General features: G+C 39.6%; 1 protein-coding gene and 1 long non-coding RNA gene across 3 annotated transcripts; one reads left to right on the forward strand and one right to left on the reverse strand.

Annotated features, from left to right (window-relative positions):
• Positions 1-17,899: 17,899 nt before the first annotated feature.
• RGMB (repulsive guidance molecule BMP co-receptor b) lies at positions 17,900-45,718 on the forward strand. 2 transcript variants are annotated; one of them, XM_003899953.5, is made up of 5 exons: positions 17,900-18,435; positions 19,402-19,477; positions 22,779-23,032; positions 28,737-29,245; positions 42,305-45,718. In XM_003899953.5, the coding sequence occupies exons 2-5, from the start codon at positions 19,473-19,475 to the stop codon at positions 42,971-42,973; spliced, it is 1,437 nt and encodes a 478-aa protein (XP_003900002.1). In that variant the 5' UTR covers positions 17,900-18,435; positions 19,402-19,472; the 3' UTR covers positions 42,974-45,718. The 2 variants fall into 2 exon arrangements, with proteins under 2 accessions (XP_003900002.1, XP_009207096.1); XM_009208832.4 differs by lacking the exon at positions 17,900-18,435 and adding an exon at positions 18,471-19,259.
• Positions 18,428-22,032, reverse strand: LOC103885274. Its single transcript, XR_648275.4, has 2 exons — positions 21,670-22,032; positions 18,428-21,524 (listed from the first exon to the last, which is right to left on the reverse strand). It is a non-coding gene; the product is annotated as an uncharacterized LOC103885274 (long non-coding RNA).
• Positions 45,719-72,089: the final 26,371 nt, after the last annotated feature.

A 72,089-nucleotide genomic window follows, 5' to 3' on the forward strand; every position in this document is an offset into this window, starting at 1 on the left:
TACATGGCCAGGTTGGTCCCAGGAAACTTAAAATCATGGTGGAAAGTGAAGGGGAAGCAAGGACCTGCTCCACATTATGGCAGGAGAGAGAAGTGCAAGCAGAGAAGTGCCAGATGCTTATAAAACCATCAGATCTAGTGAGAACTCACTCATCATCACAACAACAGCATGGGGGGAACCAACCCCATTCATCCAGTCACCTTGCTCCCTTGACATGTGGGAATTACAAATGAGATTCAGGTGGGGACACCGAGTGAAACCATATGACTAAGATCGAGCTACCCAGTAGAAATTACCTTAGTACTACTTAGTTGATACCATTCTCTCACTAACTACTTGAGGTCTCAGGTCTTCCTATGAAATTTCCAATGAACCCTTATGATGAGGTTTGCTGACTGGAAACATCAAAAATAAGTCTAAATATCAAAGTGAATTGTAGGGTGAAACATCTGTTCAATGCATAGACACTGGATCAATGTGTGAACTATCTTAGCCCATTAATTTCTTTTTTATTACTAGAAAAAGTTAAATTTAACTATGACAATGCATTTCCACTGAGGATGTGAGCAGTGCCAATAAAGGCCAATGAGATCATTTATAGATTAGCTATCGTATTAACCATATCTCTATTCAATCAACATAAATACATATACACAGATTTAGACAGAGTAAAACGTCTTGGCTATGGAACTCTTGATGAATGGGTATTTATGGATGGCTAACATTTCTTGAAAATTAACTTCATACTTGTACATAGCCAAACTCTTTTATCTTAATTTTATTGGATTCATTTCCAGAATAAATCACTTACTTGCCTGACTCAATGAAGAATATTAATAACTCAAGTTTATCATTACAACGATTATTAAAGCCTTAATTTTCATAATCATGAGATTTAATAGTATGTCAGTGACCACTGAAACCAATCACCTTCTAAATGCTTAAGTCACCTGATTTACAACCTACCAAGATGCCATCTCCCTGAACCTTGTACCCATTCGCTTATGACGGCTCACTTCTTTCTTTGACTACCTATTGATTTTTTCAGTTTTGTGAATTTCTTATGTATATTAAATCAAAATCAGTTTACCTTTTGATTTTAGTGCTAACATTCAGGGCCATTCAAATTTAAACCCTTTTCCAATTACAGTTCTTCAAATATCTGAAAATAATTATCATGGTACACAAAGTCTTCTCTTTTTCTTCATTTTTCATTCACTTCATGAATCATTATCAAGTGTCTACTTTGTGCTGAACCCAGTCTAGATGTTGGGAATATATATAGTATTAAATAAGACCAATAAGTTTCTGCCCTCATCAAACTTACTGGTGGAGAAGATAATAGACAAGAAAATAAATAAGCAAACAAGATCATTACAGATCACAGTAAGTATCAAGAAGACACTGAATAGGCTTCTGTTCTGGAAAGGTAGTGGGAGATACTGAGTGCATAGGGAAGACTCCCTATCCGAGCAGAGACCTAAAAGTTAAAGCTCCACCCAGAAGAAAAGTCAAGAGAAAAGTCCTTTAGACAGAAAGAACAGTAAATTAATTCACTGTAAGAGAAGAAAACTCTCGAAATCATCAAGGAATATGGAGGCAGCTGTGGCTGGAGAGGTACGAGTGGGAGAGGTAAAGGGCCTGAGATAAGGGGGAGAGGCGAGCAGTACCTGATCATGTAGGGACTTGGTAGAAGCCTTCCATTCCTTTCCAAATGCAGTGGCAAGTGACAAACATGACAGCAATAAATCTGAGGTACATTTCTGAAAATCACTCTGGCTTCCTGAACCTTACAAATTCCTGTAACCATTTCTCACAGGAATGATAGCTTCTCTAATCCTGCTCTAGGTTTTCCACATTCTCCTCCAGAAGGGAGTCCGTAAATGAAGGCACAGCTTTCCATGTGATCTGATCATTCAAAGTTAGGTGAAAATAATCACCTCAATTCCTTTAATGTTCTCCTCGTTTACTTAATGCAACTCAAGATTGAGATTTCCTTTGGGGTATTCCAGGGATAGAAACCAAATAAAGAAAGTTATCAGAAACCAAAGTAAGTAAACTCTGTTTGAGGGCTTAAAAGCAGCAATTCTCAGTCTTGCCTGCCCATTGGAAATATCTGGGGACCTTTTAAAAACCCCTAGTGTGCAGACAACATCCCAGACCAATTAAATCAGAACCTCTGAGGGTATTCTTTTTCAGATCCCAAGATGATGTTATTATGCACTCAGAGGACAAACACCATGAAAGAATGGCTAGCACTGTGCTCCCAAACTTTAATGTATAGACAAATCATCTGAGGATCTTATTAAAAACATATCGGTCTGGGGTAGGACCTAAGAATCTGAATTTTTAAATAGCTTCCAGGTGATACCTTTGCTACTGGTTTAAGAACTAAACTTTGAGTAGCAAAGGGCTTAGCCCAAAGGTTCTCACAACACGCACCAGAATCACCTGGTGGCAGGGAGGGGGGAAGGAGCAGTTGTTAAAACACAGGTTGCTGGGCCCCATCCTCAGATATTCCGATCCTGTAGATCTGGGAAGAGGCCTGAGAATTTGCACCTGTAACAAATTCTCAGGTGATGCTGATGCTATTGGACCAGGGACCACACTGAAATCCACTGGATTAGTCGATTAGCAAAAACCACGTGAACTGTAGACTCTCAAGTTTGGAGCACAGACTTTATAATTTTAACTTTCATTACCCAGAATGCTTTTCACCTATTTTCATTCTTCCCTGAATTCCATTTGGGCACATTGTTATTGTACATTCTCCTCAGGAAAATGCTAGCTAAAAGGAATTTTATTTGGGGAAGGAGAAATATGACAATAATAGGCCAGCAAACGAGCTTTGGATGAGGAAAGGGAAATGTATCTGAAACACTGAAGCTTCCCCAGATATGTCTTATCACTAAAAGCAGCTTAGACTAAATTTTGAATTGTCTCTTTCTCATAGATTTTAGCTATAGTGTGCAACCAGTTCTCCCATTTAACAAAAACTTTAATGTTCTGCATTGTTTTCATTGCGTGTCTGCCTCTCTAATTTCTTGTTTGCTTTGTTCCAATGCATCTTTGTGTCTCTTTCTTATGAACATGCTGCATAATGCAAACTAATAAGAATATATGCCTCCAAAGTGTGGAGAGTTGAGTGTCATAAATAGAAAATAAAGCGAATTGTTCTTCCAACACCAAGTGTTTCTCAGGAAGCATTTTTTTTTTTTCTGAAGAATATTTTTCCCTCAGGCTGATTTGCATACCAGGAAAGTGACATATATGTTATACTTCATCTGTTATACATATTTCCAAGGTGACATCACTTTTTTTTCCTTAGTATTATTGTAGGACAATTATTTAAATTGTTCCATTAATAAAATATGTTTTAATGAACCAGGGCATCTCTATTTTCCCTATATAAATGTTTATTTATTCAATAAATAAGTTTTTGTTCATGTCTAGGAGTTGAAAATAATATGTAATTAACTGTCTATAAAGTAGATATTTTAAAAACTACCACACTTGGCAATCTTCTGTGAATCAGTTAAGAATTCATATGGTTATGATATAATCAAAACCTTTTTTAAAAACCCTAAAACAATTATGACATAATTCACCTCAAAATAGCATAGAATCTTACAGCTCTAAATTGTGGTATGACAATGGTAGCAGCAAACTTGTCAAATCAGATAAGAGAGTGCATAATTAGAAAACTAAGTGTTCTATCAATCACTTATTATTCCCAGAAAAGAAGGGACAATAATAGAAGGTACACTGAGACAACATAACAGGATTTTTTCCTCCAATTTAATTTAAAATGTCAAATTACTTTTTAAAACCCTCTCAATTAGAAATGTACTCTGAAGGATAACCAAAAAAAGTCCCTTTGAGCTGTATTTTATTGTTATTTTTAAGAAAATAGAAAACAAAGTTTTGGCTTGAAGACTTACCTAGAGTAAATCTATTCTGGCAGAAACTCAAACAGATACTAGAAAATGGGATTTGATTGACATCTTGCTTGATATGTGTCTTGATAGTTTAAGAAAATCATTGAGTTAACAGAGAGGGCCTTGTAAAAAAGTACAGAAAAACCAAGGAACATTCCAAGACTCAGATTATATGTGATAAATGTTAGAAAGGTAAATTTTGGGCAATGAGTTCAATGATACATGGCTTCATTATTTCTTTATTGACTCACTGGGATTACCTAGTATTGACCAGCAGCAGGAGCCATAGCTGAAAATGCATTCCCAAAGTCACTAGGTTATGAGTATTGCAAGTGCATGTGATCTGTTTGTTTGTTTTTAAGTGAGTTTGTATTTGCAGGCAGCCCTTGGGGACAATTAGAATTTTGGCAGCTGAGAAGGCAAAATGACTAACAGGCCCTGCAGCCAAAATAGCTTTACATAGAAATTCTTATTAAAACCAATACTAAGTATATACAATTTCATCTATGACTAAGATCCTAGAGATGGGAGAAACTAAAATTAAATTTTGGTTAGAATGACATTGCTGTAAAAGAACATGACATTTGCCCCCCAAAAATCAAACCCCAAAAGTAATTATAAACGTAAGGTATCCTGATTGGGAGAAAATGCTACTTAGAGTTCCATAGAAGTCCTTTAGAACCCAGTATCATTGAACATTTTTATTAAAAGCTTTGAGTGGAGATGTTAACACTAATCAAACTTATAAATGGTTAGAATTACAGTGTCTTAGAAAATTAAGATTAAAGTCGAGGCCGGGCGCGGTGGCTCAAGCCTGTAATCCCAGCACTTTGGGAGGCCGAGATGGGCTTTTGATCAATGCAGGGTCAGGAGATCGAGGACCATCCCTGGCTAATCACTGCTGAAACCCCATCGGTGGGCGCCTGTAGTCCCAGCTACCGGGAGGCTGAGGCAGGAGAATGGCGTAACCCGGGAGGGCGTGGAGCTTGCAGTGAGCTGGAGAGGATCCCGCCTCACTGCACCCAGCCTGGGCAATAGATGGTGACTGCCCTCAAAAAAAAAAAAAAAAAAAAAAGAAAAATAAGATTAAAGTCAATATGAGCATGAAAAGTTTGAGAAATGGGTGAAAAACAATTAAATGCTATGTTCAATAAAGGAAAAATGTGAAGTGGTTTACACAGAAAATGGTGAGTACTACAAAACACTAACAAGAACAAAAAACACCAAAAAGTATGAGAAAAACTTAAAAATCGTCAATAATGTGTCACTAACACAAAAATGCTATATTTTATTCTTCATTTAAAATAGTATTTAATACATTGAGTGAATTTCATTTGCATTGCTTTGGTTTAGTACAAGTGAAATTTGAAGTTCACTCTGGCAGAACTATATAATAAGAGACAGTCAAATTACATCATTCAGAAGAGAATAGAAGAATTAATAAAAGGTTAAGAAAGAAATACCTTCATGTCAAAAGTTATAGAAAGTTAATAGCCCAGAAAAAGAAAAGGCAGCAAAGGGGAAATGATAGAACTCTTCAGTAATACATAAGTAGAAAGAAGTAGTAAGTGTAAAGGTTAAAAGACTTTTTAGAGCTATACATATGGGTTTGAATCTAATATGGTTTGGCTCTGTGACCCCACCCAAATCTCATTTTGTAGCTCCCGTAATTCCCACATGTTGTGGGAGGGACCTGGTGGGAGATGATTGAATCAATCATGGGGGTGGGTCTTTCTTGTGCTGTTCTCATGATAGTGAATGGGTCTCGCAAGATCTGATGGTTTTAAAAACAGGAGTTTCTCTGCACAAGCTCCCTCTCTTTGCCTGTTACTATCCACGTAAAATGTGACTTGCTCCTCCTTGCCTTCTGCCATGATTGTGAGGCCTCCCCAACCATGTGGAACTGTAAGTCCAATAAACCTCTTTCTTTTGTAAATTGCCCAGTCTTGGGTATGTTTTTAATCAGCAGTGTGAAAACTGACTAATATAAATCCTACCTCTTCAACTTCTTACTGTGCAGAGAAAAACAAAGTCATGATTTAGTAAGTTTCCTCAATTCTCTAAATTTCCTCATCTGTAGAATATAGAAAACAAAAGTATCTAGGATTGGACAATTGTTGTGAGAATTAAGTGTGATAATACATTTAGTGCAGAGTTTGCATTGGTTTCCGGGTCTCATTTCCCTCATTAATTAATCAAATTTAGTTAAAATGATGCTTTTCTAAAGTCAAAGAGAGACAATGCTAGAGTAGATCCCAAATATGAATGTTTTGTTTGTTGTTTATTTTTGTTTTTAATTTTCTTTCCAGAAAAACAAAGGAAGGAGATCAACAAATATAGATTATTTTAAGATCAAGTTATCCTTTCCCTCAAAATAAAGGGAATGGTCTAACTCAGATGCTTGTTTGTGGTATTTTACCTTTCAGGAGTGCCTTTTGTCCTTGGAATCTGGATTACTCTTATTCTTTCTATCTTCTTAAATTAAACTTCTCAACATGTTCTTTCCTACCTAAACCCTATATATTATCATCTTTTCTCTTTCCAAGATACATATAATCTGCAGTCTACTTTTTTTCCAGTCTCTTCCCTTAAGGTCCACATTTCTTATCACTTCTCTGACCACTTTGATCAAACTTTGGCTGTCCTGGATGTCATATGAAATATGAGATAATCTACGAGAGTTGTTGAGAGGACTTTGGGAGAAAGACCAAGAACCCATAATGTTATAACTAAACACACCAATCCATGTATTTTATTGTATGTAGTTATCAAAACTATTTTCATGTAACTTTAAGAGAATTTACTAAAGAAAGGTATAATTTTCCTAATTTACTGTACATCTAACTGCCTAAAAGGGAGAGAACACATATATGTAGATAGGTGTGACTATGAAGTCAATCATGGTAAGCACCTTGCAGTCTTTCGTGATTCATGAAGTCTATCACTGAGATGCAGGATATCTGGTGGCAGGTGAAGTCTCCAATTTTGTTGAAATAGATCATTTAGTAATGTGAAGGCTGTTAAAAGTGAAACTATTTATATAATAAAAAGAAAATAATTCATTGCCTACATCTGTCTGCTGAAATGAAATAAAAATTGGTTATTCAAATGACATATTATTACATGTAATGTGAGAATTCAGGGATAGATGCAGCAAACACAAAGAAATACTGAAGACATTCTCACTAGGAATTCGAACAAATCTTAAATTTAGTAAGTCCAAAATAATACTCATGCTTTTCCCCTGACAATGTTCAACTTTATCTGAGCACTCTGCTCTCACTCTTTTGTGTTCAAATAAATGGGGAACCACACAGAACCATCCTGCCCTTTAATATTCCAAGATAACCCATCTCTACCTTCCTCAATGACTAGGTTAAGAGGCCTCTCAACTCCTTCTTACCACTCTCAGAAGATAACCTGATGACATTCTTGCCTATCTGCCCTTCATGCAAGGCCTCTTTTCTTATCTTTGAGATCATCCTAGTTAATGAACTATCTCCGTATTGCAAGAGACTTTATGAAATCATCCCCTTAATTGTCTGGTGCATTTTGTCTAGTAAAAACTATTTCAACTGTTACCTTAGTTGATGACAATTCCTTTTTTTTTTTTTTTTTTTTTTTTTGAAACAGGGTCTTATTCTGTCTCTCAGGCTGGAGTGCAGTGGCGCAATCACAGCTCACTTCAGGCTTAACCTCCCTGGGCTCAGATGATCCTCCCACCTCAGCCGCCCAAGTAGTTAGGACCACAGGTGCACACCACCATGCCCACCTAATTTTTTGTTTTTGTGGGTTTTGTTTTGTTTTGTGTGTGTGTGTGTGTGTGTGTGTTTGTAGAGATGGGGTTTTGCCATGTTGCACAGGCTGGCCTTGAACTTCTGGCTCCACCTTGGCTTCCCAAAGTGCTAGGATTACAGATATGAGCCCAGTGGCAATTCCATCTTGATGGCAGCTCAAGCCAAAACCCTGGAAGTCATTCTTGACTCCTCTTTTTCTCAAGCATCCCCATCCAATCTACCAAGGGATCCTTTTGGTTTTCACCTCAAAATACATCCAGAATCCTATCACTTCTAACCAATTCCACTGGTACCCCTATGGTTTGAGCCATTACCATCTGTTGCATAGATTATTTTAAAAACCGCCCCACAGGCCTCTCAGCTTCCACTATTGCCTGGCTATAGTATACTCTCAACAAAATTACATGAATGAACTAAAATTCAGATCATGTCATTTATCTGCTCAAAATTCTCCAAAGGTTACCAACTTCAGTCAGAGTTCTTACAGTGGTTTAGAAGTTCTCTATGGTATGGCTTCTCCATGACCTCTCTGAACTCGTCACCTACCAGTCTCACTTGAATCTGACAAAACGAGCCTCTTTTCTCTGTCTTGAATATGCCAGGCATGCTTCCACCACAGAATCTTTGCACTGGCTGTTTCCTCTGACTTAAATTCCCTTTTTTCAGATAGTTATATGGATCACTCTATCACCTCTTTCAAGTGTTTGCTCAGAGGTCACTTTCTCAGTGAAGGCCATTCTAATCACCCTTTTAAAACTTGCACATCTAAATTGGCATTCTGCACCCCATTATCATGTCCTATTTTTCCCAAAGCACTTTAACCTTTTAATATATTATAGAATATCCTCATGTCTATGACTTATGCCTGTCTTCTCCTCTAAGAGGGAGAAGGATTTTTATGTTTTAATCATTAATGCATATCTTAGTTCCTCTTTTCTCTTTCATTGCTATATTCCTAGTGCCTAAAAGAGTGTCTGACACATAGTAGGTAGTTCAATAAATATCTGCTGAAAGATTGATTTGCCAAATAACTAATTGGTTGAATGAATGGATAAATGAATATAATAATATTATCTGTTTAGAGTAATAACAAGTGCTGCAGCTATGCACTGATAATCTGAATTATTTTCCATTCTGATTCTATTCAACTTTTTATCAATACCCCTAGTTCTCTTTCCAGGCTCTGAATGTGGTAAGAAACCATTAGTATTGCTGTGTTTCTAGTACCATGGACACCACACATGCATTACCATAATCACACAGTCCTACACAGGAAAACAGTGAGGAAATGGCATAAGCTAAGTTGTGAGGCAGACAAGAGTATGTCCATCAGATAATTCTGATTGTGTATTCATTAAAAACTAGAGGACTCCGATCAAATCAGTTGGAGTGTATATCAAAATTATATTCTCAAGATCAAGCCATAGGCTACTAGGCATTTAATCAAGCCAAGAGTATTCATTCTTGACAAGTACCATATAAACTGGCAGAATGTAAATTGAGGAAATAAGAGACTCTTTAGCCCTCTCTTTTATTGAAAAGAGATTCTTGATTGGTCTAGGAGGGGACCACAGGATTAATTTAAAATTTCTAACAATCATTCCTAAGGCCTTCCTTTTAACTAGTTCATTTTCAATTTCCCTATTAATTACACTGACTTGATTTATCATTGCCTCAAAACTTTTATGACGAATCTCTGTGTATTTTAACATCAGAACTCTCTGGTAAATAATATAGAGCAAAGAAGTCTAATGAAAACAACTGTACTTTAGAATCAAAGAGACAAAGTTCAAACCCAGTACTAACAATTTATTGTGTATCTTTAGCAGGTTATTTTTAATTGTGGTAGGAATATTTAACATAAGATCTACTCTCTTGACAAATGTGTAAGTGTACAGTTTGTTAATTATAGGTACAATGTTGTACAGCAGATTTCTAGAACTTATTTGTCTTGCTCAACTGAAACGTTGTGCCTGTTTGACTAGCAACTCTCCATTTCTCCCTCCCCTTGCCCCTGGCATCCAACTTTCCACTTTGATTCTATGTATTTGACTATTTTAGACATTTCATGTAAGTGGAATCATGCAGTGTATGTCCTTCCATGACAAGTTTATTTCACTTATATAATTTTCTAGAGGTTCATCCATGCTCTCACATATTGTAGAATTTCCTAATTTTTTAATTCTCAATAACATTTCACTTTACTTATACAGTACATTTTCTTTATCCATTAATCCATTGATAAACATTTAGCTGTTTTCACATCTTGGCTATTGTGAATAGCACAGCAATGAACATGGAGGTGATAATAGATCTTCAAGATCCTGATTTCAGTTCTTTTAGGTGGAAACCCAGTAGTGAGATTGCTGAACCATATGCAGTCCTATTTTCATGTTTTGAGCAATCTTCATACCATTTTTGATAGCAGCTGCATCATTTTGCATTCCCACCAACAGTGTGCAAGGGTTTCCTAGCCAATATCTGTTGCCTTTTTTTTATAACAGAGATTTTAACAAGTGTGAAGTGATATCTCATTTCTCTGATGATTAGTAATGTTGAGTATTTTTCATATACTTATTGGTTATTTATATGTCTTCTTTACAAAAATATCTATTCAAGTCTTCAGCCCATTTTTTTGATAAGGTTATTAGGACTAACTTTGCTATCTAAGCATAGTTCCTTATATATTTTGAAGATTAACTCCTTATCAGATATATAGCTTGCAAATATTTTCTTCAATAGCACAGTTTGCCTTTTCACTTTGTTGACTGTTTTCTTTGCTGTGCGGAAGCTTTTTAGTTTAATGTAGTTCCACTTGTCTGTTTTTGCTTTCATTGTCTATGTTTTTGGCGTCAGATCTGTGAAATCATTGCCAAGACCAATCCGTAGTATAGAGCTTTTCCCCATTTTTTCTTCTAGTAGTTTTACAGTTTCATTTCTTATGTTTACATCTTTAATTCACTTTGAGATAATTTTTGTGTATGTTGTGAGATAATAGTTCAATTTCTTTCTTTCCATGTAGGTATCCATTTTTCCCAGTTCCATTTGTTGAAGATACTATTCTTTTTCCATTGTGTATTATTGGCACCCTTGTCAAAGATAAGTTGACTGAATATTTGTTGATTTATTCCTAGGCTCTCCATTCTAATCCATTAGTATATATGTCTATTTTCATGTCAGTACCATATTGTTTTAATTATTGTTTCTTTGTAATGTATTTTATATTTATGTATTATATGATATATTATATATACTAAATTTATATACTGTAATATATTGGGCAGGTTTTTAAATCTTTCAGCCTAAATTTTTTCATCTGTAAGAACAATAATCTGTGCTTCAGAGAGAGGTTATGAGGATACACTTAGATCTCCAGGAACCAGACATCAAGTGGAATTAAATTAAATAGATTTAAATTCAATAAATGCCTCTTCTGTTCCGTATTTCCCTGCGATTTGGAAACAATAAAAAAAACCCTCCCTCATTCAAATGCCAGTTGGAATTAAAGGACTCTGCCTTAGATTGCTAAAAAGTCTTCTGGGTATGGCACTTTCTGCCATAGTTTTTCCCTGTTCCTTGAACACTCCAAAATTGTTTTCACTTTGAGACATTGACCTCTGCCTTGAATGCTTTTCCCCGTTTTACTACATAACTATCTTGTACTCAGGCCTGAGCATGGGATCTCAGAAATTTATTTCCATTAATGGTGGCTCTTTCTCCCCCTTTTACTCTCTATCATAACACCCTGTTCCTTAAGCCCGATAGCATTATTGAATATTGACTTGTTTGCCTGCTTATATTTCCTTTTTTTTTTTTTTTTCTTGACAGTCTCACTATTGCCCAGGCTGGAGTGCAATAGCACCATCTCGGCTCACTGCAACCTCCACCTCCGGGGTTCAAGAGATTCCCCTGCCTCAGCCTCCCCAGTAGCTGGGATTACAAGCATGCACCACAACGCCCGGCTAATTTTTGTATTTTTAATAGAGACGGGGTTTCACCATGTTGGACAGAGTGGTTTTGAACTCCTGACCTCAAGTGATCCACCCACCTTGGCCTCCCAAAGTGCTGGGATTACAGGTGTGAGCCACCGTGCTGGGCTGCCTGCTTTTAGTTCCACTACCAGAATGTACATTCACGGGAGCCTTGTTGAATTGTTTACAGCAGTATCCCCAGGACTTAGATTGCCAGGACCATTAGTAGGTGCTCAAAAAACATTACTTAATGCAAGAAATTTAAAAAGTTCTATTTGAGGATGAGTGAGCATCAGATTCTTTTTTGACATGGAGAAAGTATGCTGGATGCTGACTGCTTCCCGGGGGATGTAAGGGCAAGAATCCCCATCCTCTCTTCTAGCCCCCACCCCCCAGGGACCAAGGGAAAAGGAAACTTCATCTATTTCACATAGAAGTCTGCACCAGTCATGCATTCCTCACATTCTTCATTGATGGACAGTCCCAGCTGAGACAGCTGAAGAGCACATTAACAACTCAATAGCAAGAGTCCAAACCTCAGAGAATCCCTTCCTCCTCCCAAGTTATCCTCTTCTTTTGAAACCAGCCCCACTCCTGAATTCAGCTAGATTTCTTTCACATAAATTTCTGACAAACATGCACTATTTTTATTCCTGAGTTCATTCTCATCCTTGAGTTTCATCTTGCTTCTGGAGCAAACCCTACCTGAGCCTCCTCATGTGGCTCAGACAATTTGAAATGATAGGACAATGAAATACAAGAAGATAAGGAAAAAAAAAAGAATATTAATATGTTTGTACTTGCAATTATTTGAACACTGATTTCTTGGTCCTATTATTTTTTCAATTTTGTTAAGTTGTATTAAAACATATCTCCTTGGAAATTTTGGTAAGGTATAAATACCTATTATCGCCGGGCGCGGTGCCTCAAGCCTGTAATCCCAGCACTTTGGGAGGCCGAGACGGGCGGATCACGAAGTCAGGAGATCGAGACCATCCTGGCTAACATGGTGAAACCCCGTCTCCACTAAAAAATACAAAAAACCAGCCCGGGCGACAGAACAAGACTCCGTCTAAAAAAAAAAAAAAAAAAAAACTTATTATCTGTATATTAAAATATGCAGGGGTGTTTTTAAAGTAAACTCTTAATTAGGAGTATTGGCTGTAAGAATCAAGAGTATTCAATTTCCCATATGTCTTAGATTTCATGGTACTTTAAGGATTGCTGCATATTCCATTCTGTCATGTTTTTATAATATTCTTGCCATCGTATATACAGGTGAATGTGGGTATAGAGATTTTGCCTATGGAAGAAACTTTGAATTATAGCAATAGGTCCAAATTGGTTCTCATATGGGCACCTTCAGTTATTTGCTTCACTGAAATGGTTCTTTTCCAACTTCATGGAGTTCATTTTTATAAAGCAAATGTAATGGAGAAGTATGGATATCTTTGGGATGTATAAATTGCCTACTTAGACTTGAGAGTTAGAAAAGACTGTATATGTGTGTGTTCGTATATCTGGGTGTGTCTATCATGATTGCAACTGGAATAATTGGCAGATACAATGAAAAAAAGTCCAGTCCTTGCTGTTTTATGTTCTACTATTTTAAACTGTGCTGAATGGCTAAAATGTTTTCACTTTGGGTTTTTTTTCCCCTAAAAAATGAGACTTATTAGAAAAAAAAAAAAATAAGCACTGGAAAGGGAGAAAGGCCAGGGAAAGACGTGTGTGTGTGTGTGTGTATAAAAGGAAAGCATGGTGAAGGAGCCCCTTCCAGCCCTTATTCCATGAATACAAAGAAGGAAAGATGCTGAAGCCATTTCTTCCTGGCCAGCCTGGCAGAAAAGGAACCACTAAACTGAAGATACATTGAGGATAGGGTTCAGGTCTGTTTTATTCACTGTTGTATAATCAGTACCTAATTATGGTGATTAACAGCCGGGAAACATTTGTTGAAGAATGAAGGAATGAAGACAGGGAGAGGAGAAGAGGGAGGGAGAGCTTCTATATGCCACCCAATGATGGAAGGATGAAGAGAGAAAGTTCTTCATGAGAAGAGCTTTTCTAATACTAAGTAGACCAAAAAAAAAGCTTTTTTTCTAGTACTTCTTTATAAATATCAACTTTACTAATTTAATGTGTATTCATGTGCCTTTTTCTTGTACACATATGTAGGAATACTTCAGAACTGCAGGATTTCTCTTGAAAATCAGGCTTGAATTACTGATAGAATATAATAGTGTTCATCTTCTACAGGATATCCCTTCTTTTCTTTTACTTTTCTTTGTTCATTGGGCATGTGGTTAGAGGTTTTATTTTTCAAATTTGCGATTTACCAGAATTCCTTTCTTTAACTATCACATGAGCTGATGGTTCAAGACAATTGTCCTATATCTTTGTTTGAGGGTGGGGAGGTAGCAAAGCAAATCCTCACCCTTTTAAAAGTACAAGTAGGTCTTAGATCTTGTGTTTCACTCTATTTAAACACTGATCCTATAAAACAAAACAGAATTTTATGAACTTCAATGTTTAATTAAACAAACATTTATTAAATCACATCTAGAAAGCAACATTTTCTCCTAACATTATTTTATAAATATCCTTTTTTTGTTTTTTGAGATAGAGTCTCACTGTATTGACCAGGCTGGCCTCAAACTCCTGGCCTCAAGGGATCCTCCTGTCTCAGCCTCCCAAGTAGCTGGAACTGCAGGCTCAGGTAGTCAAATGTAGCTCATTTGATATTCTGTTCCTTGCCAATAACACTATTAGTGTTACTAATATTTAAAATAGTGTAATTTATTAACAATAATAATTCTCAAACATTATGAGTAAACAAAGGAATTATTAAGTTAGGCATCAATCTGAAACTAATTTAGAGAATAATTTTTTTAAAAACATGCAAGAAAAGTAAAACAAGAAACAAGAAAATGGATTCATATGCTTCCTGATAATTAAGATGACTTCCACAATTGCAAATGAAAAAAACTTAGGAACATCAGGAGTAAGCAAGCTATGATCTTGACAACTGAAGGGTTAGATGTACACATTAGTTGAATGTTCTAAAAGCTCAAGTGCTATCACCTTTTAGTGAATATTCAGAAGATCGTGCATATACACGTTGTATCACCAAAAAGTTTCTTTATAGTCAGTAGAAAAATGTTAAGTCAACTTTACTGAAAGGGGACTTTTTTTCCCTTCTCTATTCCCATCTTAGTTCTATTTTGCTTGATGTGACAAAAAAAGAAAGATCAAGGCCAGGCGTGGTGGCTCACGCCTGAATCCCAGCTCGTTGGGAGACCTAGGCCGGTGGATCACCTGAGGTCAGGAGTTCGAGACCAGCCTGACCAACATGGTGAAGCCCCGTCTCTACTAAATACAAAAAGTTAGCCGGGTGTGGTGGTGCATGCCTGTAGTCCCAGCTACTTGGGAGGCTAAGGCAGGAGAAGCGCTTGAACCCGGGAGGCAGGGGTTGGAGTGAGCTGAGATTGCGCCATTGCACTCTAGCCTAGGCAACAAGAGAGAAACTCTGTCTCAAAAAGATAAAAGAAAAGAAAAATCAAAATGAAATCAGGTGAGAATGTTGTGAAGGATTGAGCAAGATTTTTTAAAAATGGGGAGAAGAAACAAGTCATGTCCTTTTACCAATGAAACATCCAAGATCTATTTAGAAATGTAAATGTTTTAGCATATTTGAATGAGGCAGTGGGAATGTTGAGATTGATACAACTGAAAGCAACAGACTACTGTATAACATTTTGACTATAGTTACTAACAAAGTATTCTATTCTTGAAATTCACTGAGAGTAGATATTAATTGCACTCACCATAAAAAAAGATATGTGAAGTAATGCATGTTAATTAGCTTGATCCAGCCATTCTACAATGTACACATATTTCAAAACACTATGTTGTATACCATAACTATATATAGTTTTATTTGTCAATTAAAATACAACTTCTGTTTTTAGAGACAGGGTCTCACTTTGTTGCCCAGGCTGGAGTGCAGTGGCCAGACCACAGCTCTCTGTAACCTGAAATTTCTGGGCCCAAGTCATCCTCCTACTTCAGCCTCCCAAGTAGCTAGGACTACAGGCATGTGCCACCATGTCTCCTAAATTTTTAAAATTTTGTAGTAATGAGGTCTTGCTATGTTCCCCAGGTTCATCTCTAACTCCTGGACTCAAGTGATCTTCTAGCCTTGGCCTCCCAAAGCACTGGGATTACAGATGAGCCTAAAATATAATGTTTTTTAAAAAAATGAAAGCAACAGAATTAGACAAGCTCACAATATTTTCCTACCAATGTTGTTTAAGGAAACTTTTTTCCCAAAAAAAAAGTATCCCAAAAAGATACTTAAGAATCCTCTTTAATAACTTTTAAAAGTGTGCATTGTATGAAAGCTAAGCCATTCTAAAATTCTGTTGTTGAAATTGAAGCATGATATTTGTAATTTAAAAGTTAATGCTTCTTTATGAGATTTTACCCTTTTTTGCCTTGGTTGCATAGAAAGTTCCCAGAAATCAGACAAGCTTGCCCAGAGGGAGAACTAATGTTCAAGCTTCCAAAGTGGGCAGTGAATTGAAAATCATGAAAAATGTTATGAAACTAAAGAAAAATTAAATGTATGATTTGATGAATGTATTTATGTGATGATTGACAAGTTAGCATCCAGGTTCTACTGACCAATATTTATGGGAAAAGACTGGAGGAGACAGGGAATTCTGGCAGCTTTTGCCTGCTATTTATGTACCGTCCAGCTTAGCAGGAGAGGGAGGAAGGACTGGGGCTGCATTAAAAAACATCCTCTAGGCTGGCTCACTGGGCTTGCTTTGAACTCTTGTTCATCATTATTTTATGCTGCAGCTTGTCTTTGTGTTGGTGGAAGGGAAAAGAAAAACACAAGAGACTAGCCTTTAGTTTCTAAATCAAAGCTGTGCTTTGCTGACTGCTGGAGTGGCTTTTCAAAAGCAAAACAAGTGGGGACATTAAAATTCCTTGCTTTTGTGAACCAGGAGCTGAGTTGGGTGTTTTTTCTTCTTCTTTTTAAATTCTCAGATGCAAAAGAGTATGTTTCAATGTGTCTTACATTTACCTTTAAACGATCTTGGTATTTTTTTTTTCAATTTGACTGTCACTTAGAAAAGATAAAGCAAGGTGAAAAAATATTAAGAAGGAACCTGCAGAGGTTTGGAGGAAGGGCGTTCATTGTCATCGCATTTAAGAAAGAGAAAAATATGTAAATTTTACTAATTATTGCCTCTTACACATCCTTTCTTGATAGTGACCCCAAGGTCCAAAGACGTTAAATCTGTTGCCTAAGACTCAGACCCAGAAAGTCAGAACTAGACTTTCCTCTGTGGATTCCCACTCGCCCTCTTTACACTGCCCTATGCTGCCTCTAGCGTTAGCCGGAGAAACTATAAGGAGGGGTTGGGGGAGGAGAAGGCAAAGAAAAGCTGGAGAGGGTCGTAGATTCTTGTCTAAGGAGGCAAGAAGTGACCTCCCTGAGTCAAGATACTTGAGCATTTGACTTGACTAAGAGAAGCAGCTCGCTAGTTCCAGGAGTTGAACGCGCCGATTAGCTGCCGCTGAGTATCTATAATTTTTTTGTTTGCTTGTTTGTTTTTCTACTTCGGAAGATCAATGTAAGGTAGAAAGTTAATCGCTTTCTTCTCGCCCTCCACGCCTTCCACGCTGACCGAAGCGACCGTCCTGCCTCGAACGTTTCGTGGGCTCATTCTTTGTAACACTTGCTCTGGGCCTTAGGTGTCTCTTTAAACCCTCTCTCCCCTCTTTATTTCCAAGTCTTTATCTTTGACTTTCTTAAGCTGTAAAGACACACTGGCACCTTAGGTGGTCAGGGAAGATCGCTGGATGCCTTATTTCGGCGAAAGTCCAGAGGACCATTCCCGCCACTGTTCCCATTTTAGAAACACTTGGAAGACCCTTAAGGATCATTTACGGAGAGAAAGGGGAGCATTCTGCTGCTGCCGGCGGGCAGCTAGAGAACGTGGCGGGGGGCAGCGCATCTGGCGCCTTGGCCGAGGCACAGAGTGGGAACAGCCCGCACGCGTCCGCTGCCGCCCTGCCTGGCGACGAGTGGCAAAATCGCCCACCAGGAATCGGCTGGTGCCGCGGGTGGGCGAAGGCACGGCCGCCGGCCCGGAGGGCAGCGCGGAGGGTGGCGCTGGCGGCGTGAAAGGCGTCTTTGTGCAAGACTGAGTGTGGTGGGGGGAAGGCGAAGAGAGAACTGAGCCCGGACCTGGACGCGGGGGTCTAGGGCGCCCCTATGCCCCTAGCCGTCCGCTGTGCCGGAATGAGCCGGGTAGCGCCGGCAGGGGGCAGTGTGGCGACAGAGGAGTTGCCGGGAGGAGGGGGTTCTCTGTTCACCTCTATTTGAGGCTGGACTGGGGGAAAAGCTGCCTGGAGGAAGCTGCTGGGGTGCGGGGGACTGAGCGATTTGGCTCCCCGCCCTCTCCCCTAGGTGGCGGAGAAATCGGGCTAGCTGGAAGGGCGCAGCTCCTCTCCGAGAGCTCATTCCGGAATCGGAGAGCTGGGAAAGCGGCCCCCGAGGCGGAGCCTCCCTCCCGCCCGGAGTCCCGCTGCCCCCAACCTGGGGGAGAGGGGCGGGCGCCGCGCTGCCTTCGCTCCGCGCCTCGGCCGCGTGGCTTGCGGCTTATTTTCCCAGCTGGCAAGCGTCGCGCTGCAGACAAGGGAATGCCTGTGGTGAGTTGTTTATTTTGTTGAAGTTTGCGGTGGGCCCAGGGGACGTGGGGGGCGAGCGGCAGGCAGCGGCCGGGACTGTTTTGTTTAGGTCTCCATCCACCTGTGTGGTATAAATCTGCCAGTCTCAAGGCGGCGGGGGACCGGAGTGAGAAAGCGCTCCCAAAACCCCTTTTCGCCACTTACAGATATAGGACCACATTTGATTCTCCACGCCTGGAACCGGCTAGATCCTAATTTACGCTCACCCCGCCCTCCAGCCTTCCATCAGCGCTTCCCGCACCCGCTGTGTGCAGGGCTGGCGCTCCGCAGAGCAAACAGCGCCCACGACCCAGGGACAGCTGGCCACCGAAATCCCTCCCCGGCTCTCTTCCCCGTTCCTTGAGGACAGGGGAGCTGAGGTTTTGATGTGAAGGGCGCCCATGAAATTCGTGGGAACTTGTTCTGGCGTCTTCTGGAGTGGAGTTCTTTCAGGGGTGTCGGGTCTGCCCGGGACTACAAAATGGGATCCTGGGTTGGCTGGAGTCTCCCAGACTAGGCTGGAGAGAGGTCGGCTGTTGGCTCGCGGGAGAGCCCAGAGGAACCCCTTGAGCTGATGGCAGTCAAGACCGGCGGCTGCGTTTGCCTGGAAGAAAAGCCTAAATACATTAGCGAGCCGGTAAAGCTTTTAAGGCCTTCTTGGGAACGAGTGGCTGGCTAATGAGAGGTTAATTTTGTTTCGAAGGGAAGGCTGCACTGGTTTCCTGAGATAAATGGACAGGAAGCACATTACCTCCGCGCGCTGGCAAGCGGCTCCCAAATGCTTTTTGCACCTGCCGTTTTGAGCGGTGAGAGCAGCGGCGGAGCCCGCAGGGATTGCCGGGGCCCGTTGTCTACGAGCCGGTGATGAGCCCTTCGCAAGCCCCGGGCTGTCTCCCTCCGGGAGTGCATTGCTCACACCAAGCTCTGGGACTCTTCTCTCACACTCAGGTCCTGCGTGTTCCGAAGTTCGGGGGCCCCCTGATCCCGCTGAGCCCCCTCCAGGAGCGGAAGGGTTAAGAATGATGTAAGTACAGGCACTTGGTTTCTCAAGTCGCCCGCTTGGCCCTCTTCCAAGTTGTACTTTCCTTATTTTCTCTCCTTTCCTTACTGTTCTAACGCTTTTTAATAAACTTTTACTCCTGCTATGAAAAAAAAAAAAAAATGATGTAAGTACAAACCACAGGCTGCTTGACGCTGAGCTGTCGGACTCTGAGCTATTTCAGCCGCTGCTTTGGGGTACACAGTGGCCGGGGAGCAGCCGGGGAGCCCTTACTCTAGAATGGATTGCACAAATCGCAAACCTAGATAATCTGTTAAGCAGTCAGAGATTCTCCTGTTAGATTTCTGGAAATGGAGACATATTAACTGGAGAACAGTTAAAAACATCACGTATAGGTTCAGGAAATGAAACCGCATCTTGTTTAGAATCCATTAGTGTTTCTGACATGTGTTTTAATTCTGTGCACTTGCACGTTCATACCGTGGTATGCTTTGCTGGATTATCTGGATGTACTGTTCAGGTCTCCTCCTTCCTTCCTGAAAACAAAGAGGAAGGGAGAAGGAGTACCAGTGGCAAGAAACAGGGTGGATGTGTGAGTTGCACCACTCATCAGTCACTTCATGATTTTTTTCTGATTAAAACATAAAACTTCTATAAGTCACCGATTTTATGTTTGTTTTCTACCTCCCTCCCCGATTTTTCTTTGTAGAATCTAAAATCCTTTGTAACTTGCAGCTCACGGGATTGAGGAGTGGCTGCGCTATAAGCGACTATTCACTACACTCTTGCTTTCCAAGCTGATTCCTGCTCTTGCGAACAGTACGAATTTACCCGCGAGTGTGTCAACTGACCTATGTCTTGAAAATAGGAACCACCTTGCGGTTTGTGAAAATTAGCATTTTCCTTTAGCGGGTGAACACTTATGCAGCAATAGAAAGTGAATTGTTAGGCTTATAAATCTCGAGCTTGTCAAATTTTACAACAGAGGAGCAATAAAGCGCCTTAGAGATGAAGTTTTTCCTCTGAAGAACAGTTCCGTTTAACGACACCAGGGTATACAATGACTCGAGGACGCCCTCTATTGATAGGAAAATCTAGAGCACCCGTGTACTTAAGGAACAGGATATGGGGGGAGGGGAGTAAAAACATGATAAAGTCACGAGTGGAAAGACCCAAACCAAACAGAAATTATTGATCCTTAACTACTGAGTATATGTTTTGAAGTATGATCAATAAAGTGAGGTGTTTCTTGTATAGGGGTCGAATTAAATCTTGGATTAAGAGAAAAAAAATTTTAGTCCTTGTTAGCCAAATACTTTGAAAATCAGTATTTGATTACTTTTTTAAGATGCTTCTTAGTATGTCATGAACTGTACCTCATTAGTTATATGAAGTAATTGCAAGATAGTAAATTTTTGCTCTAATAATATTTAATCCACAGCATTATCTAAAAATGTCATATACCTTCCTCCCCAAAAGTCATTTCTCCAGGCAACTGTGAAGCTATTATTAAGCATATTATGGATATACACAGGCTTGGATTATATCGTGGGTAGTGAAAGGTGTGTTTACCCCGTAAGTCATCATAGTATGTAATAAGTAACTAATGAAAAGTTACAGTAAAAACAGATAGGCATCCTTCGTTAGGGACATAGTGGTTTGGGCAATTCACAATGTGTCTATAATGAAGTGAGCTGGTGAGACCGAAGGTTTGCCCCTCAATTATCTTAGTCCATTGATTAGCACATTTAAACATGTGTGGAATATCAGCATGTCCGTGGTTGATACGAAATTCCTAATTAGAGATTCTGAGTAATGTAGCGTGTAGAGTTGCCAACTACGATTTGGATGTTAGTGGATTTTAAATGGCGGTCCTGTGCTGTTTGGGGAAAGGCAAAGGCAAGGGCAGTATCAAGTGTCTCTCAGCCTTGAGGTCATTCTTGAGATTAGATACCACTTCACACCTACTGGTAACAAATTGGAATCTATCACCAGTCTCATAACTGCTTTTCTGTCTCCACTTGGCAGCCTCTTTCTTTGCAGACAATTGGCTTTTTCCTCACTTTCGGACCTATCCAATCATAAAAGGAGGAAGTGAGCTGCCATTGAATTAATCTGTAGAAATTTGCGGAAAATTGAAATAATCTGTAGAAATCTGTGAAAAAGTCACTGAGCAACAACAAATCGTGGCATAATTACACTGCATAAAAACCCACCACTCTCATTAATTACACTGTAACCGAACGTTGAAGTTTGCCCACTCTTAGACCTCTCCTTGCCGCTTTCAGGAAGGGAAATGTCAAAGAAACTAGAACACCTGAGCCTCGCACAGCTGCCAGCGAATTCCGCCGGGAGTTCACGGGTACCTTCCCAGCCCATCCTATCTGCTCCGGACCGCGGGTGACATTCAGATTTCCAACACTGCCCAGAGCTTGCTTTACCAGACACCCGCAAACGGTTCGGAACGCTGTTCCGCAGATGTGATTGGCTAAAAGGGGACCTGCCGCGCGGCGCTCTGTAAAAGCGCCAGCTTCCTCCAAGGAGGTGGAGCTGAAGTTGGCCGGGCCAGGGCAGGGAAGGGTAATTAAATTTAAAAAAAAAAAAAAAAAAAAAAAAAACTTGGAGGGAAGATGAATCGGATCACATTAATTCAAGCAGAGATCAAAGGCCGGTACCTTTGTAACGCCGGCCGGAGTGAGAGTTGCGGTCGCCCATTTCTATTGGGCGCAAGGAAACAGTAAATCGCGGAAGGTGGTAGAGGGGAGAGGAAAGGGAGTGCGAGGAAGGTTGCGGCACAGGAGAGGACTTGCAGTCTCGATGGACACGGAACTCGAATTACACTGAGCAGGCGGGGGAGAGGGCCCTCTGCGTCCTGCGATTGGCAGGCTGAGTCGGGCGGACGTGCGGTCAAAACCAATGGGGAGGAAGGGAGGGACGCGGCGGGGGATGATGGCGTCGCAGATTGGCGGGCACAGGGCGGGGCGGGACGGCAGTGCGGGACTGAGATTGATTGACCGCTGGGGCTGCCGCGCAGAGATATCCGGGCCGCCGGCGGCTGCCGCTAACTAGGGCTGGGCGAGCCGCTTGGAGGTCCACGCCCGCCGAGCCCACGCTGGCTGGGGCCGGGGTGCCGGCGCGCTCGGGACTCGTCTCAGCAGTCGCTCACGGTCTTTGTGTCTTCTCTTCCGCCCCTCTTTCCCTGCCCGCCGCCTCCGGCCGCCACGATGCCCTTGCGCCCCGTTGTTGCCGCCGCCGACTGGCTGCGCCCGCGGCGTGCTGCTTGCTGCGGCGGTGGTGGCGCCCCATCTGCTACACGGGCCTGAAGGAGGAAGAAGAGGAAGCGAGGCGCGCCCCCCGGCCCATGCCGCAGCCACGGGCCCAGACCCGCCACGGCGCCCGCCCCGCCGCCCTCGCCGGAGCCCACGAGACCTGCATGGACGGGCATGGGCTTGAGACCAGCACCTTCCAGCGCCGCCGCTGCTGCCGCCGAGGTTGAGCAGCGCCGCCGCCCCGGGCTCTGCCTGCCGCCGCTGGAGCTGCTACTACTGCTGCTGCTCAGCCTCGAGCTGCTCCACGCAGGTAGGACGGGAGCCCGTGAGGGGAGCCAGCCCTGGGGCCGAGAGCTTTGTTCCCAAACAGCCCCGGGTCTCGAAGGCGCTCGCCCGGGCGGAAGGGTGGCGTGGCGCAATGAGAAAGGCCTCCCGAGCCCCTGACACGCACCTCTGCCGGGCTCTCGGCGACAGGAACGCAGCCACCCACCGGGCGGCCGCCGGTCGCAGAGACGAGCCCTTTCCCCACCCTCCCTGCCCTCGGCTCGGACCGCTGACAAATCTCCCCTCAGACAGCCGCTTATCAAACACTTAGCGGGCGGGGGCCGCGCGCCGGAGACAAATGTTCCGGATGCTTTATTGCTCTGCGCTGGTGTTTACTGAAAGTCAGGGTCGGATCAGGTTTCCGCCGCCGCAGCCTCCTCGGAGGGAGACCAGAAGCCTTGTGCTGTTTTTCTTGAGTTGGGGGTGGCGGCGAGGCGAAGGAAGCGCACCAGATGGAAAGATTTTCACCAGATTTTGCAAACCTGGGAGTTAATCTCGAAGTAACGTCAACTTTTTTGACTAGGGATTTCTTTCGTTTTGGCAAAAGCTGCTTTTAATTCAGCTATCAGTCTCCCGGGAAAAGCTCGTGCTCTGTGGCTAGCCGGGTGTCTTCGGGCTCCGTGAGGGGTTGACAGATAACCGTGCTGCCTTCTGGAGGTCGGCGCTTCCCCCGCGTCGAGGAATATGTTTCTAGGGAAGTAAGCCTGCAGATGAGCCTTCTACCATGTGATACCTGTTTTTCTTTTAAAAAAATCGTTTCATGAAAATCCAGGACGCTCTTCACACTATTTTATTTTAGGAATTTGCCTAGACAAAGAACTTTTTTTAATGCTAAGGTTGAAAGAGGCATTATCTTTTAGTCTTGAGAACAAACAGAGCATTGGATAAGTTTCTTTTCCTTCGAGACCTTTTTGTCCTGTGTATATGAGACACTTCACAACGTTCTGGTCTGGAGAATCCTGAACTTCGATGCTACGCAACTGTGCAGAGTAATTTTTACTTACTTATTAAACCATACCCGCCATGCTAAAAATCAGGGAGGTCTTTTAAGTATTGGGGGGAAAAGTGTGGCATCTGAGAAGACTTAATTTACTTTGCGTAGCTTTGCATTGTGATGTAATAGCTGCCTTTTAACACCGACAATTAGGGAAAAGACTGACGACTTAATAAAAAAGTGTAATAGAAAGTTTTAGAGTGATTACGGCTTTCAATTAGTAACTTAAGAACCTTAGGAAATAGTGTCAATCTGCATGTAGTTACGTGGAACATTTTTCCTGATATGTTAAAAGATATATTCAGGAGTGTTTTGTGCGAAAAATATGTGTCCATAATACAAAAAGGTACGTTTCATGAAATGGAAATTGTGCTAGGTGGGACTCTGTCCCCCTTGGCTGCTTGGATATTGTTTCCCATAGTTGCCATAGGATCCTGTGACAGAATTGGAATGTGGTCCCTGAAGATTTCTTTGCTGGCCTTTGAAAGGCATAGTAAGTTGGCTTAAAGGTTTAGAAAAGTAGGGTGTCTTAGTTCAAGAATTTGTAATGTGAAGCTCTCAGTAGCTTCATGTGTCCTCATTTAAGTCACCATTAGATTCAACCCAACATAATGTGGTGAGTGATTTCTATGGACAACTTATTGGAGTGAAGCGATTAATCCTGTTAAAGAAAAGAACGCTGCTTTTGAGAGATTTCTTTGAAGAGTGGTGCTATTTAAATGCCCGGGTTGTTTCTCAGAGAAGGGAGCCTAGCAAGAGTGCCAGTGCTCTTTGCAGATGGACTGTACTATATATTTTATGCCTGAATCCTTATCATCTGCCTCAGCACGCCATATGGCTCCACATTTCACTTAGTTCAGCTTCAGAATATCTCATTTCTTTTAGTATAAACTGGTGATTGTGCTGCAGATTCACATGTGTAGTCCTGGTGTTAAGGAAACTGTCTTGAATGGTGAGGTCTTTATGTCTGACTCATTAAAAAATGATTAAATGAAAGCTGTAGACCCACAAAGGCTTTGGCATATTCAGTAACTAGTATGAAAATACTGTCACACTGATCACAGATGATCTGACCCAAAAGTAGAGAAATCTGTAACTGCAGAGTTTTCATTCTGCCCTTGGGGAATGAAAAGAGTATGAAAGGAGTACCTTTAGTTTCATTTTTTTTAAGCAAATCTCTGCTATTCGTGAATGGAGATCCAATATGGGAGTTACTTGCTTACTCATACACTTCATGGCCTTCTTGGCTACATCCTTGAGATTGTTTCTGTTCCGCATTGTCTTGGCATTTTGGCAGGAGGCTTACTTTACCGCCTGTAACAGGCAAAGTGTGCATTGTCGTTATAAATTCATGAAGCCTGGATATTTCTGGGTGTATGCTGCAAATTAGTCATTATATAGGAGCCCACAGCGAATCTGAAAATGCTGACCCAAATGCACTTTCTCTCTGGCCCTCTTCCCTCCCATCATCTCTGTAGCAAAAGGCTGTTGGAAGCCTTAGCCAAAGCAAAAGAACCCCAGGAGATCTGTTTGATTTGAGATTTGTTTAAGCAGTCAACACCTACCTGCTATGAAAAAGGAAAAGGTGTAGGCCGGCGCGGTGGCTCACGCCTGTAATCCCAGCACTTTGGGAGGCTGAGGTGAGCGGATCACCTGTGGTCGGAAGTTCAAGACCAGCCTGGCCAACGTGGAGAAGCACTGTCTTTACTAAAAATATAAAATTAGCTGGGCGTGGGGGTGCATGCCTGTAATCCCAGCTACTTGGGAGGCTGAGGCAGGAGAATCACTTGAAACTGGGAGGTGGAGGTTGCAGTGAGCCGAGATCCCGCCACGGCTCTCCAGCCTGGGCAACAAGAGCAAGACTCCGTCACAAAAAAAAAAAAAAAAAGAAAAGAAAAAGGGAAAGGTTCGGGGGGTTGCAAGGAAGGTATGAAAAGGGAGCTGGGAGGCCAGGCGCGGTGGCTCGAGCCTGTAATCCCAGCACTTTGGGAGGCCGAGATGGGCGGATCACGAGGTCAGGAGGTGGAGACCATCCTGGCTAACACGGTGAAACCCCGTCTCTACTAAAAAATACAAAAAACTAGCCGGGCGAGGTGGCGGGCGTCTGTGGTCCCAGCTACTCCGGAGGCTGAGGCAGGAGAATGGCGTAAACTCGGGAGGCGGAGCTTGCAGTGAGCCGAGATCGCGCCACTGCACTCCGACCTGGGTGACAGAGCCAGACTCCGTCTCAAAAAAAAGAAAGAAAAGGGAGCTGGGAAACTAAATTGTACTTTTCTTTCCTTCTGAATGATTCCATCTGCATTTCCATACTGTTCTTACTTTTGATATTTTATGACTGTTTAAAATAATTATAAAGAAACGCATGCTCAGATAGATTTTATAGACCATAAAAAGAACAAATAGGCACTGCAAGTTTAGCGGTAAGTTCTTGTGCTGTCATTTATCTGTAGTCTTAAGAGCTCCTCATCACTGAGATGTTGGCCCCGTGTTTATTTTCTTGCTTTCTGTGTATCTGATTTTAAAAGAAAAAAAAAATACAGTGGCTACTTAAGTCTTTTTTAGCCATCAAGTACTGTCATTAGAGTTAGGAAATAAGAGGAGACATGACCTGTGATGGAAGAACAAGTTTTGAGGGAAAGCACCACCTCCTGGCTTAATAATGCTAGCTGTTTTATGAATCTGCTAGAACAAGCCTTTTAATATCGCTTTGCCTTGGTTTTTCCATATGCAAAATGGCTTTAACCCTTTTGGGATTAATTAGTTAATTTCTGTTTCAGTTTGATTTGGGTTCTAGTGAAAAATAGCCAAAAATTATTTGATCTGCTTTGGAAAAAGAAATTCTGTAAATACCGGGAGCTACTTTTGTCAGCTTTGGAATGAGCAAACATAGATTCCACACAAAGATGTTTTTGTACATTTTTTTTTTAAAGTATGATTTGATGATTGCTGTAAATCCATAGCTCCAACATATTAAAATGTTTTAATCTTTGACTCAGGTTAAAGTGAATAGCAAGCCTTAACTACATAGTATTTTCCCCTTTTGACCCAAATGCACTTTCTCTCTAGCCCTTTTCCCTCCCATCATCTCTGTAGCAAAAGGCTGTTGGAAGCCTTGGCCAAAGCAAAAGAACCCAAGAAGATTTGAAATTTAAAATTTAAAATTTAGAATTTTTCAGATTTAAAAATGGTGACAGAGTTGTCTTCAGAAGTTGTCTCCTCCCACCTATTTCTCCCAGCTAAAGCCAGAAACAGATTACAAGCTACTAAATTCAGGTTTAAGAGCAGTTTACTAGTGAAAATGTTAAAATAGCTTTCTAAGACAATATTAGACTTAATTTTAAGTCTTTATCAGATAGAGTTCCCTAAATCTTGATATCATCCTAAAGTTTATTGCATCCACATCTTGAAATAATTATATATTTAATAATAATCTACTGGCCCTGAATTTTTTCCCACATCCAGAGTATAAATTAGAAGATATTTACTGTCTGGAAAAGATGACAAGTTTCGTCTTAGAATAGCTTCCTCATTTCTCAGATGGAGGACCCTCACACTTAAAGAGATTAACAGACGTCTCCATAGTTTAAAGACCTATAAAGATTTTACGTAACACAAATGTGTGTTACAGTTCATTTATATAAAATTTGCAGTTGATGAGAAAGAATAGTGTCTCTTTTCATTAAGTCTGTTGTTTCCATTTTATGGAACAGAATATTAAATTTTTGGGGGGCACAAAACTGACCTAGTATTGGTAGTTCTTGTGCTTTTTGTGCTTTAGGAGATTTTATAAATTTTTGTTCGAGAAACTAGTGGTAAAAAGCATCATTTGGAAATTGATTTTTTTTAAACTAATAGGGCAGTAATACTTTGGTTTTTCATAATGTTTATATGAATTGTTTTTAATTAGTGTGCTTTTACTTGTGATCTGCTTGGGAGCTAGAATCCTAGGATAGTGGAGATAGATGGTAAGGAAAAAGCAAATATATAGCTTGGTCAAGTTAATCTTGTGGTTTTTTTTTTTTCTTAGAGCATTTACATTTTGTAGAAATTAGAAAATTGTGTCAGTTTATTTAAGTTTCTTGGTAAATGTGCCTCAGGAGAAGTAGAATGACAGTACCTGGATTTTTATTTGTTTTGTTTTGTTTTCTTATTCTGTAGCCATACAGGTAAATGAAGTAAAGATGTTTTAACTAATTATACTATCATTTAGGATTTTACACCTTCCTGAGGTGGGAAGGTTTTAACCATTTTTGTGCCTAGTGCCGCTTTTCCAATGCTTTCTGAAGGATGTTATGCAATTTTGGAAAACCAAAACAATGTTCATGTTTTTGGCGTAACCTTAGAGTAGAGGAATCTTTTTCAAAACCTCTAAACAAATAGCAACATTGATAAAATATTTTATTTACTATTCCCTTGTAATCTCAACCTGTGATCACTGGACTAGACTCATGTTCGTTCACAGTGGCTCATGCATTAAAGTTTTAAGTTAACTAATTGCATGCAGTTTTTCCTCCAGTGGCTTAATTTGAGGAAGACACAGGAACACAATGAAACCCTATTTCTGAAGGTTTCTTAAAACAGGAGTACAGTATATAAAATAGAACAAACAGTTCCCAAATAACAATGCCATTTTCTCATGTAGCCCAGGAAGTTAAGAAGAGTTTACAAATGTTTGGTCTTATCTTCTTTCCCATAGGTGACTGCCAACAGCCAGCCCAATGTCGAATCCAGAAATGTACTACGGACTTTGTGTCCCTGACTTCTCACCTGAACTCTGCCATTGACGGCTTTGACTCTGAGTTTTGCAAGGCCTTGCGTGCCTATGCTGGCTGCACCCAGCGAACTTCAAAAGCCTGCCGTGGCAACCTGGTATACCATTCTGCTGTGTTGGGTATCAGTGACCTCATGAGCCAGAGGAATTGTTCCAAGGATGGACCCACATCCTCTACCAACCCCGAAGTGACCCATGATCCTTGCAACTATCACAGCCACGCTGGAGCCAGGGAACACAGGAGAGGGGACCAGAACCCTCCCAATTACCTTTTTTGTGGCTTGTTTGGAGATCCTCACCTCAGAACTTTCAAGGATCACTTCCAAACATGCAAAGTGGAAGGGGCCTGGCCACTCATAGATAATAATTATCTTTCAGTTCAAGTGACAAACGTGCCTGTGGTCCCTGGATCCAGTGCTACTGCTACAAATAAGGCAAGTATACTTTCTTTTTTCCCTCTCCCTACTCAACTTTCAGATGTTTGATTCTTCAGATAACTTTTGAAATGTACCAAAAAGGGCCTAGTTTGAAAGGAACTTCTTTTTGGAAAGCAATTAACAGTTGATAAAGGGTTAAATAAAAATTACTTAGTAAGGAATTTCTCATTGGAATGTAAACGTGGTTCTAATTTTAAATAGACAGTGATATGAAGAATAAAAAGTAAACAGTGAAATCGAGTTCTCCAGGGAAAAGACAGGCCTGTTTAATAAAAAAAGGATGCTTTTTTCAGTGATGTCTTTTTTTGAGTGCATATATGTATGACTCTTGAAGAAATCCAAGTTCAGATTTATCAGATGATTGACGTGGGTGTTCTGAATAAAGAAAGCTGTGAGGCCTGAGGCAGTGACCTATCAGAAAACATATTTTATTGGAGATTTGGAAGGTATAGTAAAACATAATGGCAGTAAGCCAACTTCTCAGTGGTAAACCCAAGGTGGTGTTTTAGTTACTAACTTCTTGATGACCAAGAAGGTTAATAAGTGGATATTGCAGAGCAGCAATGTGTAACCTCTGTGTAATCTCAGGGCCTCAGGTTAACAGTTTCAGTCAGAAGCTAAGAGAAACACTGACAGAATTTAGCTTACCATGACTAGCTGCCGGTTTCTGTAGTCTGTGTTCATTTGTTTTAAAGAAACTACTACTGTACAGAGATCTTTGAAACCAACTTCAAGGCACCAGTGTTTAGTGCAACCAGGTAGAGAGGACCTATGAACTGGGTTTCTAATTGACAGTCAGTGTTAATCCAACCATTAGTAAGTAAAGTGAAAAGAGTTTTCCCCTAAAATAGTGTCCCAACTAACCACCTCCTTCCCTGTCTTTTCCAACCACAAAACCACACGCATAGATCATCTCATCTTGCTTTATTTCCTGCATTTATTGTATCTATTCAAAAACATTGATTTAGATTTTTTTAATGTAATTGACAAGACGCAGGCTTTTGAAATACTTAAGACTGTTCTCTTGATTCCAGGACACCCTCCCCTGCGTCTAAACATGTGTGGCATACTTTTTAAATGAATTAGAGTTATTTTACTTGGCATTTTGTGGAGGGAATTTTACAACACCTCGGGAGATATCTGGAGACACCCTGGGGTGTCACAAATTTAAGACTAGAAGTCATTTCCCTAAACAAAGACGACTGTTACACTGGTCTAGACATCTTAGGGGAGCTCCAAAATGTTTATACTTCAACTCTCAGTAAAAGCTCAAGCTTCTATTTTGCCTTACCAAATTCCATATCTCAAAGTTTTCTCCCTCTGGTTTTGTATGTATGCAAATCATTTTTTCTGTAAATATCTCAGAATATGTATTTGCTATGTTTTATATAGAGTTATAGAATTACGAAGTTATAAGAGAAACCGTGGCCCCAAATCCATCATTACTGCAGAGTCATATGGCACATGAAAGCTAGGAATAGTCTTTGGGTAACTGAAAGAAGGCAGTCCATTGAGAATGGAAAAAGTCATCAATTGTGCAAATAATTGAGGACTTGGCAGAGTAACCTTCAAACAAAACTATAGAGATTAATCAGAGCTTGTACATGGGGAAATACTGGTTCTCGTCACAAGAACCAGTATTCAAATTGTATTCTCCATGTCTTCCATCCACTCATGTCACTTCTGTTTGTTATTCAGTCTTTCAGAATTCTGTTGTTACTGATTATGGTGAAAATATGTGGGGGATAACCTTATGAAAATTGCTATTATATAAATGGAACAGTTTACACTGAAGTATTTAAGATCATTTTATTTCAGTTGAATTAGCTGTAATTTTTAGCAAATAAATAAAAAGGACAATCTTGTTTTCTCCCTCAGTTTGGAATAAGGATCAAAGGTTTTACCCATTCAAAAAAAGTTGGAGAAAGTGGTCCTCTGACATAAATTCAAGTAGATGATGAGAATGCTTGGTCTTTAATTGCACTATTGGAAAGTATTTTCCCACATCTGGTGGCCATGCTGTTTAGCAGCAAGCTATTCTGTAGCTTCATTTCACCACCTCTAGGAGTTGTTGGGTTTGGTTCCCTACCCCTCTTCTCTTTGTAACTCTCTCCAAAGCACCATGAGCATCTGGAAGGTTGCTCTTGAAGACCTGTCTCAATACTAGTATGACGTGTGCTGGTGAAACCAAAGAAAGTCCTAGAATCTTGCAGTATGATTTCTTTTTACCCACATAGGACCAAAATAAAACCTTAAGCACAAAAAAGTGGTGGTAATAAAAATAAAAACAATAGGAGGCACAAAGTGCTTATAAAATAAGTTCTAAGCAAGATCTGAAATTTTCTCTTAATGTCTACCACAATACTTTCTTTGAAAAATCTTTTGAAAAATTTTTTCATGGGAATCTCAGCTTTACTGAGAATTTAAGAAGTGCATAGACCAGTTGTTGGGTAACCTAGTACTGTGCCTTGTAGATATCAGATCATCCTTGTGTAGTCAAGCGTTTTTAATAACCCACACGCGCAGTGCCACTAGATTGAAAGACTGATGATGTCTTGGTCTAGCTAGCCAGCTGTGATACTGAAATTTTTGTAAACATCCATTCATTTCGCTCCCTTTAGCACTGCACTGAAGCACTAGACCCTAGGATATTTTGCTCAGTGAGGCTACTAAGACAGCTCCTCAGTCCTGGGTACCTGGCCTCTTAAGCAAGCCATCTTCAAGCCCAACTTTGTGAGCTCTGCCTGTTCCTAAGTACCCGCCTTTTCCTTATCACAAAAAAGACAAAGTGGGGGGAAAATCTAAACACCATAAAATAAAATGAAGTCATCCGGGGTCATATATTAGCTAAACCTTTTCTTTTTTTCTACATGGCAAGCAATGAGTTCAAGGCAGACAGGCTTGTGGTGCTTAATGATGTTGCCTCATCTCCCCTGGTCTACTGTTTTCTTCCCCACCATGGCCCTCTCCTCCCCTTCCTTGGGAGAGGTAGGCTTGTTTTCCCATCGGTCGTGGTGTGCACAGGTATGCCTTCTCAAGGCCTCTGTGTTTTTCGTTTTGCCCTCTGCCTGCCTCCCTGTCTTTGGAGGAGCCTGTGCCAGTTGGCTACCTTGCCAGGTAGATGTGTTTCTGAAGGGGAAGCCAGGGCTGGTTTTTCATCTCTCCACCCCGGGGGCTGCAGGGGTGTCTGGCACACACACATACCTCGGCTGACATCCACATCAGCTCTGGGCCATCTTCCCCACCTTTGGCTGTGAGAGGCGGCTACAGGCATGCAGGCACTCAGAAAGAGGTGAGAGGGACAGGCTCTGAACTGGCAGAATCAGCTACACTGAGAAGAAAGGCAGGTTTTGTTTTGTAGGAGGAAGTAGCCCACCCTTCACAGGCTCCAGAGAGGGCACATGTCAGCAGTTGTCTTGTACCTCACACACACAAGAGAAACCAGATCATCTGTTTGTGAGGATGCTTGACTTTTTCCATGTTATTTTTGCCAGCCTCTCAGTCTCAACTCTTGTTTCATTCATTCTATGGATCTTTGTATCTCTGTTTAAGTGGGTTCAATAAGAATCTGTATATGCCATGATCACAGAAGGTGATTGGGGAATACATTTTTTTATGAAAGATTCTGCTTTTGCAAATATATTCCCAATAGCATATATTAAAATTGGCAGTGTCCAGGGAATTCAAAATTACTCCTTTTTCAAAAACAATTCAGAAATCATTTATTATTAAGTTGCATACCTAAACAAATAATGGAAATGTTTTTAGTAATTATTTTTGTGCAAGTAGTTTGAATTCCTTCACTTTATTTTTCCTTTTGTTTTAATGTGATTGTATCCTTTTTCACCACTCTTGCTTTCTTATGCTATCCTTCTACCTCAGTAACACAAAATGAAAAGCAGGAGTGAGACTGGGGATGACAACAGGTCCTATTGCAGATCTTCTACTACACATTTTACTGTGCCTCACTCTTGAGTAGAGAAGGTGGTTTACCTTAAGGCATTTGAATTTGGGAAAGGACTGTGCTCATTGTACTTGACCAAGCCAGATGACCATTGGCCAGATGGGCAGATGCTCTGAGGTGCCTGTCTTGTATGTTTTTGGAGCTGCCAAGGGCCACCAGCTCCTGGCAATCCTATGGGCAGCACTCACCACCTGTCCAAAGCATGGTAGCATACCCTGCCCATCATGTATTATGGATATAGTCTAAATTCCATACTTACCCTGAATTTCAAATTCTGCAGCGACTTTCTTGGGAGTTCTTGAAAATTTCCACTGGTTGAAGATACTAGAGATGTAGAAAGACTTAGTTTGGTTTGCTGTTGGTTAATGTCTTCTTCAAACTATAACCTGCAGTTTTCCATTGTAAGAAACACCATTGCCTTGTAGGCTGCTAGAGCATGAGGTAGGTCTACTGCTTTCTGGTGCCCCTTAGCATGTAGTTATTGTTCGGCAACAGCATGTGGGCATGTAAACCAGTGTTCTGGGTCATTCTTTGTTGGTTACAAAATCAGAACCAGACATGCCTGCATTGCAACAGCTTTCAGCTGTCATTTTAAGTATATCTCTGCATAAGGTTTGGAAATCTGTCCTCTGTTGACCCCAGACCCTAGTACATTTATTGTAGCTAAGTTTTTGCAGCCCATTATGTTTTTAGCATCTTTATGGAAACCATGTGAGCTACATAGTGTTTATCATTATTTTTCTAGACTAAGGGATATGGTTCTTCCATTGATAGGTCTGTGTTTGAATGCAAGACACTGTTCTTGCACGCAGTGTTATAAAGAGGGGGACACATAGTATTTTGGGGGGAAAAATAGACCATTTTCCCTCCACAAGGAAACTACAACTCTCTTGGTGATACGTTGTAACTAATCCTTATAGTCTAAGATTGCTCTTTATTTTGGTTGTGATTATATTGCTGCATTGGTCATTCTTGCCATCTTTTGGAGATTTGCTCCTTATTGTGACCCGCCTTGCTTTATGAAGATGCTAAGAAGTTCTGACTGGTTGAGGCATATTGGGAACAGATGGGAAAGGGTTTTGCAGTTACAGCTCCCTGCTTAATGTAATTCTTTCCCTGATAATCATTCTCTGATAAATGTATGGTTAATTTGGTGCTGCATTTGAAAGAGAAGGTACTAAAGGGTCCACTGTGGGTGATGTAGAGGTGAATGTAGCCTTTGCCTCAATCTAAGCACATAACTAAAATTTACAGCAGTCGGTGGGAAAGCGTGGGGTTTGTGTGTAAACCCAGCATTTTCAGGGTTTCTTTGTGGAACACTGGTGAACCATATTGACAAGCTGGTTCCAATTGATGTTATTCATTTAGCAAGTTGGCAGGGGTGTCAAGAAGGGCCAGAAGAGTGGGCTGCTACAAAGGCCCGTCCCACGCTAATACCTCTCCTTGCCAAATCATTGTCTTTACTCCTGGGATTTGGCACAGTCTCTTTCCACCTCCCACGGTAAGAATGCCCACCTGCATCTGTATTTCCTCGTCTGCATGCAAGCTAGCATGGCCTAGAACCCTGGCTCCCACTTTTGAAAGGCTGCTGATCTTTGATGTTATACCAAAGGCTTTCTAGAATTTGACCATCACAGTCGCCAGTTCTTAATTAAATTCATTTTCCAGAGCCTCATCTCATCTTTAAAATTCTCATAAAAGCATATATTCGCTATTTTTACTCTCCGTGAATTTTTTTTATTGTAGAAACAATATTGAAACATGAAAAGGCAGGTTTTCAGAAGAGCAGAAATCAGCTATAGTTCCACGTGGCAGTCTTCTTATTTGTCCTTTTCTGTTTACCACGCAGCTCTTGTGCATACTGGATTATAAGGTCTTAGGCCCAGGAAGTACTCAACTTTGCTTTATATCATTTCAGGAAGTTGCCTGGAGGTGAAAAGGTTTCCAAGTGGATGTGGGGAAAGGAAGCAGAGAAAAATGGGGAAATTACTAGTTGTGTAATGAACCTATAAGTCTGAAAAATCATTTTGTAAGATAAATGAGCTACCTGTTTATTGTTTATGCTATACTTTTCAAACAAGCTATGCCTTTATTTCATTCATACACATTAAAAATTCTGGGTAATGAGCCTTTTACCATCTTTCTAATCTCCCTGACTGTGCCACTCCCTCTGTCCCAGATGTGGTTTGGAAGGAAAAAGAAACCTTCAGAACCCCCCCGTTTGTAAGTGAAATTAACCCAGCGCCTACCCCTGTGTGAGCCAGTTAAGATTCCATGAGGGTGCTATGGGGCTCTACTGCTTTAAAACAAATCCACACTCTTCCATGAGACTTGGCCTGAGGCATGAGGCCAAGTCTGATACACAGCTGAGAGTTAGAACTTGTTTTTCTGTCACATTTCCAAATGTCTCTTTGCCTGGTTAAATTTTCTTTGAGTCAACATTTTGAAGGGAGAGGGTGAGAAGGAAACATTGGGCGATTGGTCCTTTTTTTGTTGGCTTCAATTAATGCTAACCAGTTTCTGCTCGTGTGGAATGTGGCATGTGAAAAGTTACCTACAGTGTTGAACAATGAAAACTACTACCTTACCCATTTTGTTTTTGTTTTGACTGCAGTAGAACTTGCTCTTCCACTGTTTTGAATTTTGTGTTCTTGTGGGTGGGGTAACTTAAGGACTTTTCATACTGACAAGGAAGCTGGCCAACTTGTCAGTAAGTGATAACTTAAAAGAAAAGCTAACATACATCTAAGTTACAGACTTGAACTGGACAGCCTTGCAGTGAAATCACAGTGCTACTGGGTCTAGAAAGAAGTTTAGGTGAAACTGGTTCTATGGAAAGAGGAGTTTTTTATGCCCCAGTTAACTGGTTATTTTAAGAGTTGGAGCCAGAAGAACATGGGTTCTTTCCTTTTGGGACATAGCATGTATACTGTGGATAGGATGATATGACACCTTCTAAAACTCACTTCTCATCTGCTCTGCGTGTGCTCCTGAAATGGGGGTCAGTTTCCATTTAAGACGTGTGTGTGCATGCATAGATGTACGTGCATGTGCTTTTACGTGGTATTGAGGTCTTCCGCTCTCCCTACCCAAGGAAAATGCAGACATAAAGATACGGTTTTGTAGGATTTCAGTTAACTGACTTCTTGAAATGCATGGTGACCACTTCTAACCACCTCATTCCTGAGTTCTCATGGGCCTTTTTTTTTTTAAGCCCTCGTGACTTAAAATTGAACCTACAAGTGACAGAAAGTGAGTGTATTGTGAAGACCTTCAAGCCCTTTTGCTTTTTTTGCTCACCTCCCAAAGCTGAAAAATGATCAAAGAGGCTGTGGTTTTCTAATCCCATCGGTTTGGAGAACAGCTGTGCTGAACCTAGGCCCAGAGTAGGGCCTCGGGTCTGTAGTTCTGCAGCTTCTCTCCACCAGGAGGGGGAATGCCTGAAGAAGGCAAGACCTGCTAGGACAGATTCGGCTGAGAGTTACTGCCACCAACCGTGGCTCTCACCGTTCAAAATATTTTTAGCCTCTAGTCTTAAGCAAGGTGGCATCCTGGACCTGTAATACTCTCCACACAGGCCTGACTTCATATCTGGGCGCATAGTGAGTTCCTACACTTGCTGGCCTCCTCACCATGCAGAGTCCGAACACAACAGACAAGCTAAGGGAGAGGTTCCATTTGGAGTTTTTGGAATGACCAAGATTTCCAGGACAAAGGCTCACCCTAGCATTGCTCTGGTCTGTACAAGGAAGTTGGCCAATTTGCCTATCTCTGCACCTATTTATGCTTCCAGCCTTCATTGTCTTAATTGTACAGAAGTTACTCTTGGGAAGCCAGCATTTTTGTGCCTGTTCCTTTTATGTGTTTTCCGGGGCCAGCTTCCCTTTCATTCTCTTTTTAGCCACTGAGCTTGATGCTGCTTCTCTAGACCACCCTAGCTGCCTTCAGCTCTGGGTGTCCTTCCCCTCTGGTTTGGTTTCTTCGTTCTCTATCTGCTGCCAAGTACCCCTTCTGAAGCCAAGGCAGCCCCTGTTTCTGCATGTATTTATTACCTAGGGCAACACTGAAGAATAAGTTTGGTCCATTCCATTTCTCTGGATCCTGTAAGGTGCTCCAAGCTCTGTGGAAAGAGACGTGAGGATAGAGAAACTGATACCTCTTTTGAAGGTAGCCCATTTCTTAGTCTCATTCAAGCCCTAAAAGGAGTCCACAGTATGAGTTTTAATCTGCTACTCACCTCGTAAACACAGGTACTGTCTTACGGTTAGTATCTTGTCCTAGTCCAATAAAATTGTTTAACAAAATGTATTTTTGTGGATCTTAAGTTCAGCTTCCGGTAGATACTTGTTTTATAAGATATTTGATACATTGGCTGAGTGGTGATAGTAAAATTACATCCCAGTTCATTGAGTTCATAGCTTCCTAACAGTTTTTTTCATAATTTTTAAAGGAAATTATCAATGACATCAAATATTTTCTAGTCCAGTATTTTTTAATTAAACATGGCATATATAAAAACTCTCCTGAATTTTGCAAGAAATTGTTCAGAGTTATTCTAAATCAATACACCTCTTTTCCCCCCTCGAGGGAGAGACAGAGTTCTCCCCAGTTGTTATGTAACCAGGGGAAAATCGCCACCCTTCCTGGACAGAGTTCCTCTGCTCTGGCCAAGATCCACACTTCAAAATTACCCTGGCGGGTAGGGAGGAATGGGACCAGGGAAGACACTCGAAGGTGCTTTCAAAGGCCTCTACTTCCTTCAGGTGCTTCAGAGCATCCTAGTCTCTGACTTCTTAACATTTAGAAAAATCAACCCTTGGAAGTAAAATTTGGGTTTCTTAGGAATGGAGAGAGAGTATGTGTATTTTTTTTTCCTTTGAAGTATGTGCTCTTGTTGGAATGGTTTCTTTTTTGTTCACTGGGGAAGACTGATCGTAGAGGCTGCATGCTGTTACCATGTGTTAAGAGTAAAAGGGGCTGTGAGCACCATGTTCTTATTCTCCCTTAGAGTCTTCTATTTTTCAACCTATCATTGCACCCAGAGGATATGGCAAAGTAGACACATCAGCTAATTATATGAAATACAATTTATTGACTTCTTTGACACAGCAGAATTTTAACCAGGTGCATATCAAAATTATGTTTCCATGTGTTTCAAGCTAGTTTCTGTGACTACTTCAGTTTAGTTTACTGACCAAGCTAGAGCCCAGAGATGAGAGCTCCTAAAGTCTGGTTCTCATATTTGAGGATTCCAGAAAAGTCCTACACTCACAGTGCCAAATGGCCTGATTAAACACAGATAAATGTTTCTTCCAAAATACATTATGCACAAATAGTCAAGGTGCACAGCCATTTGAGAAGTCTGCTATTTTAAAACCTGTTTGTGGCATTTTGCAAGGCTGCTGTGCCTTGGATAGATATCTCTCTATCTCTTGGCGAGGCAGTACCTGTGTATTTCCCTCCTTGTTGGCTACCTCATTTTCATTTTATATATATATTTTTTTCTCCTGGTGGAAAGAAGAGGCAGGTGCCTCTTAGAATTATTTCACAGCAAACCTTCGTAAGTTCTTGTTGCCTGTTTCACGTAGAAAGGTTGATTTGTAGCTGCTGTCTTTCTCTTCCTAATAAACCTTGTGGGCGGTGAAGATGTAGGAGAGTGAAACATTAAAAATGAATGAAGAGAACTGGAGTAGTTGGTCTAAGGTGGGGGTTGAGAGGGACCGGGTGGAGGAGGTTTAACAAAAGGCATTGATGTTTTAAATGCACAGAAATGCCATCTATCAATAATAAATGGTGTGGCATAGAACAGATGTGCCAAATTGAGTTATGACGGCATATAGATTAGTTCATAGAGGGGAAAAGTAAGTAGCATAGATAGCGTTTTTAAATTATCTTTGTGTGAGCTTTTGAAATACAATTTTGAATATTCAATTTTTATTTTCTAGTGGCTGCTAGCTGGAAATATTAAAAGTTTGGTGTTTTTTAAAATTCCAATTAAATTTTTTGTGCATGTTTCTAAAGTAAGAGTTAAGAATGAATAAATTTTGCTTTTCTGAAGAGGAAGACAGTCTGAAAAGGAATTTCTTGCCCTTCATTGGCTGAGTGCTTGCCTTTTGAAAGCTCATGCTGTAATTGTTATGAGGAATGAAATTGCATTATAAAACTTAAGTCATGTGAAACTATTACCTAGTGTTTTCTAAATTTACATTGATTGTATCTCTAGGTACCTGTTCAGTGCATATTTAAACTATAAGGGACTACTCAGGAAACCCACTCATGCTTTACAATCAATTCATCACCCTCAGCATTTTGATTCGAGGAATAATTCTACACATATGCTCTGTGTACAAATTACCTTGCTCGGTAGGGAAACGAGAAATATCCACTTGTCTCCGAGCAAATCACTACTAGTAAATTGGAAAGACAAATCTGTTAGGTTAACTAGAATATTTTGTAGGTGTAGATACTAGAGCAGAAGACAAGTTTTGAGCTGCTAGATAGGTAGGAGTTATGGTTAATGTCACTGGCATAGCAGAGGACAATAATGTGGGAGGTGTTTGAAATGAATCCTGAGTTCCTGAGTTGGAATTGTTGTGCTTAATGAAAAAAACAGTCATGGTGAGACGAATGGAACCATTCCATTCATCTCAATATGGACCCTTGCTTGCTTTTTGGAAACTTGTTTGGAATCAGTTACCTTTGCTTTGTTGGCCCAACACAAGTAAATCCTCTTTGTTTTTCCTAAGGTGAACAAAAAAGTAGTTCTTGCACATAATATCAAGTTGGTTTAAATTTTAGGTTAGACTAGAGAGACCAATTAGCCGTTGTTGAAGAGGTAAATCGTTGAGTGGATGTTACAGGTGAAAATGATCAGAGTGATTATATAAAAAGTCTATTACTAACTCTTATTTTAGCCATCTGTATTGTTAACGTTCAGTTTTTTCAGGTGTAAGATTTTCTTGAATCAATCTTTTCATCTCCAAGGGATCCCAGCATGCCTTAAAAAAAAACACTTGCCAACTGATTTTAGAGCCACCAAATCAAGCTATTTTATGGCCCCGTTAGATATCTAGCTGCAAACCCCCACTCACTCTGAAAAGACCTATGGTTGGATACACAACAAATTTCCTGAAATCATCTCTGATGCACCTCCTTTGGGTTGTTAAGAAGGTGTTGAAATGTGAGAAGGCTGGTAGTGAAATCAAGTTGTGGCTCAGGGTAATTAGGAAGGGAGAAAACCCAGCATTTTCATAGTACATTGTCTGGCTTTTAGTTGCAGCTGCAAACAACGGATATGAATTTAACCAGTTGCTACAGTGCAGCTGGTTCAGATCTGGCTTTATAACTGGCTGAAGTAAAATGAAATGGCTGGAAAATTCCAGTCAAGTAACACCAGTGGGAACATGTGGAATTAAATAGTGTGAGCAAATGCTGGCCGAGTTAGAGAAAAACTTCAGACATAAACTTGAGGGTGGTGGTGAGGACTTCAGGGGGGCCATTTTCTGGTCTTTTTCACAAGGGTCTATTGTTTTGATTAGTTTCCTTGCAGGGGGTAGGTTTCCTCCATCCAGGGTAATTCATAGGGTGTTTGGCCTGTCTACCTTCCTCCTGACTGAAATCACCTGATAGTTTTTGTTTTTTCAAGAAGGAAGAGAGAACCCTGTTGCCTCAGTTACTAGCAATGATACAAATCTCAAAATGTGGTCTTTTTTCTTTGAAATAGGTTCTCCTTGTTGTGTGACATAGCAGCCCCTGTCTCTTCATAGTTACCTTCCCTCCACCACCTGTACCAGAGATGTTGGATATGTTGGAGGTGAAGGTGTGCAAGGTTTTTAAATAACTGTTCTAATTAAAGGATTCTGCAGGAAAGAACATGGATTTACAAAAGAGAGGCTTTTGTATTATTAGTAATTTTTTTTATTTGATGAATTTATGTGCTTAGTTTGGAGAATCGAGAGTTGGCTGGGAGAAGATTTCTGAGAAGTTAAGGGACTCTGGTGCTGTTTGGGAAAACATTTGCTGTAACTAGGTTTAGGGTATTCAGTCTCTGCCAGTGCTTAGGAGCTATATTTGCCAGGTGATTTCCCTGTCACAGGGATTAGCCAGTGATGTGAAACATTTGATGAAGGGACTAATAGAAATCTTTCCTGGGGTACATGAGTCGTGGCTGTTACTGGGGTGCCCCCTCCTCAACTCTTTCTCTTTGTGTTTCTAATGAGTAAGTTTGTAGTGGTGAGTCATGGGATATGGTTTTTTAGTTCTACGAAGAATCTTTGTAGGAAGCAAAGTTCTGTTAGGTATATTGTTAATTAAGCCCCTTAAAGTTTCTGCATCATAACTTAGAAACGAACCTTGTTCTTTTCTCAGAACTATGCCATGACTCATCCACTGTGGAAGGAGACAAGATATAAATTATCAAAAAAAATTGCCCATAATCTGGCCTGGCACAGTGGCTCATGCCTGTAATCCCAGCAGTCTGGGAGATGATGGTGGGAGGATCACTTGAGGCCAGGAGTTCAAGACCAGCCTGGGCAACATGGCGAGGAACCCCTGACCTCTGCCGCCTCCCTCCCCCCGTCCAGCCCCCCACCAACCCCATCACTTCGAAGTTTAAATCAGCCAGGCATGGTGGCATATGCCCTTAGTCCTGTGGACTCAGGAGGCTGAGGTGGGAATGCCCTTTGAGTCCAGGAGTTGAATGTTACAGTAAGCTATGAATATGCCACCGCACTGTAGCCTGGGCAAGAGAGTGGACCCCATCACTTAAAACAAAAACAAAAAGAAAGAAAGAAAGCCTATATTCTGATAGCAACACTGCTCGCTCACGCTCTTTCTCTTAGGAAAGTAAAAAAGTTTTGTCTTGATGTACGTTGCCTGGATTTATGTTAAATTTTAATTCTAAATATATGGGACTTTAAAAAATGTTTTCTGAAAGTGATACCCATTTTTGAGGTACAAGCAGTTGGGTCCATTTTGGAGATACTGCCTTAAGCCATTCAACTTCAAAATGGATGGGAGCTCTTGCTACAGAGAGTTACCCCATTCTGCTTCCCTCCCATTCTGTTAAACCTTGTACATGCTCCTTCCCACAGATCACTATTATCTTCAAAGCCCACCATGAGTGTACAGATCAGAAAGTCTACCAAGCTGTGACAGATGACCTGCCAGCCGCCTTTGTGGATGGCACCACCAGTGGTGGGGACGGCGATGCCAAGAGCCTGCGTATCGTGGAGAGGGAGAGTGGCCACTATGTGGAGATGCACGCCCTCTATATAGGGACCACAGTGTTTGTACGGCAAGTGGGTCGTTACCTGACCCTTGCCATCCGTATGCCTGAAGACCTGGCCATGTCTTACGAGGAGAGCCAGGACCTGCAGCTGTGCATGAATGGCTGCCCCGTGAGTGAACGCATCGATGATGGGCAGGGCCAGGTGTCTGCCATCCTGGGACACAGCCTGCCTCGCACCTCCTTGGTGCAGGCCTGGCCTGGCTACACACTGGAGACTGCCAACACTCAATGCCATGAGAAGATGCCAGTGAAGGACATCTATTTCCAGTCCTGTGTCTTCGACCTGCTCACCACTGGTGATGCCAACTTTACCGCCGCAGCCCACAGTGCCTTGGAGGACGTGGAGGCCCTGCACCCGAGGAAGGAACGCTGGCACATTTTCCCCAGCAGTGGCAACGGGACTCCCCGTGGAGGCAGTGAATTGTCTGTCAGTCTAGGACTCACATGCTTGATCCTTATCGTGTTTTTGTAGGGGTTGTCTTTTGTTTTGGTTTTTTATTTTTTGTCTATAACAAAATTTTAAAATATGTATTGTCATAATATATTGAGTAAAAGAGTATATATGTATATACCATGTATATGACAGGACGTTTGTCCTGGGACACCCACCAGATTGTACATATTGTGTTTGGCTGTTTTCACATATGTTGGATGTAGTGTTCTTTGATTGTATCAATTTTGTTTTGCAGTTTTGTGAAATGTTTTATAATGTCCCTGCCCAGGGACCTGTTAGAAAGCACTTTATTTTTTATATATTAAATATTTATGTGTGTGCTTGGTTAATATTTGTAGTACATATACACAGACACCCATACGCAGCGTTTCCTTTGAAGTGACCAGTTGTTTGTAGCTCTTCTTGGCTGTACCCTCCTGCCCTTTCCCATTGCTACTGATTTGCCATGGTGTGCAGCTTTTACTCGCCACCTTCCGGTGGAGCTGCCTTGTTCCTTTGAACTATGCCCTCACCCTTCTGCCCTCACTTGATTTGAAAGGATCGTTAACTCTCCCTTACAGGTGCTTTGACTCTTAAACACTGATCTTCAGAAGCTCTCTTCCGGTCTAACAGCTGTTACTTTTTCAGAACGGAGGGTATTACTGGTATTCTGATTACTCTCAATTCTAGTTGTTATATATTTGAGCCCATACAGTGTATTAGGTTGAACCACAGAAACTGTTGTTCTTGTAGGTCAAAAGGGTGTAGTGATGGCAGTTTTCGTAGATAAGTACCAGGCATCTTGCTAGACCTCAGAAACTCCCAGACTTTTTCTCATCCCATGCCCCTTTTTAAATGGTCAGTTTTTCCTCTGACTCTTCTGTGTTAAAACATGAAACTATACATTTAGTAATTATCATGCCTTGCTCTTTTTTTAATCTGTATGACTGGCGCAAGCCCCTGATCTTAACCTTTTCTTGGCTGTCAAACCCAGAAACACACAGCTCTCCCTGTCTCCACCTCCAGTAAGCCCTCCTCAACCTCACCTTACGAATCCAAAGAGCTGGGTTCTTTCTCTAATGTAGAGGCCCAGATCCCATCACAAAGTTTTTCATTCTTCCTTGTCCACCATGATCTTCATCACAGTCTTTGATGTGTCTGCATGCAAAGTGGAACAGAGTGGGGCAGCAATGACAGAAAAGCTTCCTTGGCCTGACTCAGTGTGTGGCCACTTCGGCACTGCTTAATCCAGATATTCTTGTTAACTAAGCATTGTGCTGCTTCCCAGGTGGTCTCTGAAGTCAGGTACTCTCCCTCTTCACACCTGTAATTGAATATGATTTAGTCAGTTGCTCATTGTAACTTGGAGAAATTTCTATAAAGTATGATCTCTCCTTGCCTTTTCCATTCCATTGTTGGCACCCCCTTGGAAAAGGAAAAGAACAGCAAAAGGCAGGAACAGTAATCTGAGAAAGTTAACTCCAGGATAAGTAGATTTCTATTGTTATATCTAGATGGAAATCTTTGGTTCCAACAAGAAGTGATACAGTTTGTGCTTTAATAATTTATTGATAAGTTTACATGAACAGAAATAAAAGGTACGAACTTTAAATACGGTAGTAGTTTATGCCAAGATTATGCTTAGTTTTAGGTCTCCAGGTAGTTACTTTTGCCATGTCCTATTGATCAGTGACACTGCCAGAGGCCCAGACTGGCAGGAAAAAGAGGACGTCGTTTTGTAACGTTTTAGTGAACTGATGTGCCATCCAGTCACAGAGTGGAGTTGTGAATTCATGTAGAGATGGCAAACCTCTACCTTGTGTTTATAGGAATAATCTTGGGCGGTTTGGGAAAATAAGGAAGGCATCTGCTTCTTACTTATAGAGATTCAACTGTAGAGAGTTGAAACCTAAACCCACCTTCCTTTTACAGAAGCTGGACTAGGGACTGACTGACCATCAGCTCTGAACTGTGGCTTTTTTTGTTCACCTGTGGAGCCATGTACCAAATTCAGAAGCTATTGTTGATAATTTGTTTTATAATTGAGTAGTACAAGTGAGGAAAAATACAGAGGATACTTTAACCACTATTTTTGTGCAAATAATACGAAAGTGAAGTAAAAGCAATAGAAGAAATTTCTATAGGATCTGGGTTTAGAGTGTATATGATTAATAAATATACCTTTGCTCTTTACAGGGAAAATTACAAAACCACCCTTACTGATAGTTGGGAAATGAAGATTGGGTTATTTTGCCATATGTAGCTGGAAGTGACACTTCAAAGCACCCTGCATCACTAGTAATAGTGTATTTTGCTATTCTCCCCTTATAATCGGTGTCCCTGTAAAACAGTCCCCACAGATTACAAATAGATGTACTTCTCTACATAAGGGCCAGGTTTATTTTCTCCTGAGATTTCTAGAAAAAAAAATGCTGCTTGCACATGTTGGTTCTTGAAACCTTAGCTAGAAGAGTTTCAGGTCATGCCAACATGTGGATAGGCTGTAGCTGTTCAGAGGTCTCCCGGGGGAGCTTAAACCGGGGGAAACACTGGTTTTCACAGATGCTTCACATGGCTGTCTTTAAAAGACTCAAAACTTGTTGTCCTCTTTGTTATGCTTGGACCCCCCCCCCCCCCCACAGTGTGTCGAGTCTTTGCAAAGAAACCTTTAGATGTGGTTCATAGATATATGAATACGTATCTGTGTAAAACAGTGAGTGTGCAGTGTGTAAATACTTTAAATTATTACGCTAGAAAAATAAAGTTACATACCATGCTGTGGAATGTCTGTTCTGTGATTATAGGGACACCTGCTGGAAGAACTGAGAACTGCAGAAGAAAGGGAGTCGGGGGAGGGTGGGATTGTATAAAATCCCTAAAGGTTGCTGATAAGTCATACCACCTGCCCACAAATTCACTGATTTTCAAAACTATAGCACTACTGTCATTTTTTTCTTTTAAAATTTTAAGCAGTTACAAATCAGTATCTGTAAGACTTGTCCACTAGTATTGTCCCAAAGTTCTGTCTTTAGTAACAACTTTGGTCCCTTGAAGACACGCAGCCTGCACTCTAGTTCTTTTTAAGGCAATATGAACTGTAACAACTTCCTCCTGGTGGGGAGGATTTGGGAGGGCAGTATTTTCTGGCTTTGAAAACATAAAGTCTCACTTCTTGGGCTTTAAAAAGAGACATCAAGAGATCATAAGTTGGTCTTTGTTCAAGAAACATACCAAAGAGTAGAAAAGTTAGGAAAATAAACGAAAGGCACAGGAAAGCAGTGTTACTTGTATTAGGTAGAATACTAAATGGATCAAATTCTGATTGGGGTAAACATACATCATTTCTTCTTCTTTCTTTTTTTTCTTTTTTTTCTTCTTTTTGTTTTTGGAGACGGGGTCTCTGTCACCCAGGCCGGAGTGCAGTGGTGCAATCTCAGCTCACTGCAGCCTCGACTTCCTGGGTTCAAGTGATGCCCCCAAGTAGCTGGGACTACAGGTGCCCAGCTAATTTGTGTATTTTTTGTAGAGACTGAAGACAGGGTTTCACCATGTTGCCCAGGCTGGTCTTAAACTCCTGGACTCAAGCAATCTGCCCGCTTCAGCCTCCCAAAGTGCTGGGATTACAGGCATGAGCCACCACACCTGGCCATAATCATTCCTTAAAGAAATAAGCTTAATCATTGCAGTTGGTTATTTACATGCAGTAGTTCAGAGCAAAAAAAAAAAAAAAAAATCATGTCAGCTGAACAACATAAAATAGGAATGAAGTGACATAGTCACTGAGTACCCAGTGATGTGTCTGTGCTGAATGAATGCAAATAATCTATAGCACAATGAAATGTACTATAGACTATTTGACTTTTATGCTTAAAAGTCAAAAATAATTCTTCACCGTTCTCTCTTCATTCCCAGAACTCCAGCTCTTTGGGAATGAAACTTCAACTCCAAAATCTCAACAGTGACACAACCCTAAGAGTCCTGTTATCTGATTTATTTTTTGTCTTATTTTTAATTTTGTAGCATTGGCAACATTCTATTGTCTGGGGTTAGCCGGAATAACACAGTATTGGATTGCTGCTGTCCTTTCTGAGCAAAGATACCTTGCTGCAGATTTTCTCCCTGTTCTATTTGTATGTGAACCAATGTCTCCCCCACAGAGAAAGTAATCGGGATGTTCAAGGAGCAGTTCAAAGTTCCTTATTATTTCACTACCTAACTCATCATATTGTTTCTTTCTGCTTCTATCCCTTTTCTGTATGTCTTCCAAATGGACAAGTCACATGCAAACAATTGTTATTATTTAGATGGTATTTTCCTTTAAATTTACTGCTCTTTGGCTGGGCACAGTGGCTGACGCCTATAAACCCAGCACTTTGGAAGGTTGAGGCGGGCAGATCCCTTGAGGTCAGGAGTTTGAGACCAGCCTGGCCAACATGGTGAAACTACCATCTCTACTAAAAATACAAAAATTAGCTAGGTGCGGCGGTGCACACATGTAATCCCAGCTACACGGGAGGCTGAGGTAGGAGAATCGCTTGAACCCAGGAGGCAGAGGTTGCGGTGAGCTGAGATCATGCTACTGCACTCTAGTCTGGGTGACAGAGCGAGACTTAAAAAAAAAAAAAAATCTGCTCTTCTTCCCCCAAGTACCTCTAATAAGCATGCCATTTGATACTATCAACTAAATAATAGAATATGCTGTCCTTTGTACCCAAAAGGTTATGTCATGGCTCCCTGCCAGTGAAATATGTGCTTGGGGTGGTGATGTGTTTGTGTCTCACCTCCCTTAAGATCATGCTACAGATTTACAAGAAGACTGGGGCGTCCAGCACCCAGCAGGATACGCTAACATTCTACAAAGCCAGAATGGCTGCCCTCAGCCTCCTTGGAATGATGTTAAAGCAACTGAGTAAACTGGTCCTGCCAACAGCAATGTAATAAAGTAGGTCTATCAAACTTCAGCAGGAAAAAAGCAACAGGGCAATATTTTCTAACTGAGTTCTTCATGGGTAATATTTCTCTGACCCATTTTTTATTTCAGTAATGAAAACTCCAACTCCAGAAAGAAAAAAAAAAAAAAAAAGCATTCTGCTACCAGATTGAGTATACAAGACCTAGCCACAGATGAATTAACCAAGTAGGAATTGCACCTGCCATAGATGACATTTTCAGAACATTATCTCAATCAATAATGTAACACTACCAAGGGAAATGGTGCTATTTGATAACCCAGAGGGTTTCCAAAGCCTTCTAACAGGAAGCAGTAAGGTGGGATTCACTGAAGGGGGAGATGGAGAGGGACAATAAATTTATTTTCTAGTGAGCCCTTCTTTTGTGCTGCTAAATAGCGATGCCATTAATGCAGGGTTGGTCATCAGCACAGTGAGGACTGTGAGTAGAGCTATTGATTGGCTCACCCTAAGTGCAAGGGAAAGATTCTCAGCCTGAGTCAGCTCATGAATGTCCATCTTCCTTCTTGGAAAGGAAAAGGAAAAAGGAGTGAAACAATTTGGGGCAGCCTGCAATACACGATCCTTAGCATCCTGTCACATTGGAAACGTGGATGACATCTGGAGGTTAGGAAAGTATACCTGGGGAGCTGGGAGGAAGGGTGGCAATAGGACAGGAAGCATTCACAAAGCAAAATGACAAATGTGGAATGCATTCTGGTTACATTTTGAGCCGCAGGCCATTATGAAGGGTTCATTTGTGCATGGTCATTTATTTTATATATTCTGCCTTGAGGCAGCATACCATAGTGGTCAATATTATGGGCTGTAGAGTAGACAGTTCTGAGTTTAAATCCACCTACTTTACTAGTTATGTGGCCTTAGACGTGCCAAGCTGTACTTAAGCTTCAGTTTCCTCATGTTTACAATAAGAATTCTAAAAGAAATTCATACCTCCAACATTCATTGTGAGGTTCAATTTGTTGCATTTTAAAGTTTTTAGCATAGGACCTGATACAAACCTAGTGCTCAACCTACCTTACTCAGAAATGGACCTAAGATGGATAATTAGTTGTATTTTCACCTTTGGGAACTGGCAAACCTATGAGCTATTCCTAGAATGAAATTTGCATGTATGCCCCTGTGAACATCCAAGAATTTAGGACGCGGCCACAGTTCTGCATAGTTTATTCACATCTATGAGGGAGATGTGCTGTGCACATGGTTCCTTGGAAGAGTGCATGAGACCAAATGCAAAACCTGTGCATATCAGGTGCTTCCTACTGGATCCCTCACTGCAGCCACCCCGGAAATCCAGCAAACATTCTTTAAAGCACCTACTAAAAAAATAACCCTGACTTGTGAGTAACCATTTGCCCTGGACATAACTTCAGGAATTAGGGATAAACTGGGGACAGAAAGAACTCTGAGGAAAAGCTGCTAATGGAGAAATTATTGCTAGTGATTGCTGGTCATGTATTATACAGCTTGGCAAATCGCAGTCCCAGTGTAGAGAGCACCTAACTTTGGGAAAGGACACTCTGAAATGTTTTGATAGATGGGGTTGTATATAAGTGGTGTGGAAACTGGGCTTCCAGGGCTCACATCATCACCATAACTCTTATCCACAGATCCCTTCTCGTTGTTCAGCCTAGGCCAATGATAGCATTCTTACCTTCTCAGAATTGCTTGAAATAGACAATGAAGAAAAGAGAGAATAGGCTGTCTGCCATGAAGGCTGACAGATTTAAATTGGCCCAATTGAGCAATGCCCTTCTCCTCTCTGATCTTAAAATGGTTTTCAAATGTGAGAGGTGAGAGGAGCTGTGAGAAATTTTACACAGGTGCTCAATAAAAAGGCAACATGGGAAAAAATAATGAAAAGATGTCAAAAAAAAAAACTATAAAAATGACAGAAATGGGAAAGAGAATGTGGAGCAAGTGACAGAGAAGGGTGGAAGAGAGATGATTAAGAAAGTTGTATACAGTTAATAGAAACACTGATTACAGGCAATGCTTGAGGTGTTTATGGAGAAGAGCAGTGACAGGGAGCAACCATGTATTCTTTCATATCATGACTTTTAAAATTTATTTTATTATGTATTTATTTTCTTTCTTTCTTTTTTTTGAGACAAGAGTCTCACTCTGTTGCCAGGCTGGAGTGCAGTGGCTCCATCTCGGTTCACTGCACTCTCCACCTCCCAAGTTCAAGTGATTCTTCTGCGGCAGCCTCCTGAGTCGCTGGGATTACAGGCGCCCGCCACCACACCTGGCTAATTTTGTATTTTTAGTACAGACTGGGTTTCATCATGTTGGCCAGGATGGTCTCAATCTCCTGACCTCATAATCCGCCCCCCTCAGCCTCCCAAAGTGCTGGGATTATAGGCATGAACCACCACGCCCACTTTAAAATTTATTATAGATCCCTCAAGCATTAGAGAGCATAACTGGCCAAGACTGGTTTTGTCAACAAAATCTAATTTGGACTATCTCCAGCATGAAGGGAGAAAGGAGGGATTTATTTTATGGTCACAGAGGTACCTTGTGGAACCCAAGGGCAGGAATGGAGCCTGGGAAGCTGTTAGGATCTCATCTTCTGACTCTAAAGTCACTTTCTCCTCTCCCTCTCAGCAAGCTGACTTCTCTGCCTCGCAGGTACTCATGGTGGAACATGGCCACCTCACAGAGTTATAGTTTTATCCACCTACAGAGAGTTCACAGCCTCAGCGGAGAATCCCTTTGGCTCAGCTTAGGTCAGGTAAGATAGCATAATACAGAAAGAGCAGCGGGCATCTCCCTCATTTCACCACAGGCCTCCGTGAATTTTTGGCACTCTGGGGCTCTAAGGCATTGGTGGTGTGGCCCAGCAGGAGAAGGCAAAGCACCAGCGCCCAGCAGTGCTGGGCAGCAACATCCAGGACAAATAGTCTAAGCTCCTTAGGAAAAGCAGCAGCCCAGCTGGGCACAGCAGGAGAAACACAGGCACACTCAGAGGAAGAGGTACAGGGCAGAGGCACCACCCAGTTAGCAAGACTTAACCAAAAGCCCATGCAATTCAGCCCTGCAGCACTCACACCTAGGTATCTGAGTGGAATCTATAGGAGGCAGATGTGGCAAGAATCTTGGAAAGTTGTGCTGTTAATGCTAATATCACTGTATTTCTTGACATTTGAGGGTGTTACGTAGATATAAAGCTCCTGCCAAATTACCTAGTACATCAATGGTGCTTAATAAAGGTAGGTATTCTTGTTATCAGTACTGAGATTTAGGTGGTTTGGTTTTCTAATCCCAGTCTCTCACCTGAATTCCAGACTTGTATTTCCAACTGCCTGCATATCACTTCCACACTAATGTCTCATAAAGATCTCAAATGTAATAAATCTAAAGCCAAACACTTGATTCCTGTCACCTACACACAAACACCCTCTGCTCAACCCACAGCCTCCTCCTGTCTCTAACCATGGCACCACCCTTCACCAGGGCTCAGGCTTAAATAGTAGCTCAGAGAATCGGCCATGTCTCTTTTCATCTCACACCATACATTAAATTCACCAGAAAACTCTGTTACACATATTCCAAATCTGACCATTCGAAAGGTCTCCCTGCTGACTCTTTCTCCTGCCCATGCCTCCATGGACTCTAACCTGGACGATAGCAAGACACTCTTCACGAGCCTTCCTGCCTCCACACTTGCTCCTCTGTGGGCTCCAACTCGCCATGCGGCAACCAGATAGAACCTACAAAACATAAGTAGAATCACTCCCTGCTCAGAACTCCGCCCTGGGTTTCATCACATTTAGAATAAAATTCAAAACCCATAGACAAACACAAACAGATGGACTTTCTACAAACTATTGACTTGTACTCTTCAAAAAGAGCAGTGTCATAAAAAACAAAGTAAAGCTGAGGATCTGTTCCAGACTAAAGGAGACTAAAGAGACGTGGCGGTTAGATGCAGTCTGTGTAGGATTCTGCACTGTACCCTGATGAGGGGGAAAAATGGTTCTTAAAGGACATTATTGGGACAACGGATAAAATTTGAATATGAACTCTGTCTTAGATTATAGTGTTATACAATGTTAAATTTTTATGAATTATGAAAGAGAATATCCTTGTTCTTAGAGGCATACACTGAAATATTTTGAAGTAAAAGGTCTGCAAATTATTCTCAAATAATTCAGCAGATAATGGTAGTGTGTATGTGTATATAATATACATAGCTAGATAAATAGTCTGAATGTGGCAGAAATTTAATAATTAGTTAATTTAGGTGACGCATACACAAAAGTTAATTGTACTATTTTTACAAGTTTTCTGCAAGTTCAATTTTTTTTTCCAAAAAAGTTAAAAACAATCCTTAGCCCATGCTGGCTGACATGGTCTATATTTTCAGCCCACCCCCTTCTTCTCACTTTAACCACATCCATCTTTGCTTCTTCTAGGACAGGTATGCTTCTGCCTCAGGGCTTCTCATCCACTCTCTTTCTGCCTTAGATATTTGCAAGCATAAAGCCCTTCTCTTTATGCAGGCTCTGAGAGGCCCATCATGACCATTCTATCTAATGATACCCCCTCCCTCTCTACTCCTGCACCCTCCTTTGTTTTCCTTCACTATCTTACTACAGTCCTTGTTTATGTGTTCACTGTTTGTCTCCCACATTAGGATGTAAAGTCCATAAGGCAGATAATTTTTCCTATTTATTGTTTTGTGCCCAGAGAAGACAGTTTTGCCCCTATGAATAAATATAGGAAGGGAGGAAGGAAGGAAGGGAGGGAGGGAGGGATTCAACTTGGTAATGCTTCAAGAGTAGAAGTAAAATTGAAACTAGAAGAAACAAAAAATGAAGGAGTCAAGAGTGAGCTGACAGATGTGATTTTATAATCAGAAAGGCTTTAAGCTTATGGTAACCCCTTTTTCTGATACTTGCCTATTAGCGATATCAGCAACAGAGGCTGTATGGAAGGCAGGGAGTTGGTTCTAGAACTAGACTGATCCTGTATCCAGTGCAGGGGAAGCAAAGGGATCTAATATCTGTTGATCACCTCCTATGTCCAGACACAATGCAGGCACCTTGCAAACTCTATGAGATTTGAGGAAACTGAGGAAAGTGGTTGAGTAATTAGACGGTGATCACCAATCAGTGAGGGGTGGAGCTTACATTAGAATTTAGACTCCTTGGGATCTAAAACTCATGCTCCCCATATGAAGCCATGATCCTGCCCAATAATGTCTTACTGTTGCTATAAGGTTTACATTGAATTATATAGTACCTACTTGAAAGAAAATACTAACGAAGTCTGAACAAATAGCCCTATTAAGCTAACCCCCTTTTATGAATAAATAAACACTAAAAATGGCCATTTTAATTGTTTGCTAACAGGGCATCTAAAATATTTGAGAATACTGTCATTAAAATGTAAATGTTTCTCCTGTAATCTTACTTATCAAACACTTGTTTAATTATTATAAAAATGAATTTTTCCCCTAGTCCATAGCAAATGCAAAAATGAATTGTATTATTGTTGTTTAAATCAGTTGGGTCAATAAATCAGGCTAAAGAATCTTTAGCCTCTTTTGTGTGTAAACATCTGTATAAACACATATGCATATGTATAATGTTGATAAAACCTTATGTAAGCTTCAGCATTACTAATCACGTCATAAAAATGTGCTAAAACTTGTCCACTCATCAGAACCACATTCTTTGGCAATCAGAGGATAGTATGATGAATTCAGTTTATAAAATAACTCTCTGCAATAGAATAGAGATTTTAGTGAGGAGAAAAATTGGACTGAATGTAGCATAGAAGGGAAGAGTCATTCATTTAACAAATGTTTATTGAACACCTACTAAGTACAAGCCACTCTGTTAAAAACTGGAAATTCCACACTAAATAGGCTCATTTTCTTACCTGGAAGAACTTGTGGTCTAGCAAAAAGGAATATTATGTTCAACTTTCGGTGCTCAACTTTGAAATAAAATGTTTTAAAATGGACTAGTATGGTTTTAATATACCAACTATAATTTATTTCTATAATGCCTATCCATAATTTCAATAAAGTATAGTAATTTCTCTCATGATATGTGCACTGACTGGGCTCAGCTGGGTGGTTCTTCCTTGGGATCTCTCATGAAGTGGTGGTTAGAGGTCACCTGAGGGAAGCAGTGTTCTAAAGTTTCAGTTGGGCTGGACATCCAAGGTAGCCCACTCAAATGGTTTCAGTAGACTGAAAGTCTACTGAAACTTGTAATTTGCATTCATTTAGAAACAGGTTCAAGCATCTTATTTGCCCATCATTAGAAAGAAGATCACTTTTAAAGTCTCAAATTTTTCCCTAGTGCTTCATATAAAAAAGAACTATAATAATTTTCACAATAACTAACATAAATTAACTTTGGGAAATTGTTATCAATTATTCATATTTGAATAGGTAGGCTCGGAAAACCCCCAAAGACTCTCCCTATACTTAAAAATTTGTAACTCACCATGTGGTTTAGTATTCTCAAAAAGATAAGTGAGGAAATAAAAAATTCCAGATGGCAACACAAGAGCACCCAGATCTATAAAGCAAACATTAGGTCTAAAGAGAAATATAGACTCCAATCAATAATAGATGGGGATTTCAACACCCCACTCTTGGCACTGGACAGATTTATCTAGATCTAAAACCAACAAAGAAACATCAAATTTAAACTGTAGCATGGACCAAATGTACCTAACAGAGATTTATTGAACATTGCAATCAACAGCTGGAGATATATACATTTTTCTCATCAGCACATGGAACATTCTCCAAGATAGACCATATGTTAAGATACAAAACAAGTCTAAACAAAATTCAAAAAACATAAATCATAACAAGTATCTTACCTAACCACAGTGGAATAAAACTAGAAACTACTAGCAAGAGAAACATTTAAAACTATACAAATGGGCCAGATGTAGTGTTTCATGCCTATAATCCCAGCATTTTGGGAACCCAAGGCCAGAGGATCAGTTGAGGCCAGGAGTTCGAGACCAGCCTGGGCAAATATAGCAAGATCCCATCTCTACAAACAATTTCAAAAATTAGCTAGGCATGGTGGCACATGCCTGTACTCCCATTTACTCAGGAGGCTGAGGCAAGAGGATTGCTTCAGCTATGATCACACTACTGCACTTCAGCCTGGGCAAGAGTAAGACTTTGTCTCTCAAACAAAAACACAAAAAGAAAACTAAACAAAATTACTATACAAATACATCGAAATTCAACAACATGCTCCTGAATGGCCAGGCATGGTGGCTCACACCTCTAATCCCAGCACTTTGGGAGGCCAAGGCAGGCGGATCGCTTGAGGTTGGGAGTGCGAGACCAGCCTGACCAACATGGAGAAACCCCATCCCTACTAAAAATACAAAATTAGCCGGGTGTGGTGGCACATGCCTATAATTCCAGCTACTCAAGAGGCTGAGGCAGGAGAATCATTTGAACCCAGGAGGCAGAGGTTGTAGTGAGCCAATATCATGCCACTGCACTCCAGCCTGGGCAACAAGAATGAAACTCCATCTCAAAAAAAAAAAAATCAGTAACATATCTATACACAAATAGTGAACTAACTAAAAAAAAAGTCAAGAAGGCAATCCTATTTACAAATGCTACAAAGAAAATACAATGATTAGGAATAAATTTAACAACAATAAAAACAAAAACACAACAACAACAAAGGAATGAGTTTAACCCAGGAGGTGAAAGATCTCTACAAGGAAAACATACAACACTGATGAAGGAAATTGAATCTTTAGCCTGTTTTGTGTGTAAACATCTGTATAAACACATATGCATATGTTGATAAAACCTTATTTATGTAAGCTTCATCATTACTAATCACTTCATAAAAATGTGAAGTGTCATAAAAATGTGAATGTCAAAAAAAATGAAAAGACATTTGCATCCATGCTCATGGATTGAAAGAATTAGTATTGTAAAAATGACCATACTACCAAAAGCAATCTACAGATTCAATGCAATTATTATCAAAACTACCAATGATATTCTTCACAGAAATAGGAAAAAAACTTAAAATTTGTAGGGAACCACAAAAAAAAAAAAAAAAAAAAAAATCCTAAGCAAAAAGAACAAAGCTGCAGACATCACACTACCAGACTTCAAAACATACTACAAAGCTGTAGTAACAAAACCAGCATGGTGCTGTCATAAAAACAGATACATAGACCAATGGAACAGAATAGTGAACTCAGAAATTAATCTGCGCATATACAGCCAAATGATTTTTGACAAAGTCACCCAGAATACTCATAGGGTAAAGGACAATCTCTTCAATAAACGGTACTGGGAAAACTAGATATCCATGTGCAGAAGAATGAAACTACCTGTCATCTGTTTAAAAAATCAACTCAAGTGGATTTAAGACCTAAATGTAAGATCCAAAACTACAAAACTACTAGAAGAAAACAGGGGAAATCCTTCAGGACATTGGTCTGGAAAAATATTTTATGTATAAGACCCCAAAACCATAAGCAACATAAGCAAAAATAAACAAATGAGAAAGGGGATTAACATCCAGAGTATACAAGGAACTCAAACATCTCAATAGCCCAAAAAAATAAAAAATAAAAATCTGATTAAAAACTTGGCAAATGATCTGAACAGACATTTCTCAAAAGAAGGCATACAGTCACTAAACATATGAAGAAGGGCTTGACATCACTAATCATCAGGAGAATGCAAATCAAACTGTAATAGTGTATTATCTCACCAGAGTTAGCATGGCTATGATCAAAAAGACAAAAAATAACATGGTGGCAAGGATGTGGAACAAAGGGAACTCTTATACACTGTTTTGAGAAAGTAAACTAGTGCAGCCACTATGGAGAACAGTGTGAATGTTCAAAAAAAAAACAACAACTACAAATAGAGCTACCACATAATTCAGCAATACCATTATGGGCATTTATCCAAAGGAAAATAAATCAGTATATCAGAGACCTCTGCACCCCCATGTTTAATTGCAGCACTATTCATAATAGCCAAGATATGGAGTCAACCTATGAAATCAACCTAGTTGTACAACACCAGATGCTTGGTTAAAGAAAATATGGTATACATACACAGTGGAATACCATTCAGCCATAAAAAATAATGAAATGCTGTCATTCACAGCAACATGAATAGAACTGGAGGATATTGTGTTAAGTGAAATGAACCAAGAACAGAAAGTTAAACTCCACATGTTCTCATTCTTATGTGGAATCTAAAAAAAGTGGGTATCACAGAAATAAAAAAAAAAAAAAAAACACAGAGTACACTAGAGGCTAGCAAGGAGGAGAGATAAGAGGGAAATAAGGAAAGATTTGTTAACCAATACAAAATTACAGCTACATAGGAGGAGTAAGTTCTAGTATTCTATACTACTGGAGGATGACAGGAGGACTACCAGAGTTAACAATAATATGTTATATAGTTTCAAATAGCTAGAAAGAGGATATTGGCCATGTGCAGTGGCTCACACCTATAATCCTGACATTTTGGGAGGCCGAGGTGGGAGGATTCCTTGAGCCTATGAGTTCAAAACCAGCCTGAGCAACATAGAAAGACCTCATCTCTACTAATCTTTTTTATTAATTAGCTGGTCATGGTAGTCCACATCTGTAGTCCCAGCTACCACTTGACAGCTGTGGCAGGAAGATCGCTTGAGCCCAAGAGGTCCAGGCTGCAGAGTTGTGACAATACCATTGCACTTTAGCTTGGGTGACAGAGGGAGACTCTGTTTAAAAACAAAACAAAACAAACAGAAAGAGAAAACTGAATGTCCCCAATAGAAAGAAATGATAAATGCAAATGAGATGATGAATATGCTAATTATAATTACTGTGTGTTAATTTTTTAATGTTATTCAGTAAATATATGTGTGTGTGTGTCTGTATACATATATACACACACATTATATGTGTATGTATGTATGTATGTATAGACACAGGGTCTGACTCTGTCACCCAGGCTGGAGTGCAGTGGCGCAGTCATAGCTCACTGCAGGCTTGAACTCCCGGGCTCAAGCATTCCCCCTGCTTCAAGCCTCCTGAGTAGCTAGGACTACAGGCACTGCCACCATACCTGTCTAATTTTTGTAATTTTTTGTAGAGATTTGATCTTGCTATGTTGCCCATGCTGATCTTGAACTGGCTTCACGTGATCCTCCCACCTTGGCCTCCCAAAGTACTAGGATTACAGGTATGAACCATCACTCCTAGCCAAAAAAAAAAAAAAATTAAATTAAAAAAATAATAATTTAGTTGAACTGAGTAAAAACAAAGAAAAAACGAGAAATGTCCGGATAGTAAATAACAGATTCTAGCATAGAAGGAAGAGAAAAAAGTACATTAAGAGGTCTCAGTTGCAATTTTTTCCGATAAGAACTTCCTCCAGCCTCACTCTTTGTGTAGTCCCACAGTGCTTCCTGTACCTCCTGTTCTCCATAAACAAAGATTCAGTCCCATTTCCTAGCTCCCATTTTCATTGTAAGCCCTGCTGCCATTTATCAGTATAGACACGCATGTTGATTCCTGGGAATCTCCGGATGATGAGATTACAAAGAAAGTCTCAGGAGGCTGGTTCACTGGAGGGCATTTTGAATCGATTGTGAACATGTGTTGGGTGTGTGGGTCAGTGAATTCTGGGGGTAGGCTCAGGTGGCTCAATGAAGAAGGCTACTTCCTTAGGCTACTTCTGACCTCAATTTAAGCAAATTATTTATAGTTGGGATAAAGTAGTTTTTGCATGACCTTAAAGTAAATTGAACAAGCCAATAGACAATGTAATGATCACCCACTTTGAAGCTCCTTTTTTTTTTTTTTTTTTACAGGAAAGAGATGCATTTAGATATTTGGTAAGAACTTCATAGAGACTAAGGTGATGGAAGTGTGGGAAGAAATTTCAGAAGCAAAGAGAAATGGTTTGTTTTTTAGAGAAATAAATGGGCCAGTGTTTCAAATACTCCATTTCATTCATGAAGTTGGCAGCAGTATCAATAAGCTCAATTGCTAGCAAATGGTGAGCTGATTAAAGTGGGAAGAATATATCCAAACAGGTAGAGATTATTAACTAAAATTCCTAAGATTAAATTATTATTATTTTTTTAGATGGGGTCTCACCCTGTCACCCAGGCTGGACTGCAGTGGTGCAATCATAGCTCACTGCAGCCTCAAACTTCTGGACTCAAGTGATCCTCCTGCCTCAGCCTCCTGAGTCACCAGGATTAAAAACATATACCACCATGCCCCATTAATTTCCTGCCTTAGCTTTCCAAAGTGTAGGGATTACAGGCATGAGCCACCATGCCTGGCCTAAAAGTACTTTCCTTCTTTCTTTCTTTTTTTTTTTTTTTTTAAGAGATACTGTCTCATTTTGTTGCCCAGGCTGGTCTTGAACTCCCGGCCTCAAGTGATCCTCTCACTTTGGCCTCCCACAGTGCTAAAATTACAGGAGTGAGCCACCACTAAAAATATTCTTAATGTATTATTTTCTGACTGTGTTAGTAGGACATTGGGTAACTTTTTTTTGCCAGAAAAAAAATCTCAAAGATTTGCTTTTACTTTACAAACTATACATTCCTTGTTCTCTTGAGAATGTCATTCCACTTTTCAAGTTCACTGAACTATGCCAACCCACTTGAAAAACTAAATTGACCTCAGTTATCCTTGTTTATGCTGTTGAAAATGAACTTCTTAAGGTCACATTGCATTAAGTTGTTCATTCCTTTTGTTGTCCCATTCCCAAGTATCTCCAGGTGCTTAAAATGTCGATAGTAATAATGAAATCACTAAATGAAAACTGGAGACAATATGCCCAAATTTCAGAGAAGAAAGAAGAAAATGTTCTTTCTCTTCACTCCTGCCATGGAATATGAAAATGATAAAGAGAAGCAGTGACTAACCTCCAAACTCTTGCTTCAAGGGCAGGCAAACAGTGTTTCAGATGGATATCTAAGACATTCAAGCTCCAAGCCCCAGACCTGCAACACCTCTGTCTCCTACCCTTGGATGACTCAGTTCTACAGTTTGGATTATATGGTCCGCATTTACCTGGAGCTCTTCCTTAACTGATCTATTATGTATAACAGGATGGCTCACCCGGCAGCAATTTTGCAATCTCTTTCTCATGAAATACTTTGCAAGAAAGCTCTCCCTTTGACACCCTATTCAGCATAATATTGTAGCATGTGTAGATTAATATTGCATTTGTTCCATGATCAGTTATCTTGCAAAGTGAGTTATTCAGAACACAGCCAAGAATCAATAGGAAGATGAAAAAATTATCTGAAAAACCAAGTAATACTCTTACAGAATATTACTCAAAGAAGAATCTCTCTGGCCATTGCTCAGGACTCATTTCCTTCTATTTTAGATACAATTCTTACATGCTTAATAAATCAACTTGTTATTCACCCAATTCTATGCAATCTTTTTTAGAGATAGGGTGTCACTGTGTCGCCCAGGCTGGAATTCAGTGGTACGACCACAGTTCACTGCAGCCTTGGCCTTCTGGGCTCAAGCCATCCTCCCACCTATACCTCCAGAGTAGTGAGTAGTGGGAACTACAGGCAGGCTCCACTACCCCTGGCTAATTTTTTATGTTTTTTTTTTTTTTTTTTTTTGAGACGGAGTCTTGCTCTGCCACCCAGGCTGAAGTACAGTGGCCGGATCTCAGCTCACTGCAAGCTCCGCCTCCCGGGTTCACGCCATTCTCCTGCCTCAGCCTCCCGAGTAGCTGGGACTACAGGCGCCTGCCACCTCGCCCGGCTAGTTTTTTGTATTTTTAGTAGAGACGGGGTTTCACCGTGTTAGCCAGGATGGTCTCGATCTCCTGACCTCGTGATCCGCCCATCTCGGCCTCCCAAAGTGCTGGGATTACAGGCTTGAGCCACCGCGCCCGGCCATTTTTTATGTTTTTTAAAGAAACAGATCTCACTGTGTTATACCTGCCTCAGGCCCACAAAGTGTTGGGATTATAAGCATGAGCCACTGTGTCCAGCCACTAATGACATTCTTAAAGTTACTCCTAGGCTAACCCAGGCCATAAAGATGGTGCAGAACTGAAACACGGTGCCTGGTCTTACACAGGTCCTCAGCAGCCTTAGAATGTGCTCAATGAACTGTTTATGATGTGACTGAATGGGATGATGAGACGCAGCCCAACAACACTATGTTCACTATGAGAAACTTAGTGAAAATATTTGGATCTGAGGATTCATTTCTTTCTCTTCTTAATGTAAGGAACCATACTGGCTCTTCTTTTTAAATTGTAAACTCTGTGAACAATGTAAGTGATTGTCATTCATATTCTGCCTTGGTATCAGAAAGCTCAAAGCCAAGATTGTGATCCATTTCTCATTAGTGTAAAGGATTTCATGGGAATAATTTTGTGTTTTGCATTTTGTTTTATTTTTTATTGGCATCATTTTTCTTATTTTGAATTTACGTCTTTTTGCCATATTGTTTGTTTTATTTTTAAAAACTCATATGGAATTTACCATATGCTAGACACTGTTCTAAGCACTTTGCAAATATTAATTCATTTAGTTCTCATAGTTACCCTATGTTATCATATCCATTTATGGATAGTTAAAAATGGAGGCACTTAGAGATTAGTTGTATATCATTTAATCTACATAAAATCTTTTTGGAATATAAGAAAATATATGGCTGGGTGCAGTGCCTCATGCCTGTAATCCCAGCACTTTGGGAGGCTGAGGCAGGTGGATCACTTGAGGCCAAGAGTTCGAGACCAGCCAGGGCAATGTGGCAAAATCCCATCTCTACAAAAAAAATATAAAAATTAGCCGGGCATGGTGGCTGCAGCCTGTAGTCCCAGCTACTTGGGAGGTTAGGTGGGAAGATTGCTTGAGCCCAGGAGGCAGAAGTTGTAGCAGTGCTGAGATTGTGCCACTGCACTCCAGCCAGGGCAACAGGGGGAGACCATGTCTCAAAACAATAAATAAATAAGTAAATAAATAAATAAAGCAAGCTTATTCAAGCTGGAAAGGCTGATTGAAAAAAAAAATTTAATGCTTAAAATCGATAAGTTAGTAAAAAGCAATAGGTAGAAATATAGAGGTAAAATACTAGGGGAACAAAAGCTAAAGGTTTAAGTGATTGCTTTTGGGGAATACGATTCAGGTGTAAAGGATCATGGGAACTGCTATGTGTGTGTGTGTGTGTGTGTGTGTAAGCCTTTAACACTTTAATCCTTTTTAAACCAGGAATGTGATTTCTTTGAAATTTCTAAAATATTATGAAAACATCCACACAAACTTCTCAATCATAAAAGTGACTATCCTTTGATCACTCGCTGTGTGTGGTTCACTGAAAGGAGATGAATCATGTGATATCATAGGGAATTTCCTGAGCAACAGAGTGAAATTGAAAAATATGTTAGACTCTAGATCTGACTACATTTGAGGTTGGTATAGCTCTTCTGTCAAGGTACATGTCTTCAGATTACTAAGGTTCTACTTCTCTGAAACACAGTACAAAGCTATGGCACTTTTGAAGCAAATACCTGAGAACAGGGCTTTTCACAGTGCTGGCCTCAGACTCTGTCCCTCATGGTCCATGAAGGATCATCTGTCTGTTTAGCAATTAAATATTTTTTTAAACTTACAATAATTATTTATATATATTTTGTAAATTTGAGATGTAAGATTAACTATAAGTTTTGCTAAAATCTTATTCTGTTCTAACAATTTATAGACTTTAAGAGTTTGTACTGTATTAATAAGAAACTCTTGCTTAACATTCAAGTAAACTGAAATATTGTCTCTTGACCTCAGTGTTTTCAAATTAATTAAATATTATCACTTAAATTTGTTACATTAAGCATGTTTCATTGCTGTCATTCCAATTCAAAGAATATACCCATCTATCAAAAGCAGCTCATTAAACATTAAAAGAACTGATAAAAATGGTAATATAAATACTGTGACCCACAATAAAGTTGGAAGTATGAACAGGGAGAAGTGCTCTAGTGTGAATGTAAAATGCAGATCTGTATGTGCAAAAGCAAATAAATCTAAACGTGTAATGATTTTGCACAAGCAGCCAAAAAAGAAAAGTGTGGTTAAGTCCCATGATGAATATATGATAAACAAACTTTATTGGAAAATTGATCCACTGCCACCAGTCCCAGTACATTATCTGTTAGAATACTTGTCTATAGCAACATACAGCTCTAGAGGACTTCAGGCATAATGACTGTTCTTGTAAAATCAATCAGTTTTTACGAAACTGTGCAGAATTATGGTATTCAATAAATGATTTCTTTTTCTGATGACATATAAATGACCAAACTACCAACTGATATTTAAACAAATTTATATACCTATTACACTTTACTGCTGTGAAAGTTTTTAAAATCATAAAAATGTAAATGCCTTTTGTTATACCAGGGAGAAAGCAGAATACTTTTGAAGAATAACATATCCAAACAACATGTCTTACTAGGAATGAATAACTTACATAACACATAACAATTAAAGCAACGTTATACTGCCTCAGAATTAGAAATACAATCTAGTGAAACAGAAACCAGCAGTTGACCCCAGCATATAAATAGAAATGACATATAATGGAATTGACAATTCAAATCAATGGGAAAAGAGTAACGTATTTAATAAATTGCACTTGAACTATTGTTTATTCATTTTCAAAAAAAAGTATCTTTACCTCACCCTACATGAATATAAACTCCAGATGTTTTAAAGACATAAATGTCAAAAGAAAAACATTTTTAGATGTTAGAAGAAAATATAGATATATTTGTTTATAAATGAACCTTAAATTGAGTAAGAATTTCTTAAACAATATACCAAAAACACAAGAAGCAAACGACATGAAGGTTGATATATCTGATTATATCAAAATGCTTAGCTTGAATATAAAATTTTAAGATATATTTATGTACTAAAAATATAAAATCATGAATCATTGTTAATTTGAGATAAGCAGGAAAAACAATAGATCCAGAGAAAGTATCCAGGAGATTTTAATTATATGTATAATTTCTCAAAAACATCTTTATATCCATATATGCTTATCTATATATAATTGTATCTATATTTCTCAAAAATATGTATAATAAGCATTTATGGCAAAATGCTATAGTTTGACAAAGATGTCTTACTGGTGTGGGTTGTATGGTTTTCTATACTTTATCTATTTTATGCTTGAAATAGATGGTAGTAAAAAAAATCAAGAATATTTAAGAGACATGGAAAATAGAATTTCAGGTCCATCACATAGTAATAAGAGCTCCAGAAGGAAATATTAGGGAAAATGGAAGCTTAGTGATATGGTTTGGCTGTGTCCCCACCCAAATCTCATCTTGAACTGTAGCTCCCATAATTCCCACGTGTCATGGGAGGTACCTGGTAAGATGTCATTGAATCATGGGTGTGGGTCTCTCCCATGCTGTTCTATAAAGGGGAGTTCCCATGCACATGTTCTCTTTCCTGCCGCCATGTAATATTGTGAGGCCTCCTCAGCTACGTGGAACTGTGAGTCAATTAAACCTCTTTCCTGTATAAATTACCCAGTCTCAGGTATGTCTTTATTAGCAGCATGAGAATGGACTAATATACTTAGTATATTCCAAGAGATAGTGGCTGAATATTTTCCAAAATTCACAAAAGACATAAATCAAGTTTAAAAAACACATCCCCTCACACCCTCTCATAAATACATATTTTTCTCAAAGATCAGCTGTGCTCGATCTGGGATCTTTTTGCTACAATTTGTGCCAAAAGTATAAAAGTATCTGAACTGGGATGGAACAAATTTATTATAAAATTAGAATATCACAATTAAATATTCTTACCTAGATGGCCCAGACTGTTGCCTGAGAAAGCTGAATAATTACTCTGACCAACTTAGGGCAAGCTTATGTATCCCTTCTACTACCACAGTTGGTGCTCTCTTGAAAGTGTTGCCTTTTGACTGCAGGCCAACCAACTCAGTCCATTACAGTAACTCCATAAGAGAACAACTCTGCTCCAAAGAAGGAGAGAACAACAGCTAATTCCAGTGCCTGCCACATCCTGGCTAACGAGAGGTCCTGAGTCTTTCCACATGGTGACTTCACTGCTAGCATAAGCAGCATTTGAGACAACCACCACACTAAACAAAACTACAACCACGGACTCTCACAGAGTCCAATTCACTGCCCTGCCACCTTCACCAGAGTAGGTGCTGGTAGCCGTAGCTGGGAGACCGGAAGATTGACTACATCACAGAACATTTGCAGACATTCCCTAGCACCAGCCCAGCATCTGGTATCCCTGCTGGGTGGCTAGATCAATAGCCACCTGAGATCACTCCATGGGACAAAAGAATCTGAATAGCAGCCCTTGAGTTCCAGATTTTTCCACTGAAATAGTCTACCCAAATAAAAAGGAAGCAGAAAAGTAATTCTAGTATTATGACAAAACAAGGTTCTATAGAACCCCCAAAAGATCATACTACCTCTCCAGCCATGGATCCAAACCAAGAAGAAATCTCTAAATTGCCAGATAAAGAATTCAGAAAGTTTATTATTAATCACTCAAGGAAGTACCAGAGAAAGGTGAAAAACAACCTAAAGAAATTAAAACAACAATACAGGATATAGATGAAAAAGTCACCAGATAAATAGATATCATAAAGAAAAAACAATTATAACTTCTGGAAATAAAAGACACACTTAGAGAAATATTACTGTAGTATTGTGGCAAAAACACAATTACTTTTGCACCAACCTAATACAAAATACACCAGAAAGCTTCAACTATAGACTATAACAAGTAGAAGAAAGAAATTCAGGGCTCAAAGACAAGGCTTTCAAATTAACTTAATCCAACAAAAACAAAGAAAAAAAGAATTTTTTAAAAATAAATAAAGCCTCCAAGAAATGTGGGATTATGTTTGATGACCAAATATAATTGTTCAATATATGTTCAGTGACAAAATATAATTGTTTAATATATGTTCAATGACCAAATAATTGGTATTCCTGAGGAAGAAGAGAAATCTAAAAGTTTGGAAAACTTATTTGAGGGAATAATGGAGGAAAACTTCCCTGGCCTTGCTAGAGATCTAGACATTTAAATACAAGAAGCTCAAAGAACACCCAGGAAATTCATTACAAAAATATCATCACCTAGGCACACAGTCATCAGATTAACTAAAGTCAAGATGAAGGAAAGAATCTTAAGAGCTATGAGGCAAAAGCATCAGGTAACCTATAAAGGAAAATCTGTCAGATTAACAGCAAACTTCTAAGCAGAAACCCTACAAGCCAGAAGAGACTGGAGCCCATCTTTAGCTTCCTTAAACAAAGTAAATATCAGCCAAGAATTTTGTATCCAGTGAAACTAAGCTTCATAAATGAAGGAGAGATAAAGTCTTTTTCAGACAAACAAATGCTGAGAGAACTCATCACTACCAGGCCAGCACTACGAGAAATGCTGAGATTTCTAAATCTTGAAAAACCTCAAAATACGCCAAAATAGAACGTCCTTAAAGTATAAATCTCATGGGGCCTATAAAACAATAATACAATTTAAAAAACACAAGGTATTCAGGCAACAACTAGCATGACTAATAACAGAACGGTACCTCACATCTCAATACTTATATTGAAGGTAAATGGCCTAAATGCTCCACTTAAAAGATACAGAGTGGCAGAATTGATAAAAATCCACCAACCAAGAATCTACTGTCTTTAAGCTACTCACCTAACACAAAAGGACTCACATAAACTTAAGGTAAATGGGTGGAAAAAGATATTGCATGCAAATGAAAACCAAAATTGAGCAGGAGTAGCTATTCTTATATCAGACAAAACAGACTTTAACGCAACAGCAATTTAAAAAGACAAAGAGGGATTAGTCCAACAGGAAAATATTACAATACTAAATATATATGTACCTAACACTGGAGCTCTCAAATTTATAAAATAATTACTACTAGACCTAAGAAATGAGATAGATAGCAACACAGTAATAGTAGGGGACTTCAATACTCCACTGACAGCACTAGACAGGTCATCAAGACAGAATGTCAACAATAAAAAATTGACTTAAACTGCATTCTAGAAAAAATGGACTTAACATATATTTGCAGAACATTCTACTCATCAGCTGCAGAGCATACATTCTTTTCATCAGCACATGGGACATTCTCCAAGATAGGCCACATGACAGGCCAGAAAACAAGTCTCAATAAATTTAAGAAAACCAAGATTTTATCAAGTACTCTCTCAGACCATAGTGAAATAAAATAGGAAATTAACTACAAAAGGAATTCTCAAAACTATACAAATACATGGAAATTAAATAATCTGCATCTAAATGATTGTTGGGTTAACAATGAAATCAAGATGGAAATTTGTAAAAAATTATTTGAACTGAAGAATAGTTGTGACACAACTATCAACACGTCTGAGATACAGCAAAGGTGGTGCTAAGAGAAAAGCTTATAGCATTACATGCCTACATAAAAAGTCTGAAATAGCACAAATAGACAATCTAAGGTCACCCCTCAAGGAACTAGAGAAACAATAACAAACCAAACCCAAACCCAACAGAAGAAAAGAAATAGAAAAGATCAGAGCAGAACTGAATGAAATTGAAACAACAACAACAACAACAAAATACAAAGGATAAATTAAACAAAAAGCTGGTTCTTTGAAAAGACAAACAAAATCAATAGATCATTAGTGAGATTAACCAAGAAAAGATCCAAATAAGCTCAATTAGAAACAAAACAAGAGATATTACAAAAAATACCACAGAAATATTAATACAAAAGATCATTCAAGTCTACTATGAACACCTTCACATGCACAAACTAGAAAACCTAGAGGAGATGGTTAAATTCCTGGAAATATGCAACTCTCCTAGATTAAGGAAAAAATAGAAACCCTGAACAGACCAATAATAAGTAGCAATATAGAAACAGTAATTTAAAAATTACCAACAAAAAATAAGTCCAGGACCAGATGGATTTACAGCTGAATTCAATCAGACATTCAAAGAAGAATAGTGTCAATCTTACTGAAACTATTCCAAAAGGTAAAGGGAATCCTCCCTAAATCATTCTATAAAGCCAGGATCACCAAAATACCAAAACCAGGAAAGGACATAACAAGAAAAAACAAAAACAAAACTACAGAACAATATCCTTGATGAACATATATGCAAAAATCCTCAACAAAATTCTAGCTAACCAAATCCAACAGCATATCAAAAAGATAATCCACCATGATCAAGTTGGTTTCATACCAGGGACACAATGATGGCTTAACATCTGCAAGTCAATAAATGTGATACACCACATAAAGATAATTAAAAACAAAAATCACATGATCATCTCAATAGACACAGAAAAAGCATTTGACAAAATCCAGCATTGCTTTATGATTAAAACCCTCAGCAAAATCAGCATAGAAGGGACATACCTTAAGATAATAAAATCCATCTATGACAAACCCACAGCCAACATTATACTGAACAAGGAAAAGTTGAAAGCATTCCCCCTGAGAACTGGAACAAGACAAGGATTCCCACTTACACCACTTCTATTTAACATAGTACTGGAAGTCCTAGCCAAAGCAACCAGACAAGAGAAAGAAATAAAGAGCATCCAAATTGGTAAAGATGAAGTCAAACTGTCACTCTTCACCAGTGATATGATCGTATACCTAGAAAACCCAAACACTCATCCAAAAAACTCCTAGGTCTTTACTAAATGAATTCAGTAAAGTTTCAGGATGTAAAATCAATGTACACACATCAGTAGCACTGCAATACACCAACACTGACCAAGCTGAGAATCAAATCAAGAACTCAACTCCTTTTACATCAGTTGTAAAAAATAAAATAAAAATATTTGGAATATACCCAACCAAGAAAGTGAAAGGTTTCTATAAGGAAAGTTACAAAACACTGCTGAAAGAAATCATAATTGACACAAACAAATGGAAACACATCCCCTACTCATGGATGGGTAGAATAATATTGTAAAAATGACCATATTGCCAAAAGTAATCTATAAATTCAATGCAATTCCCATTAAAATACCATCATCATTCTTCATAGAACTAGAAAAAAAAATCCTAAAATTCATATGGAACCAAAAAAGTGCCCGCATAGCCAAAGCAATACTAAGCAAAAAGAACAAATCTGGAGGCATCACATTATCTGACTTAAAACTATATTACAAGGTTATAGTTACCAAAACAGCATGGTACTGGTATAAAAACAGACAGATAGACCAATGGAACAGAATAGAGAACCCAGAAATAAAGTCAAATACTTACAGCAAACTGATCTTCAACAAAACATACAAAAACGTAAAGTGAAGAAAGGACACCCTATTCAACAAATGGTGCTGGAATAGTTGGCAAGCCACATGTAGAAGAATGAAATTGGATCCTCATGTCTCACCTTATACAAGAATCAATTCAAGATGGATCAAAGACTTAAATCTAAGTCCTGAAACTATAAAAAATCTGGAAGATAACATCGGAAATACTCTTTTAGACATTGGCTTAGGCAAAGAGTTCACAACCAAGAACCCAAAAGCAAATGAAATAAAAATAAAGATAAATAGATAGGACTTAATTAAACTAAAAATCTTCTGCACAGCAAAAGAAATAATCAGCAGAGTAAACAGACAACTCACAGAGTGGGAGAAAATATTTGCAAACTGTGCATCCAACAAATACCTAATATCCAGAATCACAAGGATCTCAAACAAATCAGCAAGAAAAAAAAATCTCATTAAAAAGTGACCTAAGGACATGAATAGACAATTCTCAAAAGAAGATATACAAATGGCCGACAAACATAAAAAATGCTCAACATCACTAATTATCAGGGAAATGCAAATCAAAACCACAATATGATACCACCTTACTCCTGCAAGAATGACTATAATTTAAAATTCAAAAAATAATAGATGTTGGCATGGAGGTAGTGAAAAGGGAACACTTTTATACTGCTGATGGAAATGTAAACTTGTACAACCACTATAGAAAACAGTATGGAGAATCCTTAAAGAACTGAAAATAGAACTACATTCCATCCAGCAATCCCACTACTTGGTATTTATCCAGAGAAAAAGAAGTCATTATATGAAAAAGACACTAACTAGCACATGCATGTTTATAGCAGCACAATTTGCAATTGCAAATATATGGAACCAACCTAAACACCCATCAACCAATGAGTGGATAAAGAAAATATGGTATATATACATACATATATACCATGGAATACTACTCAGCCATAAAAAGGAATTAAATAGTGGCTCTCACAGCAACTTGGATGGAGTTGGAGACCATTATTCTAAGTGAAGTAACTCAGGAATGGAAAACCAAATGTTGTTATGTTTTCACTTACAAGTGGGAGCTAAGTTATGAGGATGCAAAGGCATAAGAATGATGTAATGGACTCTGGGGACTCAGGGGAAAGGGTGGGACAGGGGGATGAGGGATAAGACTACACATTAGGTACAGTGTACATTGCTTGGATGATGGGTGCACCAGAATCTCAAAAATCACCACTAAAAAACTTATCCATGCAACTGGACCCCACCTGCTCCCCCAAAAAACTATTGAAATAATTTAAAAAAGAAAAAATATATTATGCAGTAAACTCCATAGCCTGACATATTAGTTTCTCCCTGATGTCACTTGCCTTCTTTCCAGCCTCATTTTGCATCTTAGAAATCTTGCACTGAGTTGTGTACAAGGTCACCTGTGTCACTGAGGGCCTTGTTTTTTAAAACTTCTAGGTATTTTATCTTCCCAAGTTTCAAAATTCCAGTTTTGCTCCCACCAAGGATTTTTCTGACAAGAGTGGGTTCCTTCTCATGTTTATGCTGGCTTTTCTTTCTGAATGCCTTACATGAACTGCAAAAAAATAAATAGAAACATAGAAATATTAAAATATATCAATGTCTTAGTCTGTTCAGGCTACCATAACAACAACAACAAAAAATCATATCCGCCTGCCAGTGAACAAATAAAAAAAAATTAAGTTACTGGTAAAATTCATTTTTCAAATGACACTGTTAGATATAATATAAGTGGTATAAAAGTGTAACAGCAATAATTTTCTTCGTGTTAGCAGATCATTCACTTTACTGTTAAATTACTACCAATGGTAAATGTATGATTTAGATTTAGGCATATATGTAATACATATAACGTATTTGATTATTTTTATTTGTTTCGTTTATCACTGAAAACCCAGACTACATGAGAACAGATATAGGCCAGGAGTTGACAAACTATGGCCCACAGATCAAATCTGGCCCACCACCTATTAGCCCTCCAGCTAAGAACAGACTTATATTTTTAAAGGGTTTTAAAAATAAAAAGCAATATTCTCTTATATATGAAAATTTTGTGAAATTAATATTTCATTATCCATAAATACAATGCTATTTTTTTAAACACAGGCACATTTGTTTGTTTATGTATTGTTTATGGCTGCTTTCATGGTACAATGGCCAAGTAGTTTCAACTGAGGCCATAGGGCCTACAAAGCCTCAAATATTAACTCCCTGGCTTTTTGCCAAAAACGTTTACCAGCCCCTGACATAGGATACAAATGGGTGACTTATCTGCTCCAATTGAATATGCAGGAAAGAAAAGAGGTAAATTGTAAATAAAATAGTTTATACATTAATGCCAATGTATATACTACTTTATTCACAGAAAAGAGTTATGAAGAAAAATATGACACCTTACCATGAATGATTCAGCACTAGGTGAAATTGTAAAAATTATTAAGATAATTAAATTGTGGTAATTACTATAACTCCTTCATGTTATATGAAGGAATAATGAGTAAGTAAATGACTGTGCTTTTTCATATTACAGTTACTGAGATTTTGAAAGGAAAGTTGCTCACATGACTTTTGGAAAGGAGAGATGAAATTAAAACACTTCATCATGATGCTGAAAATGGCAGGAAAGATTATATTTTTAGTTTCATGTTTTGTTACTGTAGTGAATAGCCAGAATCTAATACTTCAAGACCAAAATCTCACAAGTTTATAAGTTGAAAATAAGATATAAATTTTCATCAGAAGACAAAATTGTGGCTCAAATTATTCCATTGCTGAGTGTTACTCTTTTTAAGCACTTAATATTTTTTCATTTTTCA

The sequence above is a fragment of the Papio anubis genome, chromosome 5, assembly GCF_008728515.1.
Source record: "Papio anubis isolate 15944 chromosome 5, Panubis1.0, whole genome shotgun sequence".
Lineage (NCBI taxonomy): Eukaryota > Metazoa > Chordata > Mammalia > Primates > Cercopithecidae > Papio > Papio anubis.

Bases quoted from the DNA above. Each gene is read 5' to 3' on its own strand.
- RGMB (XM_009208832.4), top strand. From the start codon at position 19,232: ATGCTTTTTGCACCTGCCGTTTTGAGCG. The intron at 19,260-19,401 runs GTGAGAGCAGCG...TCTCACACTCAG, and splicing joins TGCACCTGCCGTTTTGAGCG to GTCCTGCGTGTTCCGAAGTT. The intron at 29,246-42,304 runs GCAAGTATACTT...TCCTTCCCACAG, and splicing joins GTGCTACTGCTACAAATAAG to ATCACTATTATCTTCAAAGC.